Source organism: Hevea brasiliensis, chromosome 2 (assembly GCF_030052815.1).
Source record: "Hevea brasiliensis isolate MT/VB/25A 57/8 chromosome 2, ASM3005281v1, whole genome shotgun sequence".
NCBI lineage: Eukaryota > Viridiplantae > Streptophyta > Magnoliopsida > Malpighiales > Euphorbiaceae > Hevea > Hevea brasiliensis.
This window is the reverse complement of record NC_079494.1, coordinates 8,597,993-8,670,081: the sequence shown is the minus strand read 5'-3', so window position 1 is coordinate 8,670,081 and position 72,089 is coordinate 8,597,993. Positions and strand designations below refer to the sequence as shown.

The 72,089-nt window shown below is 33.4% G+C and overlaps 4 protein-coding genes across 7 annotated transcripts; 3 read left to right on the top strand and 1 right to left on the bottom strand.

Moving 5' to 3' along the window:
* Nucleotides 1–16,400: 16,400 nt before the first annotated feature.
* Nucleotides 16,401–18,239, top strand: LOC110648285 (probable WRKY transcription factor 7). Its single transcript, XM_021802459.2, has 3 exons — nt 16,401–17,428; nt 17,544–17,669; nt 17,789–18,239. The coding sequence occupies exons 1-3, from the start codon at nt 16,620–16,622 to the stop codon at nt 17,949–17,951; spliced, it is 1,098 nt and encodes a 365-aa protein (XP_021658151.2). The 5' UTR covers nt 16,401–16,619; the 3' UTR covers nt 17,952–18,239.
* An 8,979-nt stretch (nt 18,240–27,218) lies between these two features.
* LOC110648284 (uncharacterized protein At4g06744) lies at nt 27,219–28,910 on the top strand. The gene has a single exon (XM_021802458.2). The coding sequence runs from the start codon at nt 27,325–27,327 to the stop codon at nt 28,636–28,638; it is 1,314 nt and encodes a 437-aa protein (XP_021658150.1). The 5' UTR covers nt 27,219–27,324; the 3' UTR covers nt 28,639–28,910.
* Nucleotides 28,911–34,668: 5,758 nt separating this feature from the next.
* LOC110651030 (uncharacterized) lies at nt 34,669–37,088 on the top strand. 2 transcript variants are annotated; one of them, XM_021806221.2, is made up of 2 exons: nt 34,669–35,084; nt 36,538–37,088. In XM_021806221.2, the coding sequence occupies exons 1-2, from the start codon at nt 34,917–34,919 to the stop codon at nt 36,895–36,897; spliced, it is 528 nt and encodes a 175-aa protein (XP_021661913.2). In that variant the 5' UTR covers nt 34,669–34,916; the 3' UTR covers nt 36,898–37,088. The 2 variants fall into 2 exon arrangements, with proteins under 2 accessions (XP_021661913.2, XP_021661914.2); XM_021806222.2 differs by having other exon boundaries at nt 34,852–35,084; nt 36,528–37,088.
* Nucleotides 37,089–38,135: 1,047 nt separating this feature from the next.
* Nucleotides 38,136–50,270, bottom strand: LOC110651028 (kinesin-like protein KIN-4A). Of its 3 annotated transcripts, none has more exons than XM_058133692.1 (26): nt 49,722–50,270; nt 48,200–48,346; nt 47,949–48,098; nt 47,443–47,696; nt 46,359–46,546; nt 46,148–46,272; nt 45,657–45,693; nt 45,420–45,511; nt 45,180–45,290; nt 44,917–45,030; nt 44,666–44,759; nt 44,400–44,512; nt 43,864–43,962; nt 43,660–43,773; nt 43,442–43,558; nt 43,247–43,327; nt 42,838–42,909; nt 42,268–42,361; nt 41,985–42,016; nt 41,804–41,901; nt 41,617–41,715; nt 41,241–41,462; nt 40,164–40,326; nt 39,334–39,504; nt 38,923–39,249; nt 38,136–38,608 (listed from the first exon to the last, which is right to left on the bottom strand). In XM_058133692.1, exons 1-25 carry the CDS (start codon nt 49,845–49,847, stop codon nt 39,037–39,039), a joined length of 3,126 nt encoding a protein of 1,041 aa, XP_057989675.1. In that variant the 5' UTR covers nt 49,848–50,270; the 3' UTR covers nt 38,136–38,608; nt 38,923–39,036. The 3 variants fall into 3 exon arrangements, with proteins under 3 accessions (XP_057989675.1, XP_057989670.1, XP_057989678.1); XM_058133687.1 differs by having other exon boundaries at nt 38,940–39,249; XM_058133695.1 differs by lacking the exons at nt 47,443–47,696; nt 48,200–48,346; nt 49,722–50,270 and having other exon boundaries at nt 38,940–39,249; nt 47,949–48,090.
* Between the last annotated feature and the right edge of the window lie 21,819 nt (nt 50,271–72,089).

Genomic DNA, 72,089 nt, shown 5'->3' with positions numbered 1-72,089 from the left:
ATATATATATATATATATATATATATATATATATATATATATATATATATATATATATATAATTTTTTTTTAATTTATTTTTTATAATTTTCTTTTAATTTTAATAAATTGTTAAAAAGATTATTTTCTTCTCCTTTGATCATTTTTAAGTAAGAATTTTCAATTGTCTATATTTATATATATTTTTTTATACAAAATTATGATATAATTATTTTATGATGTTATAAATGAATTCTTAAATTAAAAAAAAAAACTTATTGAGAGAATTGCAAATAATTTGAAATTTTAAAATGGAATACATCACTAATAAATGGTAAATTTATTATTGATGATCATAAGGATTTTTATAAAATAAAATAAAATAAAAATTCAATAATTCTCACTCAAGTTTTTAATTAAAGTTTAAGTACAGAAATAAAACATATCTCAAGTAACGTGCAATGCAATTAACTCATAAGGAAATTACTATGGAGGAAGATAATAAGACCACACTAAGCAACCACCACTTTTTCTTTTAAAAGTGAATTTTTTTAATCACAATAAATTTGAAATTCATTATTTGCAATCTTCTCATTTAATTCATTATTTAAAATTTTTTCACTTGAAATTTTACTATTTAAGGATGAGGATTGAATTAAAATTCATAATTCCTTGTATTTAAAATTTAATTATTTAAATAGAAAGAAAATTTTCAATAAAGTTGTTTAATAAAATAATAAAAATTACTTTGAAAGGATGATTTTAAAATTGAAACCCAACCTAAATTCATCACCTAAGATTAGAGGTATGTATTATTCAATTATAACTGAATAATCGAACTAAAATGATAAAATTTGATTACTTTGGTAAGGGTGAGTTTGGTTCGGATTGATTTGATCTCGATTAATAATTCAAAAAAATTTTTATTATCTGTCACGACCCAACCTATGGGCCGGACCGGCACTAGGACCTGGGCCAGTCTAAAGCCCCCGAAGCCCGTAATAAGCCTAACTATTCATTAACCCAACTCTAAGGCCAATTTGGGCCCAATCTCAAGAATTCAACCGGACAGAGTTCGACCATAAAATAGACCTTTCAACGGGGAGTTTTTGACTCACCCGACCTGTAAACACAATATATATCAATTGGGGAGCTCAGCTCACCCTCCACATACTCATAACAACATAAAATAAATGGGAGCTCTGCTCCCTCATCCAGTCCATCAGCATGCATAGAATAATAAGTTTACAGGTCCAAAATAACAATTTATATTACAAACCCAATTCACATGAATATTTCTAACACATGCGAAAATTCTAGAAGTTTATAAAATTATACAAACATAAATAGATGACCTGTGAGAGAGAAAAACAGGTTAACCTCAAAAAATATCCTCCTGTAGCCTGGAAAAATATTGAACAGAAGTGAGCGTTCGACTCAGAGAGTAAAATATCAATTTTAACCATAATCTCTATAACTATCTAAAACTAATGCATCCTGTAGAGTGAAATGCAACAACAGCAACAAATTCACATCATAACAGCAAAAAGGTAATTTAGAGCACTCACACACCCAGTAATATCAATCATAATATATGGGAGCTGATCCCCTATACAGCTCTCTTAAATCCAACCTGGTGCCAGCGAAGAACTCAAGCCGGACTTTCGCTTAATAAACCAAATCGGGGTCCCAGCGAAGAACTCAAGCCGTTACTACCCCGAAGGACCGGGTCCCAACGAAGATCTCAAGCCGTGTCTACCCGTCCTATCCATAGTCCACACCACATCACACGAACGCCAACGCACGCACACTGCTCCAAATTACCACAACAACATCCATGGCACTTTAACAGTTATGAATGCAATATAAAACATGCCTAGAGTTTATCTATATAGATACATACATATAAGTGATGCATGGACATGCTTGAACATATAATAATAGTGAAATTATAATTAAAATTAATATTTTACTCACAGACTTAACAACGGTCACTGGGGCGGCTGGGCGGAGGAAGAAGGCTGTCCCGGTTCACCTGACAATTACATTACAATTAATTAATACAAATGACTCAATACAAATCAAGAAAAGACCAAATTCGTCCTAAGTCGTACCGAAAATCCGACAGAGTCTCCCCTATACCTAGGACCTAACCAACCTGCAAAAGGGCTCAAAACACACTTCTATATTCACAACTCATATATCCACAACTCATATATCCACAACTCATATATCCACAATTCAATCACATCACACAGCGCCTTCTGGGCCCATCCAAACAGTCATTCATCACAATATATAAAATTTCAATTTAGTCCTTATAATTGGTCATTTTTGTAAAAACTGCCCAAATAAACTCTAAAAATTCTAAAACTTTGCCCCGTGGTCCTTAGCAATATTACTAGGCTATTGCAAAAAGAATCATAATTTTCTAAGCTGCCACGAATATTTTATGGATTTTTAATCCTATTTAAGCACTACAAAATTACGAAAAAGCAAGGTTCGGGTTTACCTTTGCTGATTCCGACTTCGGGGACGCGCTCAGGACGTCTGACAATGGGGGGGTAGCCAAAACCTCGATCCAGTTCGGAGACTTTTCCGGTAGCGGGTCTGTCTGACCGGAAATTCACAGACCCGGACAACTGTCGAATTTTCGCGAATTGAGGATACCTACATGAAGCCCACAACACGGGGGTTATTATATAAAATTTCAGAATTTTCTAAGCTCATTTAATGCTCGGAAAAATACTGCGAAGTTTCGTGGGACCCACCGAAAAACGGTGTCAGAAAATTTTGAAATTTATATCCCCGCGAAGCTCTCAATGAGTGGAGTGCTCTGGTACTCTCAGTTTTCTCATGGGGTTTACGGTTTGTGAGAAATCTAGCCCGAAAATCAAAATGGGATAAAACTTCCCGGGTAAAAATTGGACAAACCGCTCAATGGATTTCGGTGTTCTTGGTGTCTATGGAAAGATCTCGATGAATAGATGAGTTTAGACACAAGACCCGGTCCAATTGGTGGCCGGATAGGCCGGATTTCGGCCGGGAAGACGAACGGTAGCGCGCGTGTCGCTCCACTTTGGGGGCCGTTTTCCGGCGTTCCAGGCGGCGGCCGGTGGGCTGGGACGGCTAGGGGGTGGGCGCCGGCGAGCTGGGGTGGCAGGGGAGGCGGCGGCGCGGTAAGGGGAGGAGGGAGGAGAGAGAAAAAGGGAGAGAAGGGGAGGGAGGTCGGGACGCGCGCGGGGAGGAGGAAGAAAAAGAAGAAGATCGGTCCGATTCGACCGGTCCGATCCGATCCGGTTCGATTCGGCTGGTTCGATTTAGAATACAAAATTTTGAATTTTTACTCTACCTTGGGACCGAAAAAGAGGTCCAAAAATTTCGAAAAAATTTTAGAAAACTCAGAAAAATTTACAGACTCCAAATATATTTTTAGTTTTGCCACGTGGTCTTTAAATTAATTTTTAAAAATCATCAAAATTTATATTTTCGGAAAATCGAACCCGATTTTTAAAATTAGAAAAATCTCAAATAATTTCTTAAAATTTAAATAAAATTAAAATATCAATAATACTCATAAAATAATAAAATTTAAAATTTTGGGGTGTTACATTCTTCCCCCCTTACAGAAAATTCGTCCTCGAATTTTACACAAGGCAAAATAAAGTACAAGATTACACATTGAACAGATAAGGGTACTTGCTACGCATGTCCCATTCCGACTCCCAGGTACACTCTTCCACCAACTGGCTCCTCCACAAAACCTTAACCATAGGGATCTATTTTGATCTTAGCTGTCTCACTTGGTAGTCCACTATGGCTACAGGTTGCTCCTCAAATGTCAAATTTTCTTTTAGCTCTATTACATCCGGCTGTAGTACATGGGAAGGATCTGGAATGTATTTCCTGAGCATGGAGATGTGAAACACAGGATGAACATGAGAAAGGTTGGGTGGTAGCTCCAACCGGTAGGCAACTGCTCCAACTCTATCAGTAACCTCAAAAGGTCCGATATACCGAGGTGCCAACTTGCCCTTCTTTCCAAATCTTATTACTCCCTTCATTGGAGAAACCTTTAGGAATACATAGTTGCCTACTGCAAACTCCACATCCCTCCGTCTGGGGTCTGCATAACTCTTCTGCCTACTGAAAGCTATTTTCAATCGTTCCCTGATTAAAAGAACTACCTCTGAAGTGTACTGCACTAGGTCTACATCATGCACCTTCGCTTCTCCCATTTCCGTCCAACACAGAGGAGACCTACACTTTCTCTCATATAGTGCCTCATAGGGTGCCAACCCTATGCTGGAATGGTAACTGTTGTTGTAGGCAAACTCCACCAAAGCTAGCTGATCATCCCATTAACCTCCAAAATCCAAAACACTAATGCGAAACATGTCTTCCAGTGTTTGGATTGTCCTTTCGGACTGTCCGTCTGTCTGAGGGTGGAAAGCAGTACTAAAGTTCAACTGTGTGCCAAGTGCCTCCTGCAACTTCCTCCAAAACCGAGAAGTGAACTGGGGCCCTCTGTCAGATATTATGGAAGCCGGAACTCCATGCAATCTGATTATTTCTCGAATGTAGAGTCGGGCGTACTGTGCCACAGAATATTTAGTCTTCACAGGCAAGAAGTGAGCTGATTTGGTTAGACGGTCTACAATTACCCATATCGAATCATATCCTCGCGTGGTACGAGGCAACCCAGTCACAAAATCCATAGTAATCATTTCCACTTCCATTCTGGGATAAGGAGCTCTTGCAACTTCCCTGACCGTCTATGGTGTTCAAACTTCACCTTCTGACAAGTCAAGCACTTAGACACAAAATCTGCTATGTCTCTCTTCATGCCATTCCACCAATAGCTATTTTTCACATCATGGTACATCTTGGTGGAACCTGGGTGGACATTGTACAGCGTATAGTGTGCCTCTCGCATGATTTCATCTCTGAGATTGTCCACATCGGGCACACATATCCTAGAACCTTGCACTAGGGCGCCATCATTGGCAAATCCAAACTCACCACCTTCACCTTGCTGTACTCTTTCTATGATCTTCATTAATTGTTAGTCTCTGTGCTGGGAAACTCTAACTCTGTCTCGCAAGTCTGACCTCACTGAAAAATGAGCCAACAATATCCCCTCTTCTGAAAGATCTAGGATTAAACCTTGATCTATCAACTCATGTATTTCCTGAATCAACGGTCTTTTCTCTGCTGAAATGTGCGCCAAACTGCCAGAAGATTTTCTGCTCAAAGCATCTGCTACTACATTGGCCTTCCCAGGGTGGTATTGGATGGTGCAATCATAGTCTTTCAGAAGCTCCATCCATCTTCTCTGTCTCAAGTTTAAATCCCTCTGTTGGAAGATGTACTTCAAACTCTTGTGGTCGGTGTATATCTCGCACACTTCACCATACAGGTAGTGTCTCCAGATTTTTAGTGCAAAGACTACAGCCGCCATTTCCAAATCATGAGTGGGTTAGTTTTGCTCATGCCTCTTCAGCTGTCTTGAAGCATAAGCCACTACTTTTCCATTCTGCATCAAAACACACCCTAGGCTAACTTTGGAGGCGTCACAATACACGGTGTATCCTTCACCACTCATTGGTAGTGTCAACACAGGGGTGGTGGTTAGACACTCCTTAAGTGTCTGGAAACTCTTTTCACAGTCATCTGTCCAAATAAATGGAACATTCTTCCGTGTTAACTTAGTTAGGGGAGCCGCTATCCTGGAAAAATCTTGCACAAATCACCTCTAGTAGCCAGCTAGACCCAGAAAACTTCGCACCTTAGTGACTGTTGTAGGCCTAAGCCAATCAGTTACAGCTTCAATTTTCTTGGGATCCACTTGAATACCTTCACTAGAAACCACGTGTCCCAAGAATGAGATGCTTTCTAGCCAAAATTCACATTTTGAAAATTTGGCATACAGCTGGTGCTCCCTCAAAGTCTACAACACCATCCTCAAGTGCCACACGTGTTCCTCCTCGGTCCGAGAGTATACCAAAATGTCATCTATGAATACGATGACAAAACGGTCCAAAAACGGCTTGAACACCCTATTCATCAAGTCCATGAAGGCTGCTGGTGCATTAGTGAGTCCAAAAGACATCACCAAGAACTCATAATGACCATATCTTGTCCTAAATGCCGTTTTGGACACGTCCTCATTCCTGATTCTCAACTGATGGTAGCCTGATCGCAGGTCTATCTTAGAAAAGAATCTAGCCCCTTGGAGCTGATCAAACAAATCATCGATCCAAGGAAGTGGATACTTGTTCTTCACAGTCACCTTGTTCAGCTGTCTGTAGTCAATACATAACCTCAATGACCCATCTTTCTTTCTCACGAATAGAACAGGAGCGCCCCAAGGTGAAGTGCTTGGACGTATAAAACCCTTATCCAAAAGCTCCTGTAGTTGCTCCTTTAACTCTTTCAATTCTGCTGGTGCCATCCTATAAGGTGGCATAGATATGGGATTTGTACCCTGAACAACATCAATGCAGAACTCTATTTCCCTTTCTGGTGGCAACCCTGGAAGCTCCTCAGGGAAGACATCCATAAATTCTCTGACAACAGGAACATTTTCCATGTTGACACCTTCTACAGATGTATCTCTTACCAATGCCAAATACCCTTGACATCCACGCCTCAACATTTTTCTAACACTAATTGCTGACACCAAATTATATGGAGCCACGCTCCTGTCACCATCAAAGCTAAACTCTTCCACACCAGGTATGTAGAAATGCACCTTTTTGTTCCTGCAGTTTAAAGTGGCATAATGAGTTGCCAACCAGTCCATCCCCAAAATTACATCAAAATCAATCATTGGTAGAGGAACCAAGTTTGCTGGGAGGATCATTCCATCCACCACTACTGGGCTACCCGGAAAAACCATATCTACATCTATGTCGTCACTAAGTGGGGTAGCTACCGACAAAGGACATTCTAAGGTTGTAGGGTGTCTACCCAATCTCATGGCAAACATAGGAGAGACAAATGAGTGCATAGTACCCAGATCTATTAAAACACGAGCCTCATAGGAACAGACCAGAAGAATACCTGCCACAACTGCATTTAAAGCCTGAGCATCCTGATAGGTCAGGGTGAAAACCCGAGCTTGACCCCTACCCTGAGTGGCGTAACTCGACATCGACTTCTACCTCCGACCGCCTCCAAATCCACGTCCCCCTTATCCTCGGCCTGTTGGCCATCGAATCGATCACTGCCATGCCGAAGCACCGGATACAATCGGCGAGGAACATTTGCAATGTAACCCTGTGACCCCATCTGTGGCTCATCAACACGGGCATTCTCAGCAAAGTGACCTGGTTGGCCACACCTGAAGCATACTCCTGAACCCATCATACAAGGTCCTGAATGTCCTCTTCCACACTGTGCACAAGGTGCCAAGGAGGATCTGAACTGCACCTAACTACTGCACTGAATCGTGACCACCGCCGATCCGCACTCAGTCCAACCCTCGAGATTTGTGTCTAAAACCACTCTTCTTGTTCCTACTTCTTCCTCTGAAATTACTCTGGCCACCACTATCCGGAGTACCCATGTGGGGAACACCTGAAGAACCCTCTGCTCTGTTTTTCTTTGCCCTTCCGCTGTCATCCACAGCATAGCTAATCTCTATCTGTCTGGCTCAATCAACTACCACATCAAAAGACTGATCAGACATCATGGCCAGGTTTGCATACCTCCTGTCCAGCCCCTTTAGGAATCTCTTCACCTTCATAGTTTCTGTAGCTACTGCTGTAGGGGCATACTTACTCAGTTCCAGAAATTCTGTAGCATATTCATCTACAGACCTGCCATTCTGTCTTAAGGCCTCAAAGGCCCACTGCTTTTGATCCCTGAAGCTTTCTGGCACAAACCGATTAATGAACAGTTCCACAAACTGAGTCCACGACAAACCCTCCATCCTAGATAATTTGTAGTCATTCATCCATTGTCTAGGCATAGGTCCCATGACATGTTGCATACACTCTATAAGTCTTCTATCACCAATCAGAACTCGCTCTCGCCTGTCATGCGAGAATCCAAAACCGATATGCATCGTCTGACACATCATAAGTACCAGGCACCAACTTCTTGAAATTGATTATCTGTTTGTAAGGTTCCCCTCTTGGTGCTGTGGACTGCTGCTGCTGTGGAGGGTGGACCATATACTGCGCCATCATGTCGATGGACCTCTGCAACCCAGCTAGAGTAGCTGCCATGGGGTCCATGGGACCCTGTGCCATGAAAGACTGATCTTGAACTGTTGGCAGCTGCTCTTCTATTTGAGCAGCTCTAGGCCTCCTACCCCGCCTCCTCGGGGCAGGCGCCTCATCCTGTGCTGACACCTCGTCAGGCACATCTGGTTCTGGTGCAGTGGCAGCTCTCCTGCTTCTACGCATTTTCCTGAAATTTAGCAGCATTAGCCCACAAAATTCAAAACTGCACGTTACATAGCTCTATGACTCATATTTACACACAATATATAAAGCAGAAACTAGAAGCAAAGATGACAATGCAAGACGAATGTGGACCCTACTTTCCGCATGTGCTCCTAGTAGACTCTTCCCAACACTTAGACAATTTTTCCCTATGAATCTGGAGCCTAAGCTCTGATACCACATTTGTCACGACCCAACCTATGGGCCAGACCGGCACTAGGACCTGGGCCAGCCTAAAGCCCCCGAGGCCCGTAGTAAGCCAAACTATTCATTAACCCAACTCTAAGGCCCATTTGGGCCTAATCTCAAGAATTCAACCGGACAGAGTCTGGCCATAAAATGGACCTTTCAACGGGGAGTTTTTGACTCACCCGACCTGTAAACACAATCAATTGGGGAGCTCAGCTCACCCTCCACATACTCATAACAACATAAAATAAATGGGAGCTCTGCTCCCTCATCCAGTCCATCAGCATGCATAGAATAATAAGTTTACAGGTCCAAAATAACAATTTATATTACAAACCCAATTCACATGAATATTTCTAACACATGCGGAAATTCTAGAAGTTTAAAAAATTACACAAACATAAATAGATGACCTGCGAGGGAGAAAAGCAGGTTAACCTCAAAAAATATCCTCCTGTGGCCTGGAAAAATATTGAACAGGAGTGAGCGTTCGACTCAGAGAGTAAAATATCAATTTTAACCATAATCTCTATAACTATCTAAAACTAATGCATCCTGTAGAGTGAAATGCAACAACAGCAACAAATTCACATCATAACAGCAAAAAGGTAATTTGGAGCACTCACACACCCGGTAATATCAATCATAATATATGGGAGCTGATCCCCTATACAGCTGTCTTAAATCCAACCTGGTGCCAGCGAAGAACTCAAGCCGGACTTTCGCTTAATAAACCAAATCGGGGTCCCAGCGAAGAACTCAAGCCATGACTAACCCGAAGGACCGGGTCCCAGCAAAGATCTTAAGCCGTGTCTACCCGTCCTATCCATAGTCCACACCACATCACACGCATGCCAACGCACGCACACTGCTCCAAATTACCACAACAACGTCCATGGCACTTTAACAGTTATGAATACAACATAAAACGTGCCTAGAGTTTATCTACATAGATACATACATATAAGTGCTGGATGGACATGCTTGAACATATAATAATAGTGAAATTACAATTAAAATTAATATTTTACTCACAGACTTGACAACGGTCACTAGGGAGGTTGGGCGGAGGAAGAAGGCTGTCTCGGCTCACCTGACAATTACATTACTATTAATTAATACAAATGACTCAATACAAATCAAGAAAAGACCAAATTCGTCCTAAGTCGTACCGAAAATCCGGCAGAGTCTCCCCTATACCTAGGACCTACCCAACCTGCAAAAGGGCTCAAAACACACTTCTATATTCACAACTCATATATCCACAACTCATATATCCACAATTCAATCACATCACACAGCCCCTCCTGGGCCCATCCAAACAGTCATTCATCACAATATGTAAAATTTCAATTTAGTCCTTATAATTGATCATTTTTGCAAAAACTGCCTAAATAAGCTCTAAAAATTCTAAAACTTTGCCCCGCGGTCCTTAGCAATATTACTAGGCTATTGCAAAAAGAATCATAATTTTCTAAGCTACCACAAATATTTTATGGATTTTTAATCCTATTTAAGCACTGAAAAATTATAAAAAAGTAAGGTTTGGGTTTACCTTTGCCGATTCCGACTTCTAGGACGCGCTCGAGACGTCTGACAATGGGGGGGTAGCCAAAACCCCGATCCAGTTCGGAGACTTTTCCGGTAGCGGGTCTGTCTAGCTGGAAATTCACAGACCTGGACAACTGTCGAATTTCCACGAATTGAGGATACCTACACGAAGCCCACAACACGGGGGTTAGTACATAAATTTTTCAGAATTTTCTAAGCTCATTTAATGCTCGGAAAAACACTGCGAAGTTTCATGGGACCTACCGAAAAACGGTGTCGGAAAATTTTGAAATTTATATCCCAGCGAAGCTCTCAACGAGTGGAGCTCTCTGGTACTCTCGGTTTTCTTGTGGGGTTTACGGTTTGTGAGAAATCTAGCCCGAAAGTCAAAATGGGCTAAAACTTCCCGGGTAAAAATTGGACAAACCGCTCTATGGATTTCGGTGTTCTTGGTGTCTATGGAAAGCTCTCGACGAGTAGATGAGTTTAGACACAAGACCCGGTCCAATTGGTGGCCGGATAGGCCGGATTTCGGTCGGGAAGACGAATGGTCGCGCGCGCGCTGCTCCACTTCGAGCATCGTTTTTCGGTGTTCCAGGCTGCGGCCGGTGGGCTGGGACAGCTGGGGGTGGGCGCCGGCGAGCTGGGGTGGCAAGGGAGGAGGCGGCACGGCAAGGGGAGGAGGGAGGAGAGAGAAAAAGGGAGAGAAGGGGAGGGAGGTCGGGACGCGCGCAGGGAGGAGGAAAAAAAAGAAGAAGACCGGTCCGATCTGGTCTGGTTCGATTCGGCCGGTTCAATTTAGGATACAAAATTTTAAATTTTTACTTTGTCTTAGGACCGAAAACGAGGTCCAAAAATTTCGAAAAAATTCCAGAAAACTCAGAAAAATTTGTAGACTCCAAATATATTTTTAGTTTTGCCACGTGGTCTTTAAATTAATTTTTAAAATCATCAAAATTTATATTTTCGAAAAATCGAACCCGATTTTTAAAATTCGAAAAATCTCAAATAATTTATTAAAATTTAAATAAAATTAAAATATCAATAATACTCATAAAATAATAAAATTTAAAATTTTGGGGTATTACATTATCAATTCAATTATTTTTTATTTGATAATAAACTAATCAAAATTATAATAATTAATATATTAATTATAATTAATAACATAATATAATTATTTTATAACTTTAATAATAATATTAATTTATAAATATTCTTTTAGTAATAAATCATATTTATTATTTTTACAAATAGAAATTAATAATATATTTTTATTAATATTCAATTAATTAATTATTAATATAAATACATATTATATTTTTTCGATAAATTTAATTATAATTGATTAACATTTTCAGTTCAATTTGATTCAATTAGTATTTATATAATTAGTTAAATTTTCAATTAACTTGAAATTTAATTTGATCAATTCAGTTAACCCGAATTTTTCTTTTAAGTATAAAAATACACATAATTTTTTTTTTAATTTCTGTATTCATAGGCTTTAAATTCATATATAAATTTAAATCAAATTTAAATCTATTTAATTCAATCCAAACAAATATTTAATTTATATTTTTAAATTCATAAAATCCAAATTCAATTATCTAAGAGGATCTATTTTCTCTCTATAAACCTCTTTCTCGCATCTTTATTATTATTTTTATTCTTCTATTTTCCTTAAGAAATGATGGATGGCTTCTTCGTATTTTCTTTTGTGTTCTGAGTCTCGATATTGACACCTACATGTGGATCTGGGGAGACAAGTTGCGAGCATGGAGTATATCCTCTTGAATGTAGAGGGCCTCACCAATAGTTAGGAAAAGAGATTTGGGGTGACAGAGATGGAGCCGAGGAACGATGTAGGAAGGAAGACATGGATTAGACTCTAAGACTTGGAGTGAAAATTTGGAAGGAGCTAAAGGCTGAAGGATCGTGTGACAAAGAACAGATGCCTATTGCCTAATATACATAGGCGGTGATAATTTATAAAAGGGTAAAACAATGTAGCTTAGGTTATATAGATAATTAGTTCAGTTTAGTTATTTTGGATTTTTGATATTAACTAAACTGAATTGGAAAAAATGAAATTTTTGAAAAATATTAATTGAAATCAAATTGATGAATTGATAAAAAGAAACTAAATCGATTTGGTTTGATTTGGTTCTCATCCTCTGTCCTAAAAGCAAGCATATTATGCATAATTTTAAATATGATGTGAGATGGTCTTCTTCCACAGAATGTACTGAGATAGTTAAGGAAGTTTGGCTATCCTTTCCTCCCAATGCGCGTTTAATGGATAGACTTCAAAGATATAAAAATGGTGTTATCCGCTTAGGGCAGAAGGAGATTTGGCAATTCTCTAAGGCATATCAAAGAGTTATTGAGCCATTTAGATTCTCTTATGTCTTCCGCTATGATCCAAGACAATCAAGCAGAGATTGAAGACACTAAAAGGCAACTCAAATTGCAGTGGAAATTAGAAGAACAATATTGGCTCTAGAAATCTCGGATCAATTGGTTAGCTTATGGAGATAAGAACTCTAGATTTTTTCATGTAGGTACCAACCATAGAAGGCAAAGGAACCAAATTATGTCCATTCGCAATAGTAGAGGAAGGGAAATAAGTGATGCTCAAGGCATTCTTTAAGAAGCAGTGGATTTCTATAAAAATCTTTTTTCAGAAAGTCAAATCAGAACTCTGGATTCAGTTCTCCAGTATATCCCAAATTTGGTATCCCATGAGGTTAATGAGGTGCTTTGTGCTCCAATTGCAGAGAAGGAAATTAAGGCTGCTGTTTTCAATTTGGGGGCATATAAAAGCCCCAAGACCAGATGGCTTCCAAGGAATTTTTTATCAACAACATTGGGAGGTGGTAAAAGTGACTATTATCATTCAGGTCTAGGATTTTTGAAACTCTAGTGTTCTTCCTACCAAGTTGAATTCCACTAATATTGTGCTTATCCCAAAAGGCAAGAATCCTCTCTCTTTTGCCGATTATAGACCCATCAGCTTATGCAACTTTTCTTACAAAATAATTTCAAAGCTGTTAGCATCAAGATTGAAGCCTTGGCTTAGTGGTATCATTTCCTCCCTTCAAGTTGCCTTTGTGCCGAGTAGGAGCATCCAAGATAACAAAATAATGGCGCATGAAGCTTTCAATGGTATTGAGAAAAGAGTGAGAGGGAAGGAAGGAATTATGGCCATTAAACTTGACATTCATAAGGCATATGATAGTGTGAATTGGAGTTTCTTGTTTACTGTCATGAGGAAGTTAGGATTCTGTGAAAGATGGATCAACTGGATTGCTCAATGTATAACATCTGTTGAATACTGAGTAATAATCAATGGAACCAGCACCGAATTTTTCTTCCCAGTTAGAGGCTTAAGGCAAGGTGATCCACTCTCACCATATTTATTTTTATTAATATGTGATGTGTTATCCAGATTGCTTGAGCAGGCCCAAATTAGACAAATGATCCAAGGATATAGAATTAACGGACACTGCCCCATCTTGTCTCACCTCCTTTTTGCTGATGATACCATTTTTTTTTGGAATAGCTTTAATGGAAGAGGCAAATTAGATCAAGGCTGTTTTAGCTGAATACAGTGAAGTATTTGAGCAGAGAATTAATCAAAATAAATCAGATATCAACTTCAGTCCTAATACAGCACCTTCCTTGAAGAGAGACATTGCAGCTCTTATGCAAATTCCTAACTTAGGGTCTCTAACTAAATACTTAGGCCTGCTAGTTACATGGGGAAGATCCAAAAGCCAGGCTTTATCTTTCCTTAAAGAGAGAATGTTGAGTAAGATGCAAGGTTGAGGAGCAAATTGTTATCTCAAGCTGGCAAAGAGATTATGGTTAAAGCTATTATTCAAGCAATTCCTTCACACATCATGTTAGCTTTTAAATTGCCCAAAGGTCATATAAATGAGTTTCATCAGCTTATTTCAAAATTCTGGTGGAGGCACTCTTTTGACAAGTCAAATGTTCATTAGATGAATTGGGAGAAACTAACGTATTGCAAGAGGGAGGGGGCTATTGGTTTCAAGTACTTAAATCTTTTCAACTCTGCCTTATTAGATAAGCAACCTTGGAGAGTGATACAAAATCCAGAAGCACTTTGCTTTGCTTTAGGGACGTTTTATTGTTGATTACCTTTCCAATAAGGATGAATGTTGTCAATTATATTCTCTCAATGAACATAACTGGTACTTATCTCCATCTTTCATAGAGTGGGTTGAATCACTGTTCTCAATACAGGAGATCAGCCACACAACCTATCTTATCTCGAGACTGTTGGTGAGATTGTGCCTAACGCGGTCAAGAGGTTTTGTGTTGGCATGAACAAACGATATTCGTCTCCTTCCAATTGCACGCGTGTCCTTTACCCAAGAACTAATTCATTTTTATTGTAAAAAGGCATATGTGTCCTTCATTCAACGTCTTGCTTGTTTTTATTTTAACAACTACAATTATGGTGCAGGTAAAAAACAAAGACAAATACAAATAAAATTTCAAAATCCAATCATAACATACGAAAAATTGTCATTATGTCATTGGTAAAAATAAAAAGGCAAATAAAAATTAAATTTTAAGATTTAATTGTAAAAAAATGCCTACAAAAATGAATTTTAATTGAGTTTATCTTAAAATGAATTGAATCAAATTAAGTTAAATTAATTTAATTTAATTTTTTTATTAACTGATTTCAATTTAATTTTATATTCTGAATACTTCGATCTGTCAGACTAATTCAATTCAATTCATAATTGAAAGGATCGATTATACCCTTAAATAAAATCACAAGAGCTTCAACTTAAATATATTCAGGTTTAGTCTCACCCTCCCATTTCCGTCTAAAAAAAGTTTTGTTCTTGTCATTGGAGGTTGACTCTTTTAATTTGATTGTGCCAAACCCATTATTTCTTGTTGCCAATCGAGGCATTCCCACATTATAACAATACTATATGTCAAAGATTTCCAAGATTTCACGTCATCCTCTATTTGTCTTCTGCTCTGTTCTCCACCCACGCAGGCATTATTCTTCTTTTATTATTATTTTTTTCCCCTTTCCCTTTCCCATGTGTTTGTTCAATCGAGATTCACACCTATTCCTGGAATTTGGAAAGAAACCCTGGAAACCGCAAAGAAAACATTGGAAGCAAAGTTAAGGGGTCGGTGAATAATATATTTAAAATTAAAGGACCAATAAAGGAATTGAGTAAAATTCAATCTTTGAATTTCTAATTTGAAAAATGCCCGTGATCATCTGCTCTTATAAATTCTCTGTTCCAAATTAAGGTCAACTAATTTACGAATGTTAGGCAATTTGATGAAAAGAAAAATGAATATTTTTGGCATATTATTTAGATATTGATTTCATATTCTAAATAAATCACCAATAAAGTAAGTTTGACTTTAATGACAATAATGCGTTGATTACTTTTATTATTTTATGGATGTCCAATTGGGACTTGAAAGCATCTTCCCACCCTTCTCCTCTTAAGAAATTATATAATATAATATTTATTTCATATAAAATAATTTACATGAAATATATAAATAAATGTAAATAAATTAAAAATATTTTTTAAATAATAATAATTATTTATTTAATATATTATTTTTTAATTAATTTATCATGTTATGTGTTAATTGAACATGAAATAATATGCTATTATATAATTGCTCATTCATAGCCCATAGGTCCACGCATGGTGTGGACCCTATCAGTTACCGGTGTCAACTCCAACGTTGAAAATTTGACACATCAAACGGTAAAAAAAAAAAAAGAATGGTTAGAAAGAAAAGAATCCCATGTGACTTAAGGGTTGAGGCTTTGAAGCAGCTTCTGGTGTTGGGTAAAGGAGGAACCCACAAGGTCCCACGCCTCTCCCCTTGGCATTACCTTACGACTTTTGCATTAAAAGCTGTTAAAGGTCAACTCTACCTCTCTGTATCCAACTCTGATTTTACGCAGTCATCAATCCAACGGCTAATCAGTGATCACATCTCTTTTGACCTTATCTCTATCCTCCATCATTTTACACGGTCTCCAATCTCCCTCCTGGGCCCCGCACATTGAGAGGTGGTCAATATGCTGACAAAATTCGCCACATGGAGATTACGCATTTGCCAAAGCCTTTGACGGCAAGGAATACAGAAGGGGACAGGTCAGGGACCCTATGGCTTTGCATTGAGACTTGAGAGTGCATCAGTTTGACTCGAATCCTCTCTGTGCCCTCATTTTTTTTTTTGTTTGTAATTGTCATCTTTCGCATCCCTCTTTTGCTCCTATTTTATTTTCCCCCACCATTTTCTTTTATTTCAAGCTCTCTTGAATCTATTCTATTAGGCCTTTATATCTCTACGCCTCTCTGGCTCTCTCTCTTCTACTCATCTGTGGGGTTACACATCTTGGATAGTGGTGAAGAGATGGCTGTGGAACTCATGATGGGCTTTTCTGGTGATAGTTTTCCAGCCAAGATGCAAGAGAATGCTGTGAGAGAAGCGGCTACTGCTGGGATCCAGAACGTTGAGGAGGTCATTAAGCTGCTCAAAAGAAATCAGCTGCAGCAGCAACAATACTACCCTGAGTTTTCTTCTTCAGCGGGTAATAGTCCTCCAGGGTCGGATAATATTATGGCTGTTACAGATGCGGCTGTGAACAGTTTCAAGAAGGTTATTTCTTTGCTTGGTCGCACCACGAGAACCGGCCATGCTCGCTTTCGTAGAGCCCCTGTTTCTACGGCTTCTGTTGCTCAAGAACAGCAGAAGCAACCACAACCACAAGAGCAGCAGCAACAAGTTCAAGATCCAGGGCCTTCTGTTCGACCTATCAGTTCTCAGACAACAGAGCAAGTCTCTGCCTTTAGAGTTTACCATCCGACTCCGGTTCATCGGCTCCCTCCCTTGCCTAATGGTCACCACCACCAGCAAAAGAGTCATCTTTTAGTTACAAAGAATGGGTTTTCAGAGAGGAACGAGATGGCTTCTTCTACTAATTTCTCTAATTCACCTTCAATCTCTGCCTCTACTTCTTTCATGTCTTCCTTAACAGGGGAAACCGATAGTGTACAGCGCTCCATGTCCTCTGGGTTTCAATTTGCCCAACCCTTACATGTCTCATCTGCTGGAAAACCTCCTCTGTCCTCAGCTTCCCTTAAAAGAAAGTGCAATTCCATGGACGATGCTGCTCTAAAGTGCGGTTCCTCTTCAGGGCGATGCCATTGCTCCAAGAAAAGGTTAGTTATCTAAATTTTTTCAATCGTCATAAATCAAAACTTGATCAATCTTTATGGGATTATCTTAAATATTTGTTTATTATATCTTGAATATTGTATTTTGCTGATTGAGCAGGAAATCAAGAGTGAAGAGAGTGGTTAGAGCCCCTGCAATTAGTAACAGGATGGCTGATATTCCGCCTGATGACTATTCCTGGAGAAAGTATGGTCAAAAGCCCATCAAAGGCTCTCCTCATCCAAGGTGTGTCTAGTTTCTGTTAAGCCTGTGGCTCCTTGTCGATTCCGGCTGATTATTGACTCAACTCTAAGGCTAGTCACAAGAATTGAATACTGATCTTTGCCTGCTTTTTCCAACTTTAGGGGATATTACAAGTGCAGTAGCATGAGAGGGTGCCCGGCTCGGAAACATGTGGAGAGAGCTCTGGATGATCCTATGATGCTGATTATCACATACGAAGATGATCACAATCACTCCCAATCCATCAATGATGCACCAGCCGTTCGGGTTCTGGAATCATCTTAAAAAGTCAACTCATTCAGGGGCTCATCAAAGTTCTTTCTTATTTTAAATCACAGCCGTTGAAGAGAATAGTAGCAGATAGTCAACGCAGAAGGCCTAGATGGTTACGTTAGCTGCCTAAGCAAGATCGAAAAATATAGAACTCCTGTGCTTTGTCCTCTTTTTTCTCCCCAAAAACTGTTGAGAAATATGAAAAAAAAAAGGATTAGGAGTAAGTAGATATTGTGGATTTGGTGGGAGTTGAATCATGCAAGTAGTGGAGACTTTATTTATTTATTTATTTTTATAGAATTGTGCATTATATATATATATATATATATATATATATATATATATATATATATAAATACTTTGGTGGATCTTGCAAGGTTGCCCACTTGAAATTGTTCCATTTTCCACTCATGTTATGTGCATTTTTTAAAAGGGTGAAGAAAGAGAGAGAGAGAGAGAGAGAGAGAGCTTGAAGGCATAGTTTGACCTTATGAGCCGTGATAAGATAATACAAAGATGCCTGGTGGATTGGGGTGTTGGGTGATACTTATAGCCACTATTGAACGTAGTGGGGCTGAGGTTGCGATGATGGATTTGGGCGTTGTGGAGAATTTGAAGATGCGTAAATGTGTCTATGACTTCTGAGAGTACATACGTGACACACCTACATTGGGGAATTTAACGCAAAGTCAAAATGGTCGGTCGGGGTTATGATTGTTCCCCACTCTTATTATTATTATTATTATTATTATTATTATTATTATTTTGCTTGTTATGTTTCATTTTCAATGTGCATGAAGGCCACTATACCACACTATAGCCTCCTGTTCAACAGTTTTTGCAGTCATACGTTATGGGCATTTTTTTCTTTTGTTAAGATGAAAATGTGGGGTTGATGGGTTAATTTGAACGTTCCATTACTTTTTCAGAACTGGATTGAGTAAAATTGAGGGATAATGAATAAAATTAACCCAATTTTTTTGCTTATGCTCCACTGCCCCTTTTCTACCCATTATTAAACCTAAGTGAGAAAAGTAAAAAGGGATAAATGTAAAGAATTAGAGAGAGAAAGAAAGCAAGTGTAGGAGACTTGAGAGGGAGAGCTTCCTATTCCATTACTTTTGACATATATCTACTTAATTTAATCTGGATATAATGGGTGGTTGCCTTTATTATATACCTAGTTTGCCTTTATCATTTCACTTGGAACTTTATTTTAAAGAGATAAAGATAACTTCAATTCATAACTTTCAAGAGAGATGTTCTCATGTCTATTCATTGAGATTAATAACCAAATTGAACTTGTTAGGCCAATTCAAAATCAAGCAATAAATACTCTTATAACTGTGCTAAAAAAAAAAAGAAAACACTTATTAAAAAAAGAAAAAAAAATACCCATAAATGATATCTTACTTTACTTTTTGGGAAAATACAACAAATAAAATAATTTTTTTATTTTATTTTTAGAAAATTTTATTTTCTTAGTCTACTTATCGCCAATCAAGTAAGGCTTAAGAGTTGTTGATACTAGATTAAGAACTGAACAACGTTGCTCTTTAGCCACCAAGAGGGGGAAAGATAAGGGGATGAGACGCGTAGAGGTCCAAAATGTGTGTTCTTGATTCAATGGGTTTAAATAATAATAATAAATAAATTGAAAGAGTTTGGTTGGGCCTTAGATCGAGTTATTGTTGTTGTTGACCTCATGTAGCCAATTGGCAGGGATTGGATAAGCTCATCTTGAATCTTAGCAATTAATAATGGGCCAAGTCGGAGTTCGTATGAAAGCTCCTCCCTAACAATACCCAAAAATGAGACCCAGATATTTGCAGACAGTCTGTGGTCTCGCCCCTATGTCATGCCCAATTACAAAAACGAAGGCCAACAATTACATGCCCTTTTCAAGTACTCGTGTGTAGTCTCAGACTCCAGTCTGAAGGGGGAAAACAGATAGAACAACAAATTTACTATCAGACACTAATAGCTATATAATATGTCATTATTTTTGTGATAAAATTAATTTAAATTAATTTGTTTTTATATATTTAAGTACTTAAATATTATATATATATTTTTTAAAAATATATATCTATGTTATTAAAATTATATTTCAAGATTATATTTTCAATTTCTAAATTATTTTTCTAATAAATAAAAAAATAAAAATAAAGAGAAAATTTAATGAAAAAATGAGCTCCACTTCACCTTGGGCAGAAAAAATTCTGTCTCAGTCCTGATCTTCTAAGGAATAAGAAATTTTAAAATACAATCATTATATGTACAATAATTTTATTACGATTATTAATTATGATAAATCTCTTATGAATTCTATCATAATCAATGTTTATAGTGTGTCCATTATACATATACTCTTTAAGGGGAGAAGCAACTTCCATTTCTGATCAATCTAATTAATATTTTTTTAATTCATTATTGGGTTTTTTTTAAATTTTTTTAATTCTTTTTTTTTTTTTTTTTACACAATTTAACATTGGTGAGATATGATAGTGTTTGTAATGGATAAATTAAGAAATCAGGAAATGTGGGTGAAGCAAGAAAGCAAAAGGGTTAAAGGAAACAATAATTTTGGAGTACGTTCTTCTTTATGCAATAAAGAAAAAGCTAATGGGACATACTGATTGCTTTATTCCCCTCTCTCTCTTTTTAATAAAGCCCAAAATTTGGAATTGGAGACAGCTGCGTTAAGAAATATTGGAATGGAGGATAGATTAGCACCTCTCTTTGTGGCCAAAAAAAACCAATTAATTAAAGCGTATATAATATATGAATTTAAATATAAATATTTAATTTAATAATAATTAAATTAATTCTCTTATAAGCTGAGCTATTCATATTGTCTGAGAAATATCTTTCTTTCCTTCAGCTTCAGCTTCAGCTTAATTAATTGAATTTCATGAGTGGTTTTGTGACACATGCCAAGCAGTGCTCAATAATTTAGCTAATCAGTTGAGTAAAGAGTGATGCATGTGAAGCATGACATTTACATTCTTAATTCACAGCTACTTTAGTTTCATTCATTTTTTCCCACCACCTTTTCTTTTCCTACTTGCCTAGCGCTACTCTCAAAATATAATTTAATTATGATTTTTCTACTTTTCAAAGTAAAAATCTGGAATTATAAAATTTAAAACTCTCAAAATTATATATATAAAAATTAATATTATGAATTACATATTCATGCTCAAGCCTAATATTGGTGTCACACACATAAAAAAAAACTGACAAACCGATCAAGCTAATCAACCTGAATAAATCTAAACAAAAATTAATGATTTTATACATTTAAATATTGGTTATAGTTTAGTTTGAATTTTGGATTGACATAATAAAAACTAAACCCAAACCGATGAATATATATATACCTCAATTCCAGTAGTTCTTAGAGACTCTAAGTTTATAAATTTACAGGATTCATTGCTTAGTTTAATTGAGTTTAGTTTGTGTAGTAGACCTATTTTTGACTACTATCCAAATTTTACTGTTTTTTTAAGTGATAAAAATATTTTTAAAATCTATTGTTTTGCAAATTAAAACCCATAATTACAAAATGATTGAAGGATCAATCCCTCTTGCTTTGATTTTCAAAGTCCATTACAAAGTCATAGTTTCTACCTTTGCTACAAAATATCGTTTTCAAAGTAAAAAGGGAGAGACTTTGCTTTTATAAACAGATCTTACAAAATTTAATACTGCTATTTTTAGACCCATCTTATGGAAAGATATAACCTTGCCAAATATATCGAACCCACCCAAACTGACCCATGTACACCCCTAGACATTATCCATGTAACAATTTAAGATGTTTTAGAATTTATTTTCACAAAAATTATTGAATGTACTTCATGCATATATTTTCACTCACAATATTGTAAATTTTATTTTTTATAATTAAAAAAATTATTTTTAGTACACTAGATATATTTTAGAATTTACCCTATATATAATTTTTATTTCTTTTATTTGCTGCATTAATTTAAATTTTTTTTTTGTAATTTTAAGATTTTTTATTGAAAGAATTTATGTTTGTCAATTATTTTTTATTTATAGATTATCACAAGATAGTATTTCCCTTATAAATTTTGCACATTAATGGTAATAATAAGAGAAGAGAGAAGTAAAATTAACAAAACAAGATGAATAATCTTCATTTCAATTGCATATTTTGTGTAGCTTCAAAAGAAATTATTTATACTTACCATACATTTCATAAAAGAACTTACATATATGCTTGACATTAATTTAATTGAGTAATGTCAAATGATGATCATGCGCAAAGCATAAAAATTAAATGAGCTATTTGAGAATTCTAATACACCACCTTTCAAATAATTAATTACAATTAACATCTGGTTAGATTAATAATGTGAAATTGATCTTCAAGTGAATCTTACTTATAAGATTAAATGTAAATTAATATAAATAGTTAAATTAGTAATGTGAAACTAATTTTTAAGTGAATTTTAATTTTAAATATGCAAGGGTGAATATGCAAGGGTGTAGGGCGTTCACCGAAAGCGACGCGCCATGCCGGCGCCCGGGTGTGGTGTTAAGTGAGCAAGGGTTCCCACATCATGGACGGGTGTGGGTAAAGAAGTTAGTCCATGAGACAGATAGTAGAACAAATAGTGGAACAGAACACAAGATAGATATAGAAAACAATAGAAGATATCATAGAAGGAGACAAATTAGAAAGGAGCAGGATAGGAGGAGGATCAGGGTTGGTACTTGGAATGTTGGATCACTTACAGGAAAATTAATGGAGCTTGTGGATACCTTGGAAAGGAGAAGGGTGAATATTGCTTGCATTCAGGAGACTAAATGGGTAGGAGAGAAAAGTAAGGAAGTGGGTAATTCATGGTACAAACTGTGGTTTACCGGAAAGGAGAGAAATAAGAACGGAGTAGGTATAATCATAAACAGAACATTGAAAGATGCAGTAGTAGCTGTGAAAAGAGTAGGAGATAGAATTATACTAGTAAAGCTAGTACTAGAAGGAGAAACAATAAATATAGTTAGTGCTTATGCCCCACAAATAGGACTAGACAGTGAGAGTAAACAAAGGTTTTGGGAAGATATTGATGATTTAATGCAAAGCATACCGAATGAAGAGAATGTTTTCATTGGTGGAGATTTGAATGGATATGTAGGAAGTGATAGGCAAGGTTATGAGAATGTTCATGGAGGTTTTGGTTTTGGCAGTCGAAATGAGGAGGGAAAAAGCATCATGGATTTTGCTATGGCATACGACCTAATACTAGCAAATACCTACTTTATAAAAAGAGAGTCACATTTAGTGACTTTCAAAAGTGGACAACATAGAAGCCAAATCGACTTTCTCTTAACCAGGAAGACAAATAGAGCTCTATGCAAGGATTGCAAGGTCATTCTAGGAGAGGCTTTAACAAGTCAACATAGGTTGGTGGTCTTGGATGTCAAGTTTAGGAACAATTCAAGTTAGGTTAGAAGAAATAGTGTAGCTCGAACAAAGTGGTGGGAGTTCAAAGGAGTAAAGCAAGTGAAGTTCAAAAATGAGCTTCTCGAGTCCGAAGTATGGAAGCTAGATGTGGAGGCCAATGATATGTGGATACAGATGGCATCAAAGATTAGAGAAGTAGCTAGAAAAGTACTTGGAGAGTCTAAAGGACATGGACCACCCTCAAAAGAGAGATGGTGGTGGAATGAGGAAGTACAAAAGGCAGTGAAGAGAAAAAGGGAATGGTATAAGAAATTACCTAAATGTGATAATAATGAGGCATATGACCAGTATAAGATAGCAAAGAAAGAGGCAAAAAAGGCAGTTAGTCAAGCAAGAGCACAGGCCTTTGAAAAGTTATATGAGAAACTTGGAACTAAAGAAGAGGAGAAAGATATTTATAGATTAGCAAGGAGTAGAGAAAGGAAATGTCAAGATCTCAATCAAGTTAGGTGCATTAAGGATAAGGAAGGAAAAGTGTTGGTGAAAGATGAGGACATTAAAGAAAGATGGAGAAATTATTTTAATGATCTCTTTAATAACAGTCAAAATGGTAATAGCGTGAATATAGATTATAGAACAATAGAAAAGAATGTAAATTATACTAGAAGGATTAGATCTTTAGAAGTAAAGGAAGCACTTAAGAGAATGAAAGTGGGTAAAGCCTGTGGACCCGATGAAATACCAATTGAAGTGTGGAAGTATTTGGGAGATATGGGAGTGGCATAGTTAACTAAATTATTTAATAAGATTCTAAACTCAAAGAAAATGCCTGATGAATGGAGGAAGAGTATTTTAGTACCTATTTTTAAAAATAAGGGTGACATACAGAGTTGCTCAAACTATAGGGGAGTTAAACTCATGAGCCATACTATGAAGTTGTGGGAGAGAGTTGTGGAGCATCGACTACGTCATGATACTTCTATCTCTCTCAATCAATTTGGTTTCATGCCCTATTGCTCAACTATGGAAGCGATCTTTCTCATTAGAAGCTTGATGGAGAAATATAGAGATGTGAAGAAAGATCTACACATGGTTTTTATTGATTTGGAGAAGGCTTATGATAGTGTTCCAAGAGAGATCTTATGGAATGTGTTAGAATAAAAGAGGGTATCTATTAGGTACATACAAGTATTGAAAGATATGTATGAAGGAGCAACTACTATTGTGCGCACAGTGGGAGGGGACACAAGTGATTTTCCGATCTCAATTGGATTACACCAAGGATCAGCCATAAGCCCTTACCTTTTTACATTAGTTTTAGATGAACTTAGATGAACTGACGAAATATATACAAGAGAGTATTCCTTGGTGCATGATGTTTGCGGATGATATTGTTCTGATAGATGAGACATGAGAATGAGTCAATAGGAAGTTAGAACTTTGGAGAAGTACTCTAGAGTCAAAGGGTTTTAAGTTAAGTAGAACGAAGACAGAATACATGCATTGCAAGTTCAGTGAAGACCAAACTGGGGATATGGAAGGAGTTAGTTTGAATGGGGTGGTACTGTCCCAAAGTAATCACTTTAAATATCTAGGCTCAGTCCTTCAAGTAGATGGGGGATGTGAGGAGGATGTTAGTCATAGGATTAAAGCTGGATGGTTGAAGTGGAGACGTGCCACGGGAGTTTTATGTGATCGTAAGATTCCTAATAAATTAAAAGGAAAATTTTACCGTACAGCCATACGACCGGCTATGTTATATGGTAGTGAGTGTTGGGCACTGAAAGAGTCGTATGCATCTAAGATAAGAGTTGTAGAGATGAGAATGTTAAGGTGGATGAGTGGCCATACTAGACTAGATAAAGTCCGTAATGAGAGTGTCAGAAAAAAGGTAGGAGTGATGCCAATTGAAGATAAGTTGAGAGAAGGGAGATTGAGGTGGTTTGGTCATGTGAAGCGTAGACATACGGAGGCTCCAGTTAGACAAGTAGAGCACATTAGGTTAGAGGATAGAAAGAAAAAAAAGGGTAGACCTAAATTAACTTGGAGGAGAGTAGTACAACATGACTTAGAAGCATTACATATTTCTGAGGATTTAACCCAAAATCGTTCAGAGTGAAAAAAGTGAATCCATATAACCGACCCCAAATTTTTGAAATAAAGGCTTAGTTGAGTTCAGTTAAGTTGAGTTGAGTATATAATAGAACGGTGACTTAACTTTACGGTATAATTAAATTTGCTATCGACCAGTGACGCATGCATAAAAAATTATTCTGACGACAGTGCTGATCGTGGCTGTAAAACAATGATGTGCAACTCTGCATGGCTATTTTTAATGGAGAGTGAGGAAATCATTATATGATTTTCTTTTCTTAAAATAATCACAGAGCATGATTAGTGAACATAATTATATGTATATCTTCTTAAAAAATGCGCCCATGTTGCATCCGATAAAGAATAGTAATTAAAATAATTTAGTAGTTGGGCAGTCGAAGGACAAAGACTTTGGCTTTTGGAAGAAATTGAACATTGAGGACCATAGAGAACTCAAAAAACAAGAATTTTCAGGTTCAATTTTGTTATTTTCTTAAAATAATCACAGAGCATTATTAGTGAACATTATTATTGTATATCTTCTTGAAAAATGCGCCCATGTGGCATCCGACAAAGAATAGTAATTAAAATAATTTAGTAGTGGGGCAGTCGAAGAACAAAGACTTGGCTTTTGGAAGAAATTGTACATTGAGGACCATAGAGAACTCAAAAAACAAGAATTTTCATGTTTAATTTTGTTATTTTTATATGACTTAAATTTTAAATACGTTTTCATATATTCAAATTATAACCCGATTTAAAAGTTTTACGCTACAACTTAATTGACATAAAAAAAGAGATTTACAGTGATAGTAGAAGACATAGACCGATAAACCTGCCTCCAAAGCCTGCCACTAATCTCCTTAGGGGTGCAGGAACAATGTCCCGTGGTATGCCTGTCATAACAAATCTGAAGTCTTACTCTCCCATACAAGAATATTGATCTCATTGGATCTGAAATACAACCACAATACTTGTTGAATTTTGCACCCTAACAAGCATGTGAAATACAGTCAGGAAGTAGAAAAGAAGACTCAAGAGACAATGGTGTTTTTTAGTTGGATATTGCTAGAGATATAAATTATTTTTAGGGTTTTTATTTTGGAAGAGATATTGCTAGAGATAATGGTTGTATTTCCCTAAAAACAGAGTCCAACTGCTTGGAATCGTTTAGAATATTAATGCAATTTGTAAACCTTCTTATGTTAGCCCAGTAATTAGTCGGTCTGTCTGTTGAGTGTCATTCTCTCTATTTGCTCAATTAATTTCCAGGAGATGAGCATTAACTTTCGAATGTGGGAATCATCTTTATTCCCTGCTCCCCTTATCTTACAAGTATTTAATCTTGTGTTTTCCAGGTATGGCTTTAAGCCAAGGCAGGAAACGATAAGAAAACATTGCTTTTGTTCACTTTAACCTTTGAACATCAGCTTTATAATATACGACATGCCTTCCCAAGCAATTATTGTAAAAATAATTTATATTAGAGGCACAAGACTTCAGTGTCTTTCAGGAAAGTGATGATGGATTTCCACAGAAACACCACTGTATGTCTTGTGTCGGTGGCTCTATGAATATTGGCTTGTCAGATCAAAAGGAAAATTAAAGAAAGAGAGAAAATGATAAAAGCAGTCTGCTGAAAAGCCAATTACCCCAATAATAATAATAAATAATAATAATAATAATAATAACAATAATAATGAAAGAGAACCTCACAAAATATATGTAATGAAAGAGAACCTCACAGAGTCACAGACTCCAATCATCAAGCAGTGAGAGCAACGCATTAATCTATATAAGTAGTCATCAGTTTGCCCCTACCAAATCCTGCAATTCTCCACCCTGAAGTTAACCATGCATACAGCTTTCCTTCTCTTTATCTTAACAATAGGGACCTGTTCCTTTCAGTCTCTCGCTCAAAAATGTCCTCTTCCTCCAAGGTGCCCTCCAATTTCACCACCACCTCGTCCTCGTCCTTTCCCCCGCGTCCGCCCCAGGCCACCACTCTACCCTCCTTCACTCAATCTCTTGCCACGCCAGCCAAACAACAATCCAGGACCCCTCGCTAATAGGGCTAGAATTTTATTCATCACCCAGGAACTTAAAAGAAACATTACATTTGACCCTAGAAACTACACTGGCACCTGGGTTGGCAACAATTACTGCCTTTTCAGAGGCTACTTCTGTGACACTGTCCCTGATAGAAACATTACTGGACTAGCCGCTATTGATTTCAATGGTGCTAGATTTCGCGGTAACTTGAACTTCTATCGCTTTATCATGAATTTGCCTGATATAGCCATTTTCCATGCAAATTCTAACAACTTTAGCGGCCCCATAAATTCAAACCTCAACCAATTGCGATATTTCTATGAGCTTGATTTGAGTAACAACAAGTTCTTGGGAGGATTCCCCAGCAACGTTCTCAGAGCCCAGAAATTAACCTTTGTGGACATTCGGTTCAACGGCTATCTCGGCCCTGTCCCGGGTCAGGCATTCAACATTGACACTGACGTTCTTTTCATTAACAATAATCAGTTCAGTCGAACAATCCCTACCAACTTCGGCAACACTCCTGCACTCTATCTCACCTTAGCCAACAACAAGCTCACAGGTCCAATCCCAAGAAGTATCGGCCGAGCCTGGAATACACTAACCGAGGCCCTCTTTTTAGGCAACAGGCTCACAGGTTGCCTGCCTTTCGAAATCGGATACTTGCAGAAGGCCACAGTGTTAGACTTCGGAACGAATTTGCTAACAGGTCCGATCCCACAATCTTTTGGGTGCTTGGTGAAACTGCAGTATCTGAACTTGGCTCATAACATGTTTTATGGGCCAGTACCGGAGGTTTTGTGCAGGCTACCGAATGCTTTCAATTTTACGCTTACTTACAATTATTTCACCCAAGTTGGGCCCCAATGCAGGAGGTTGATAAGGGCAAGGAGGCTTAATGTGAACAGTAACTGCATTTTTGGGCTTCCTAATCAAAGACCTGCGGCTGAGTGTGCCCGCTTTTTTGCAAGGCCTAGGAGCTGTGCTCGTGAGAGTAGTTTTTCTTTTATTCCTTGTACTCTTCCCGCATCTTCTATGAAGATTGCTTCTCCTCCAACACAGGACGAAGCTCCTGCTCCGCAGTCCTATAAAGCCCTGCAAATGCCTCCCCATTAATCAATAGTCGGTACAGAATGGACTCCATTGATGTACTCATCGTGTCTTCAAATAAGAAAATGTGTCGTGGTGTAGGCACGTACAGTACTGTGTTTTCCGCATTTCTATGGTGTTTTCCCTACTGTATAGCAAGTGTGAGGGAGCTTTCATTTTCTGTTCATTTTTTTTTTCCTTTTTGTGTTTTCTTTCTCATTTGTATTACGGTGATCACTCTTAGGAGCAGGAAATTGGTGGGATTGTTGAGTTGGAAATAAAAAATAATTTTGAACAAATATCACTCTCAAATTGATTATGAGATGTGGATTCATGGGTGCGACTGTTGGATGAATTAGCTTATGGAAATTAACGTTAACTTAATAGTATAAATATTTAAAATTTTAAATAATTATGTATTCACTGAAATTAATTATAAGTAATTAATAAATAAATTATAATTTTATTAAAGAATAACTTATGAACATATTTATTGCTAAAATTATTTTTAAAAAAATTAAATGAAATATGTAATGAAATTTTAAAATTAAATGAAGGTAGAAAAATAAAATAAATATTAAAATTACCTTATAAACATAATACTTATAAATATATTAAAATGAAAAATTAATTTTTCAATCCCACAATTTTTTTTATTTTGTTAGCTCCATTTATAAATTCAAAACATATTATAAATAAATAAATAAATTTATTTTTAAAATTTATAAATAACTTTCACCAACTTATAATAATTAAAACAAAGCCTCATTAATTATCATTTCAGACACATCAAATTATTTAGCACATTCAATTTATGTGCATCCTCACTCACAAAATAGTAAATCTTATATTTCTATTTTTATATTATAACTATTTTTATATGAGTATATAATATATTATTTTTTAGAATATCAAATATACTTTATAATTTACCCTTAGGACACACTACATTGCACTGAATAATAATAATAATAATAATAATAATAATAATAATAATAATAATAATATTGTTTCTGCACTAACCAAATCCATTAATGGGCATGTACCAAAAAAAATTCTATTAATAGGCCCACTAAACGGACTTGGGAAAATTTATCGATTAATCCAATCCATCAATGGGCCAGGCAGAGCCTGATGTTCAAACCCATTCCATCTTCATGTTTCATAGGCATGAAATCACATCTTTTTAACAATTTTCAAATTGCCTTAGCCCTTGAGGGGACTGATTACACAAAACTCCACTACCCAGCCCCTCGCCAAACCGAGAAGTCCAATACAACAGTTATATATATATATATATATATATAACAAATAAATTTTAATCATTAATTATAATAAAATTCACATAAAATCTGTCATGATGAATAGTTATGATAAAATCATTGTATTTGTAATGATTATATTTTAAAATTCTCTATCAAAACGGGCTCTTATCATGATGTGTGGGCTTATTCAATCATTAATAGAGGAACATATACGTTTTGCACTCTAGATAACACAAATAAAGGGTTAATCATAAGAAAATCGGATTGTTTAATGGTAAAAAAAATCGAATTTTTGCATAAATTTATAATCATATGATTAATTTCTAAATTCTTTCACTTACATATACAATTTTTTTATATGGATCTCAATTATAAATAAATTTATGCATACATAATTCATATGTAATAATATTTTTGTAGCTTTTAATCTCATTTTTTTTTGTGCTGCTCTCTTTCTTGTTTTAGAGAGAGATTTTCTTTCTATATTTGCTTTTTTTCTTCTTCTAGGGTTTAAGATCCCTTTGTTTTACCATCCCTGTGTGGTCTTTCTCTACTCCTCCAGACAAGAGAAAGCCATCATTCCTTAACTCGATAAATGGGTTCCCTCCCTACCTGTTGGATTGGGTTACAAATATAGGTGTTTTTGGTTTTTGAGCTAGCTATAGGTGCAAAAATTAAGGGTTCCTTCTTGTTTTGGGTCCGCTATCTCAACATTGGCCTCAAGCTTTGCTGGATTCTGGTTTCTCATTTCGGATTGTTGATATTTGGTGTGGGGTTTTTGGGGGGGTTTGAGTTTTCTTGGCGAGTAGTATCTCGAGAGTTCCTATCCACCGTTTTTTGTGGCTAACTCTTAAAGCCTGATGGTTGTTGAAGAGTTTTACGCCGCCGCCCTCCAAGCTTTAGGTCTTTATGGTTTCTTTGGCTATATGGGTTCTTGCCTTAGTCCATCCATGGTTACTGGGGATGGTTTTGTTCAGGCTCATAAATTTGGCTTTAGCCTTGCTTGAAACTCTTGTTCTCCTTGATGCATGCAAATTCTCCAATGATTAGATAACGACGTTGCTTTCTCATACTACTAGTGTTTTTACTATTTTGCCCTAATTATTGATTATGGGGTTTGGGTTTGGACTTTTGGTGGGCTGGATGTAGGACCTTTTTATAGTGCGGCCATAGGTTTATCCAATTTGTGGGTTGTGCTTCATTAGTGTTTGCCTGATTGTTTTTTAGTTCTTGTATGTTGTAACCGGGCTCCTAGCGCCCTTGTACTGCTTTTCATAACAATGAACTACCACCTTACAATAAAAAAAAAAATCTCATTCATTTTTTGTGTGTCGTGAAGGATAATGTTGATAGTGAAGTGGCTTTCTCCAATAATAGGCAATAGGAAAATATTTTAACTAGGTTAGGTCTATAATAAGAATATATAGGTGCCAAATTACCATACAGCCTCAAAGACTAATCAACAAATCCATCTTCCTAACAGGAAAAAGACAGAAAAATAATAGGGAATTAAAGAAAGACAATTCTCTTATTTTGTTAGAAGGAAAAAGAAAGAAAAAACAAATTAAAAACCCAATCTCCCTATTTTATAAGAAAGAAAAGAAAAAGAAAAGAATTGTAAACACTTGTGTGGAAATTGTTTAAAGAACATGTTGGTTAATTTTGTTTTCCACTCAAGTTGGACAAAAAAAGTGAAAAATAATGTTAATTTTTCTGTTTTTCCTTTATGTCATCTTTTCCTTTTAATAGTTAATTTTTTTAATATAATTTTATTTATTCAAATGGCTATAATATTAAAAATATAATTATTTCTTTTCTTAATTTTCTTTCCATTAAAACATATAAAAAATAAGGTCTATTGGCCAAATAAATCCAAACATTTACGTTGATTATTGATTATATCCAAAACTTTTAATTTTGAATAATTTATTTATAACTTTTAAAATTGAAGAACTTTTATTCAAAATTTAAAAACTAATTTGGAGATTTTGACTTTTTACACTAGATTGTCATATGGCATGTCATATCACATTTTCTATTTTTTATTTGATTCATCTCTCTCTCCCTCGTTTTCTCTCTGTCTCTTCCCGTCTCTCTCCCTCATTCTCTCTCTCTCTCTCTTTGTCTAAATAAAAGAGTAGGAATTCCATAATAAATGACATTGATTGCTTAAAACAAGAAGAGAGAGAGAGAGAGAGATAAAAAAAAAATTAGAAAATGTGACATGGCATTCCACATGGCAATCTAGGTATGAAAGTAAAAGTCCCCAAATTGGTTTTTGAATGTTAAATAAAAAATCTTCAATTTTGAAAGTTATAATCAAATTATTCAAAATTAAAAATTTTAGATATAATCAGTAACTAAATAATTTTTTTGATTTATTTAGCCAAAAGGCCAAAAAATAAACCAATTCATTTCCTTTTATTTTTATATGAAAACAGATTTATAAGAAAAATAATATTTTTTAAATAGAAATTTTACTTTCTGATGCATTATGTTAAAAAAAAGCTCGGGATGAGCGACGTGTAAGACACACGAAGTGAAGAATACCTATGCCTTATTTGTGTTACATTAAAAGTACCCATATACATGTGAAGAGAGCCTTGTACCCCATGTACTGACAGTTCCGACCTGTTCGATTAGCCCCAAATCACCAAGGGCTCAGGATAATCACACGAGCTAAATGTTAAGTTAAAGTCATATGCGACGAGCTAATTCGTAAATCTGAGAATCGCTCTAAGAGGATAATGGCCCGCTATACTAAAATAAAAACCAAACTAGCAACTAGTCGAAAGACATGCGTGCCCATTACATAAAAGGCCAAAAGTATTCGGCCAAAGGCTGGACATAAAAGAACTCGGGTCTTTACTTGAAGGAGATTAGAGAGTCTAAATACTTCACATTGAACTCATAAGACATGAGGCGGTCAGACTATGAATACGACAAAACCTTAAGATCGGATATATCATGTCAACACTCTTATTCACTAAAATCCCAAGGGTTGATATAAATCATAAAGATACATCCAGAACTGGAGAGAAACCCTACTTCTAATCTGCTAAAGTTCCAACGAGTTAATAAGAAGATCATCTGTATTAACAAGTCATCAGGTACACTTACCCCAACTCAATTGGTTGGATATGTGGTACTCCAACTTGTTGACCAATTAGTTCCCTCTTCCCGACATTTCACAGTTGTCGGAACAATAAGGTCACTTGATTTGATCTTATGACAAGTGATCTCAATCGAGATAGCCCACTTGCGGGGAACTTTACACGTGTCTGATTCATATTAGTCCCTCAATTCTATAAATAAGGAGTGTCCTCGAATAAGGGGGTCAAATGGATTCTAACCTAAATTCTACCTCAAGCTAGTCCACTTAGAAAGATTCACAACTAAGGCTTGCATTCCAAGCTGAAAATCCCCAATCACTTTCTTTATACATTAGCCCCATCCTCGTGTCAATACCACACATACCAACTGAATCCTGAATTATCAGATATCACTTTCCTTATGATTTCACTTACTTTTTTTTTTCTCACTTTTTTTTTAATAAAAAATCATAAGCAATTTGTGTGAATCAATTGGAACTCGCTAACTTAAGGTGGAAAAAAAAAAAATCTAATGACAATTATATATTTATGATAAAGAGAAAGCTTAGAGATGATACTAACTTTAATTAAGGCCTATTCATATAATAAAATTAGGTACATGAATTTCAATGTCAAAGTAATTATAGAAATCAGATTAATATAGTTGCCCGCTTAGGGCATATTTATAGTTAAAAAAATTATTATTTTTTTGTTAGATTTTATTTATTGAATAAAATATATATTATTCTCCATAAATCTCAATTTTAAGTCTCTTTCATTTAATGGACTTTGTCATGTCGTTCCTTCATTCCCAAATCTACTGCTTCAACGTCAAGAACCCTATACTTTGTAACCCAGTTCAGCACATAGCCTGCTATCAGATTCATATGTCTCTCACGAAAATAACTAGAAAGAAGATTAAATAAATTTTTATACCCTCAGTTGAGAGATAAATAATTTTAAAATTAAGTTTTAAATTAAATAAATTTATGTACTTTTTAATTAAGGTTAAATAAATTATTATCTAATAAAATATTTTTTTAATAATAAAGTATTATTTTTCTTAATTTTTAAATATTAAAAATAAAATATGAATAAGAAAGTAAATTATTAATAAAATAAAATATTAAAAATTAAATTATTTTCATATTAAAAATAAAATTAAAGTTATTTTAATTATTTTCACTAAATTTAATAGAAAATTAATAATAATTATAATTATATAACTAATTTTTAGATTTATTAAAGTATCAATAATTAAACTGCTTAATTTTAATATTACATGCTTAATTTTAATATTACAGAAATTAAGTTATAAGTTTAATTAAATCTCATGAATTAAATTTTTTGTAAAATAAAATTTTAAAAATTAAATTATATTTAAATCGAAAATATAATTAATGTTATTTTGATATTTTTACTAGAATTAATAGTAATTTGATTAAAATTTTAATGATTAAAATTAATTTATAGATTTATTAAAATATAAAAGATTAAATTACTTTATTTTAAAATTATAAATTTAATCAAATCTTTTGATAAAAAAAATAATTAAATTTTATATACTAAATTATAATTTATTTTTTTAAAAAATTCATAATAAAATTATAAAAATATGTAAAGTTTGAATTTTTTTTTTATCATTTCTGCATTATTTTATTAAGTTTATTTATGCCTTAGCCCATTCTGAAATAAGTGAAGCCCACTAAGGAAAGAGAGTCCATTGAAGCAGGAGCTTCCAAAAGAGAGAGGTGGAATTTGCTGGAATCGTCTGGTTATCAGGATCAATTATCAGAAACCTAAAATATCTATTGAGCCATTTCTGAATTTTTATTTCAACAAAAGAGGAGAAGCAGAAGCAGAAGAAGAAGAAGAAACTGAAAGAGACACCCACATAACCAACTTATGATACGTGGCATATTCAAATCTAATAAGAAGTTCGCTTGGAATGCCAGATGCCATGGACGGTAAGGACACCCAGATGACGGATACAGAGACTTTGACTTTGACTTCGGCGGCTGTACCTCACCAAGTCGCCAACGATGTCGTCAAAGAGATGCTCACATTGGCTCGTCAGCTCATTAACGAGGGTAAACCTTCTCAGGCTCTCCAAGCGGTAATTACTTTTTCTTTCTGGGTTTTCTTTCTTTTATAATTTTCTAATGATTTGTTCGTTTTCGCATTCTCTTTAGGGTTTGATTTATTTATTTATTTATTTCTCTTGACCAAATGGTCATGAAGAAAATATGGTGTTTATCTGTTTAAATTAATCTTCTTGTTGAATTTCCCAAATTAAAAATGAAATGAAAAGCAAGTTGGAAGAGGAATACACTGAAAGCTTAATTATATTCTTTGATTCAATTTGGGAAGTCTTGACGGATCACAAACCCAATGCCTCAATCCCCATTTCACCATCACTTTGCAACACTATTATTTCGCTTGCTAATTGTATTTCCTGAATTAAAATTAGATATCACAAGATAATTTAATTGTGTTTGTATGTATGTGCGTTAACCCTTTGTTTGGATCTTTAATTGGTAGGGGAAATGGAGAGAAATTAAATTAGGAAAATGAAGAGAAAAGAAAAGAAAGTTTGGATAGTATATTAGAATAGGAAAGAATTGCATTTCTCTATTATACCTTTATTTTCTTTCTTTAAGTATTTTAACAATCATTTTCTCAGTTTCCACTGATTTGGTGAGAAATATTTTGGGTTAAAATTTTTCCTCATTTCTCTTCATTCCTCTTCAATTCTATCTTCTATTTGATGCCCAATAAGAGAATTTAAAGCCTCTTCTCTCCATTTCCCTGAATCCAAACCAAGGGTAAAAGACTGTTTATTTTTCCTAACTAGCTTGAAAAGTATTTCTTAAAGAGTAAATTGGCAGTCTTTGGAGGGCTACAATAGCGTGAGGCTATGGGATTGTGTATATTTGTTGCGGTACTAGTAAGCTTCTTTAAAGAAGGCTCGATTTCATTATCAATCATCTTATAATACGAAATAAATTCTGCCAATGCCTTTATTGGAATCTCTTAGAACAGGAGAAAAGCAAGGCCTTAGTGTGGCATAACCATGGGCAATGGTGAGTCCCTTGGTCATAAGGGGTTATGGTTTCCCCTTTTAGGTCTTTTTCATATCTGATTTCTTTGAAATTTGGGGTGGCACTATTTATCTATCTTAAAATCATAGTAAATGAACAGCTTTCTTTTGGAACAACGAGGAATAGGATAGCAAAATGATTAATAACTTGGAAAGCATTTAAATAATTTTCCTTTTTGTTCTCTCTTTCCAAAACCATTGGGATGATAGCATTATGACTATAGGAAAGATGATGGTTTTCTTTTGCGTAGTTATTATTATTATTTTTGGTGAGTGCATGTTTACGTCACTTGGGGTATTCTTAATAATTTGCTGACTCCATATTTTCATAAGATTGTTTGTTCATGTCACATGCTACAGAATTTTCACTGATGTTTTCATGAGAATATTTGTAATGAAAGTGCATAGTACACAAAGTTCAAAGGTCTCTGAACATATTTTAAATGTAATGATTGGAAGATTGGAACAGGTTGTTGTGGCAATACGTACCAAAGGTGGAGATGAGGCTGTGTTTCAGTCCCTGAATCATGCTCGTGAACTGTATAGAAACAGGCTGCAAGAGAACACCGCCATTGATCAACTTGCTGCTGTGTTTGCTGAGTGTGCAATTGCTGAAGTGCAGCCTTCTGAAGTTGAACCATTACCACTTAATGTAGGTGGCCCATCGTTAGATGTTCATGCAAACTCTATACTTGCGGACACTGGTAGGATGCAAATTGTGTTGGATGCGTTCTCAGATGGAAGCAACTTCATCTGTTTGCAGTGTGGAGGTCTTGTTAGTAACCATCGCAGAGACGAGCACTATGCCTACTGGTGTTGCCAACTCTGATGTGCAGGAATATAGAATTGAATATCTGTAGTGCTCCTTGAAATGCTTGATTTGCTTACTGTTGCCCTACTACATTTGACTACACAATGCCCTTGATGAAAGGGTATTTTCATCATCCAATGTGCCAGATGTGATCATTATCATCAGTCAAAACTTCAACTGCTTGAAGAAGGGTGCACGGGCCCCTCATAGGTCAAAATTGGGTTGATGGAAAAAGAAAAAATCCGCTTCCTTGTTACAATAGTTCTACAATGTATCCTTGTTATAGTGTTTTAATATAGAAGAATCTAAGTCATAAGATAATTACATGGGTCAGATCACTATTTGTATGTAATCTTGTATTCATGTTGATGGTAGTTCTTTTCTGATGGTATTCATCCCACTGACCCACCCAAAACCCCCACCCCCCCTCCCCCCAAAAATAATAATAATAATAGTAATAATAATAATAATAATATTCTTGTTTTTAGTACGCGTTGGAAATAAATTTAAAATGGAAGTAGCTTCAATCCAAAAATCTCTCCCTCTTTTGAACCATATTTTAAGGAGATGATGCCCATGGACAACGTTGGAAAATGGCATGGGAGTTTTCAAACCCCGGTAGGCATTTTCTTACTGTTGAAATAGAAAACATGCAGAATATAAGTAACCTTGTTGTGTGTCTTGTGTTTGTTCTCTTTGCTAATGATGTTCCTTAGTATGCTTTCCTTGAAAGTAGAGGTTGATGGCACAAAAAAACACAGGGCCAGAAGGAAAGACAATCGTCTTTGGTGATAACAAGACAAGTTTTCAACTTCTCGTAATATTTCTGCGTTAAGCTTTTTTTAACTTTTTGGTGCCTTGTAGAAAAATTTCCCTCCAAGTCACTGTTCTCTGCATTTTTTTTTAAGTAGGGATTGAGAGTGGTACCTAAACATGACTCTGAGTAATATGCCTTTAACTTATATACCAAGTTAGGCTATGCATTATGTGCAACTCTGAAAGAACTAATGTTGCCTTAATGTTACCGGCCGCTATCATATATTCCATATAATTGTAGTGCACTTCTGGCTACACACTAAATATCCGCGGAATTAGTAAATGCAACTCTCTTCAAATGATAACTCTATGGTAGTGTAATTTCGTAGAATAAAAATACAGGGTGAACAAAAACCACGTATTTTGACGTACAATCACTGCTATCAGAGAAAATGTAAATCATCTACAAGGTTCTTTTTCTTTTTAAACAGACAGAAAAATGCTAGTATTCAATCCTTTCAGTATAATCAATATTGTGTCCACACATAATAAAACATTGGAACAAATTAGCCAGGAAACTTACAATTGGGAAAAAGAAAAGAAAAGAAAAGAAAGGAAAAAATAATGGACCTTGTTTATACATTTGATAGGATGGTTTTCTTCCCCCAAAGTGTCGTTATTGACAGAGCATATATTATATACCAAAGCATCATGAACCTAGAGCAAGATATTCGTTAACATTGTATCACTGCTAACACCATCTCAGGCTTCTGGATATCTTCTTGTAATATTTGGGTGAATCATTGGCACCATCAACACTCCTTTACAAGAAGCTCCTCGAATGTACAGATCACAGCAAAAAATTCTAAGATTTCAAACCTAACTTTTTCAAAATCAGCTCATCCAAGACAGCTATAAGCAGAGCTCCACAACAGTCACTTCCAGCACAGCACACAGTGGAAAGGCATAATCCCTGAAATGATGTGTCAAGGATCATTGGATGTTAAGAAAGTTAAATTGATATGTAAGACTGAGCCTTGCTAGCCATTTTTCTAGTAAGTCAATTTGACCACCAGGGCTGGAAGTCAATTTATTCAGCTGCAGTTTCCCAATTCTATGTGGGCAATTTGTGTTAAATCTGGCTAACCCAATGAAGAAAGCCTATTTCCTCGGTGATTGTCTAGATACATTTTACAGTCCTGATCTAGTGATTGCAACAGACACAAACTATTATGAAAGAGAGGAGAAAAAGGGAAGTAGAAGAAAAGAAAAGAGTGCGAAGATAACCTTGCACAGAAGTTTACCTCCATTTGTTGTAGGCGCACTCTGTGGCATGGTTGGGATCATACTTAAAGGTCAAAGTTGAGTATTGGGCAAGAATAATCTGGTAAGCACAAAACATCAGACTACATGTGGCAGAGCATGTGAACGATGCTTTGCCCTTATGATGGTTTCATCACTGTGCCTGATCAATTCTGACAGTCTCCATGGCTTCTGCCACTTCCATTTGAATTGCAAAAGCCACTGGTGATGACTTCTTTTCCACCTCCATAGCTTCCCACCTTGTCCCACAATTGCTAATTTTCTCATTGACAACAGCCCAAGTGGTACCATCTGCGCTAACAACACATCCTATTACTATCTTAGCCAAGTAACAAGGTGGCCTGAATCCTAAAGTGAAAGAAGAAGGAATCTAACCTTTCTAGTCTGATCCATAAATGCTGCTGACTCTCCGACTGGACCATTAGCAATACCAGGTGTATATTTTAGCTGTTTCTGTGCTGGTACAGACATTGGAGACAAGGGACCGCTCAGATCATCAGCAAGATGTTTCAGTGAATCGTGGGAGTTCCCCTGTTCATTGCAAGCCTGCAGAATTGATAAATGATTGTCTTTTCAATATCATTGAAGATAATCAATGCTGAGCAAATCAAGAAAGGATTCAAGATAGCTAGATAAACTAGTTAAGGAACATCAAAAGGCTCCATATTATTTCATACTTGCAAATAGAGATTCCATTTCCTTGAAAGGATGAAGAATGCAACATCAGCTATTCTTTCCTAGGACAAATTTTTTAGACCAAAAGAAGGGATTATTGTTTAAGGTTTTCAGTTTCAAAATAATGCAAGTAATCCTTTGTAAGAACGCATTTGATGAGAGAACTCCATGTCCTAGCAATCTCTATCATTCAAATCAAGCTTAAGAGTGCACTCACAAAATAGAAAGACTAAGAAGAAATTTATAGAATGTCTTTCACTAAAAATTTTGTCCTATTCTATATAGGTTCAACACATACTTGTGCAATTCATTACCAAGGATAAATTCTAAAGCTCAAAGAGTTGCAAAGAAGTTGCCTTAAGATCCTTTACTAGGACTTTAACCATCTTAGGATGTTAAGTACAGATTTTGGAGCATCCTCAATCCAATTTTCATTGTCTGCTTGCCCTCCAATGGTTCTAAGAGATTCAATGTAATATCTGGAAGTTATGTTGGATGAGAAAGTGTTTGAACAAACTGACATGTCTTACCGTAGCTGATGTAGCCAAAGCAATTGAAACAGCTTGCTCTCTCAATTTTAACTCCTCCTCCAATTCCTTTCTTTGCACCTCACTTTGTCTCAAGAGACCTACAAGTTCTTTAAATTGTTCCTTCATTTCCTTGATTTCCATTTCCTTTTCCCATGTATGACACCTGTTCATAAAGTGCAAATCAGTTGAGAAGGTGAACAATTTGTACAAACCAACATAGTTCAAAGTAATAGAGATTATGTTCATATAGACTGCATTATGCAGATTTAACTCTTGTAGGATTATGTATTCTACGTTAATAATCATTGTACAAATCAAACTCTTCTATATATAATACAATTCAGTGATCTTGTAAGGAGTTAAAGGGAATCGCTTTTTTGCATGCAAATCCACAGATTTGTCCTTCCTGTATACTTGGCACAAATAATCAAAGACATAATTTAACCAGCGTCTTTATTTGTTTAACCTTTGTGGAAAGCTTAGAATTATTGATTTCCAACGGTAAAGGATTAAGGTCAGGGAGATACCTTAAAAGAGAGAAGGTTTAGAGTGAAGGGGGGGGATTGTGTTGAAGGTGGCTGCAGGGCAGGGATGAAGGCATAGTGAAAAAGAAAACAAGAAAAGTGGGACTTGTTTCAGCTACAAAACTGCAGCTCCTCTAATATGTGAGCAAAATCGCTCCCTGGTAATGGTCCAAAGAAATTTCATACAATTTCAAGCACAGCAGTTTTAGGGATGCAGCAATATAGCAAGTGGAAAGAGGCATTCAAACCCTGCCCCTTAATGCAAAAATATGATTAGTAATATCAGAGTGGTTTATTTATAATATTTGGATGAATGAGCAGTTTTCATCTTACTATCTTCTTAGTCTTCATTCAGGCATTTACATTGTAAACTTTTTCTATTTTGCACTGTACACCAAAGACTACAGTTACTTTCTGAATATTTCTGCCACATTGAGCAAGTTCTGACTGATACAACATTCAAGATGCATTCAGAAACTGGAAAGACAACTGAATGAAATTCCAGAACATAATAAAGATTATATAATTCAGAACAACATTGTTGAGAAGGCACCTTGCATCTGCCAGAGAATTGAACATATACTGAAGCAAGTTCTTCGCATCTCCCATTGAACGTAGCTGATTCCAACGTCCACGGTTGGTGAATGCACGTTCCCGTTCTTCTGCTTCTGAAAGTTGTGAAGCCATTGCAACAAGTGAATTAGATGATATGCTTAACATGTTCTCAAGTGAAGATATTCTGGACAGTCTTGCATTTGGAGACATGGAAGAAGCCCTGAAAAAGCATGGAAAATGCTTCAAGAAATTGTGACATTTATTAAAAAGGTTTCTCTTCTATCTGTTTGATGCTATCAAATTTATTGATTATAGGCCATAGAAAGGGAAGAAGTGTGGATAATTAACAGTAACTATTTTTTCAGAGCTTATACCTAGCAAATCCATTCTTTCCTCTTGGAGGGCATAGGCCCTTTGAGGCAAACTCATCTACTTGCTTCAACACAGCTAACTCTTCTGCAAGTGCAGCTCGTCTGTAGATTGCAACATGAGCAACTTAGAACAATAAGACATGGTCATAAGCAACACATGGAGTTGCTAAATGTAGGATTAATTACATACACTTGGCTTTGTTTCTCATATTCAAAACGAACTTCATGCACATTCACCATGACTTCTAGCTCTTGATCAAGCCAATGTTGTAAGGATTTCTCATTGCTCTGCATATGCACGTTATATTAAATTGACAATGGAAGACAATGATATCCAATTGAACTTGATCAAGGAGAGAAAAGACCATTACCTGTCCATTTGTTCCATTTCCATTGGCAATAGCTGGAAGATGGCATGCTATTAGCAATTTGATATAAAAAGGGAAAAGAGCCACCAAGCGAACACCCCATGCTTTCAAAAAAGAAAATAAATCTAGCAGAAGGCATTTAGTAACTGATATTGATTTCATAAGTATTGATGATGAAAAATGTTGAATATATTTATGACCCAAATGAGTGGACATGTATTGAAAACATGGGATGTCCAGATCAGCAGCCTTAAGGATATCATACAACTGAAAATAATAAAAAAACCTGACTTGTCACGGGCAGTAGATTTACGGGCTTCAAGCAACTCCTTCAACCTCTTAGTGGCCATTGCAGCCTCTTCTGTCTTTCTCTGAAGAACCTGAAAAAAAAAAGGACGGTTCTGATTAACTGCTACAAATTGTTTATGTTACGCATGAAGTAGTGGTGATTTCAATAGACCAAAAAAACTTGTTTATCCTAAGAGATCCAATACCTAAATGTTGACTCAGATTTCTGGACATGAAAAGAGTAATTTTTTTCTATTTTCTCATTGGAGAAATTATTGCAATTGTTCTTAAAAGAGTTTGAGATGTCATCTAAAGTAAGAAAACATAAATCTCCCAGCAGCATCCAAAAGCACTGGAGGCAGAACATGTGATCAAGAATAGGCTCAAGCAGCCATATTAGGAGAAATTATATCCATTAAAATGGCATAACCAACCGAATGGGAGTTCATGTCAGAAAGAAACTGTAAATTTTGGAACCTTATGGTATTGAAGTTTCAACTTCTTCCCACATTAAGTATTGTGTTATTTCAAACGTGCAATGCAAAAAGTATTAAAGTATTGGGCTCACCATTTTTTGGCGCTGGTTTAAAGCTTGTAGCTTATGCCTTTCATATTCATTTCTTCTCCCTTCCCTTCGCAACTGCATAGCAAATTTATTATAAACAGAGGGGATACATACATGAACAATATTGAAAAGTCAATAACAATATGCAGGTATAAAAGAAAAAAGAAGAATGGCACTCAAGGAAATAATTGCATTTATAAGAACAATGCTGTAATTTTCAAACAAGTTTTATATTGAAATCCAAATTTTATAGGATGCTGCTATCTCGTGAGTATATGGGTAATTTCTTTAACATAGAAATCATATTTATTTGCTTTAATTGATAACCAGTTCTCTCTACATCAATTCCTATGAGATCAAGAATATACAAGGGGTGAAATAGCAATTGCCTAACAAGAGAAAGGACAAGCACCTGCAGCAGTTCCTTTTCCCGAGAGGCTTTCCACTGTCGAAACTGTTCTGCCTCTTGTTTGATCTTATGTTGCAATTGAACCTACAAGCTCAGAATAGAAGGGAATTAAAAAAAAAAAAAAAAATAGCAACACATACAGCAGAAATAATTAACGCAGAGATCCATAAAAGGGTGAAACACTGACCAATGCTTTACCTTTTGTGCCTTTATAGATTGAATTTCATCCTGTAATCTCTTCGCTGCTTCATCACTCTTCTGTTTTTGCTTTAAAAGCTGCACCTGGTTCTCTTGTTTTTTCTTAAGATCGAGAATCTGGTATGCCAAATTTTGAAGATTGCTTATGATTTGAACATTATTATGAGAATCTTTTTCCTTAAATTGGAAAACACAAGCGTTGGCTTAAGCATGGTCACCTGCGTCTCAAGTGCTTTCAATTTCTGGGCATGGATATCTTGCATTTTTTGTGTCTGCCCATCAGAAGTAGCCGAGAGATTTTCAATTTCAGCCAACAAACGATCCCTCTCTTGCTGCAGTAACATTTACATAAATAAATGAAATATTTTTCTGTCGCTCTCTCAACGAATAAGCTATTAAAATTTAAGAGATTTCTTTTTAACCTGCACAGCTTTCTTTTCATCCTCTAGTTCCATAATTTTTTGGCCAAAGTGTTGCTTGAGAACTGCAGTGTCAACCCCTCCAAAAAGTTTCATCTCAGACTGCTCAGACAGCAAAAGGAAAAATATAAAAAACAAGATCCTGTTATGTGATTGATAAGAGTGCCTATTAGCAGATGCATTATAGGCAATATGGAAACAAATTACTAAACAGATAATGACTATATAATTATACAAAAGGTTTTTGATACAAAGAATGCCAATCTGAAATTCTGAATATATATAGAATAAAGCGGATTTATATATTTGGCAAATGTACTTAAAAACATTCCAAGTATTTGTCTGCTTATACTTGATCATGAAAACCACCTTGCGTGATTTTCTAGCATGATGAATAATTAAACATTTCTTTGATACAAGACTTCATTAGTAAAAATGCACAGAAAATAATCTTGTGAAGTACGGGTGTAGAATTTTTCAGGTTGGAATGCAACTTCAGAAACAAGCATGTATCACCATGAAACAAGAAAAATATTTACTTCTTTCTCCTCCAAACGCCTGTTCAATTCATGCAACTCCTTGTCCATTGTATTCTGCAGAAAGGTGTGCTCCCACTCTTTCTCTACCTCTTCATCTATTTCCTTAGAATCACCTGCCAAAATTAGCAGTTAGAGTTCAAATAAAATTGTCACAACCAAAGTAAAACTGAATTGGATCAGCCAAAAAGAAAAAAGGCTAAGGGCAAAACGCACCTGCCAGAAACCAACAAGGATATAAGAGCAAGTAGTAGAAAGTAGGAGTTTACCTGAGATGGTTTCTCCCATTTGATAATCTGTTGATTCTATACTATGAAGACTCCTTTTAACCCCATTGCCTTTAACATAACAGGTGCTACCATCCTTTAAAAAAAGAGTTTCAGATTCACATACATAGATTATCACTGATAAAGCCTACACTTCATATAACAATCATTTGCATGTACAAATTCAGTCCAAGTGTGCCATATAAGTGAAAGGAGAAAATCATAAAGAATATATAAGAATATCTATCACATACTTGAGTATCTGTTTCACATTGGTCTACTGCAGCACATCTGCTGCGGTATTCATGAAGCTTTCGGCAAAGATCCTCATTTGCAGCTTCAAGCCAAGCAATTCTTTCCTTGAGAACCTACTCAAATAGATTATTAGAGAAGTTGGATAATCTTTCAATCAAGCAAAAGAAATCTTTCCTTGAAATACTTGCAATTGCATGAATTCTGAAGTTTATTCTAGTTACTGACCGAAAACACGGGGTACAAATTTATAGAAACCAGATACCTGAACTTCATCTGAAGAAGAACCTCCTCCTCGGGCACAAAGTTCAGCCTGCAAATGCTCTAGTTGTTGGCGCATCCTTAGCATCTCAATTGACATGGGATCCCTATTTACCTGTCAAAAATAAAAAGGAAAAAAAACTTCATGCATGTCACTTTGTTGACAGCATTATATCTTTACCAGCATGGAGGAAAGAGAGAAAAGGAAAATGGAATTAAATAAGAATTTATGATGAAAACTTACGACAGGCTTATTTTGGATATTGCGAGCACGATTTGCGTACTTTAGAGTGTTAAGGGTTTCCTCGGCATTAATATCAGCAGGACTAATGCAAGCTGGAAGAGGGAGAAATTTGCACGATGTTAGAAGAAAAAAATTATTGAAATGACAACAAGATGATCCCAAGGGAAAAAACATAGGGCTTGAAATGGAATAGAACAAGGGGATAGAAGGTTGATAAAGAGAAGCATGCAAACTTACCTATCATAACAGTTTTACTGTTACCACCAAGTGAGTCCTGCCATGCATAAGTATAGGAAATTTAAAATTGAAAAACCAATTCTTAAAAGTGAAGGATAATAAGCTCAAGTTCAAATTATCAAAATGCTCAAGTGACAATTAACTAGGTGCAGGACAATGCTTAGCTGTGAGTCATTAGATCAATAATTGGGATGAACAGGAATTTGTTTGATACCAATGGCAATAGGTATTGCAGATGGTTCATATTGTTTACATCTTTTGGACTAAGTAACCATTTGTTATTCCAAATGTCTGTTCAAATGCTAAATGTCACATTTAGCATTTAGCAGTTGGCAATTGGCAGGCAGATTAAGGAACTGACTTGAAGTATTTCTTAATAGGAACTTCTGATCAAAACCTAAAATTCTTGACATTTTTACCACTGCTGCAGATTATACTAACTACAAAAGGGTCCTTCAGACATGGGATTCAGATTTCCTTGAGTGTGATACCTGCAAAAGCCGAGTCAGTTTACTGTCACGGTAAGGAACATGAACACCTTCTTTGCGCTTTTTTTCATCACCTAGTGCACTAATAACATTACCAAGTGCAAGAAGGCCCTTGTTGATGTGAACTCCTGTTTAGAACGTAAAACTGTTCACATATCATGTTACAACCAAAAGGTGAATTCATATGCAGAAAGTTATAGCCAATGCCACCAACCTTCTTTAAAACGCAAACCATCAGAACCTGTTCTTTTAGCTCGCTCTGATCCAGCAAGATCTACTAAATGCAGCTTGGCACACAGATATTCTTCATTCATACCCTCATTAGGACTGCTATCACCGGGGAGCAAAGGATTGAGTTTATGCATTTGCTCTAATGTGATAGTGAAGATTGCATGTGAACGACTGTATAAACAAATTCACAAGAATTATGTAACTTAAGGCAGTGATAACTACTCCAGTTTCAATAGTAAGAATTTATTTAGATGTAATGCCTTCAAACTAGCTTGGTAACCCAAAATATTTCCATATAACATAACATAACAAGAGTTCAGTACTAAACCTTTTATTAGACCACGAAACAATATTTCTAACCCATAATATTTCTACTCTTGCACATTTAAAGATCATAAGACTTCTTATTCTTTTCTTTCTCTTTTGTTATTTCATTTCCAGCCCACTAAGAGTCTTAATTTCAGCAGCGATCTCGTGCATGTAATCTTCTAAAATTACTGGAAGCAAAGGCCTATAACAAATACCCCTTTCCTCAACGAAATATAAGGAATTAAAAAAATAGTATAAACCCTATTTTAAGCAATTATTTCTAACTCAACTGATAGGAAACAAAAAACCATCCATTTAATTTTCTCTCATAAAGGGAAAAAATGCTTGCTGATGAATTATTTTCCAGGTAATGAGAATGTAATTTCAGTATAGTAACAGGCCCTAGCTAGATCTGAATGAATTAGTTTAATATAAACTCTATCCCCACTATTCCAGTGCATACTGTACACAATCAAGACAGTTGGAGTTTAGATAAATGAAATTTCTTTTTAGGAAAGTTATCCCATATGATGAGAATACCCTATAAGACAGCATCGTACTTATGGTTTTTCTTGCCTAGACCCGGTCCACCGTGGATCCAACACACAATATGTATGGTGGGACCCACCTATTAAATACATGAGTCCCACATGTTTGTATCTTGAGTCCATGATGAACCGGGTGTAGGCAAGAACTTCCCTATACTTTAATTTGGGGATATCGATAAATATTTAGTGATTGTAAGATGCATAATCTACCTTGACTGATTGTTCATGTTTGTACTCCCTGTTGCCCTGCTCAATGATCCTTGTTCTAGGCAAGCTGCCATTTCCTTAGGCGTACTAACACTAACTTCAGTAGATCCTGCTAGTGTTATAACACCATTTGATGTTTCACGAATTTGTATTGGTGGTTTCCCAGGGACATTTACTTTTCCCGTGTGCCCATTTGCAGTATCCAACTTGTTTAAAGAAGTGAGAACCAGCAAATCACGTACTTCCTCTTTAAGAATCTTTCACACGTAAATCATTTAATTAGATAACTCTATAGAAATTCTATACAAATTTAGATGCCCACATGTTAGAACCCAGCAATTGGAGAGTACATAAACACTTAACAAATTTAGATCTCATTGTTTCTAATCGAATCACTAAAACATTTTTGCAACCTAGGTTTGAAATTCTATGCAAGCACACATAACAAAAGATTATACTAATTTCAGAAGGAAAATGAGAGGGGGTGGGTTTGGAAGAGTTCAATGTACCTCTATGAAAGAAACATGCAGCTGGAATTCTGTTTGATGCTTTAAAGTTTCAATCTTGCTAAACAAAACGTTCATGACTTGAGGAATTATTCCTGTATGGCAAGCATCTTTGAAGCCAGTGCCCATTGTGTATGTCTTCCCAGAACCTGTCTGTAACAGATAAAAAATGACAATAACGAAATGAAAACTGAATTGCATATGTAATATTTCTTCCGCTTGAACAAGTTTCCTATGGTAGATAAAAGCTTTACCTGACCATAAGCAAGAACTGTTGCATTATATCCTTGGAATAAGCCATCAACCAATGGGGCAATACATTCTTCAAAAATGGCAGATGAGGGGGAACCACTGTTCCCATAGACATGATCAAAAGTGAATGAATGTGTGCCTATCTGTACCTGCACCATAGGCACAACAAACGTATGAACTGGGCACACAAATTTTAAGAAGAACATATCTAATGTATCATCTATAGAAGGATTTGGTATTCCACAGTGTCTAAAAGTGGATGGTGACTAGAGAAGTTGAAAATTCTCCATAACTATGATCATTGCAAGACACCCATGAGAGAATAAAGGAAAGGATAACAAAAGAAAAACACATGAATCATCCATTAAGGATGAGATAAATACAGAAGGTGACCATTAATGTGATTTACATCTTCATATTACCATATCATCAGACAATTATATATTTCATTTATGGTTGAAAATAGGAATAATTGACTAAAATTGGCATCTAAAACTAGGGAAACATTTTAGATAATCCTACTATTGCCAGAGCTTAATACTGATAGAATGGGTCTCAACTCAAACTACAGGCAGAAATTTGCAACTTGAAATGTGAGCATAAAAGAAAGTATGGAATTTTTTTTTTTTTTTTCACTTGGCATGATTTCCAAATAATGTAGAAGCGTTGAACAGGTCTTACTATAAAATTAGCTGATACTGGAATTTAGTAGGAAATAAAACAGAGCAAACAGAACATATCTGAATCTACTCAGCAAATTATTAACCAAACACGAAAGATGCAACCACTGACGCCAGCAGGCGACTTAGTTAATAGAATTACCATTTTTCGAAGAATATAATGAAAAAAAAAGGAGTTGGCGCGAAGCTAAACAGAAATTCTAGCAGTTATTTTCTATAATAAAACCTGTCAAATTTCAGAAGGATGTGTTCATCCAGTCAATTTGATTTTCTATAGAATTGAAAAGGAAAAAAAAAAAAAAAAAAAGAGTTGCAGAAGTGACTGATTCTTGAAGAGATTTCCGAAAATGCAAACAAACACCATATTTAAACAATTCTAGAAGTGGGATGCTAAGAGGAAATGCATCCATTCTGTCTCTAAATTGAGAAATAAACCCTTCAGATAATCATTCAAACTCTACTTAATTCCATATATTTTCCTCATTTACAGCTTACGCAGCTCAATTATACGAAATGCCAGGCACTGACTTAGCTTCTGATCCAAACTCAGATTGTGAAAACACAGTTTCAAGTGAAACATTGCACGACTCCCAGGTTTCCCATTTTAACAAAAACAAGCATTTAAACCAACTCTAAGATCCAGATCTCCAAAGACTCGCTAATTCACCTCATCACAGCAAACAAAACTAAAACAACATTACTCGATAGAATTATCCATTGAAAAGCACTAGAAGACTAAAGCAACCCAGACCCTTTTTATTTTATTTTATTTTATTTATTTTTTCTTTCGTTTCCCATTAAGTTGAGAAACAGTGAAGTCTGACATTCTTGTGTGAGAATGTACCTGAGGCTTTCCAGAGACTAAAGTGACACAATCTTTACAACCTTGAGCCCGTTCATCGCCGATGAGGGGCCTGACATGAACTGCAACTTTGACACAACAATCCTCTGTGGATGTAGGAGGATCCATAGAGAAGAAAATGAGGGAGATTAAGAGCAAGAAATTGGAGAAAAGTTAACAGAAGAGTGTTATTAGAGAAAATAAACCGTTCTGAATGTCTGAGAAAATGGGGAATTTTGGGACAAGAAAGTGATAATGCAACAGCAATAGTAGCCCAAGAGAGAAGGTGAGCTAAGCTCGCACAATGTTTGTCTTTGACAGAGAGAAAAAGGGAAAGGGTAGTTGGGGAAATAGCGGCAAAGGACAGGATATTAGAAGAAGTAGAAGTAATAAGGTAACTGCTCTGCTAAGACAACCACCAGCTTCATTTTCCTTAGGCTTCACTGCACCGCACAGACCAGCCCAGACAGCTGCGCTGGTAAAACTTTCAGGCCACTCTTTCCCATTTTGCCCTCTTGATGGGCCCTTGTCCACTCCGCCTCCCGTCCATTTGCTCCACCGTTATGACGGTTGTAGGAGTCTTATATATTTTAAGATGGATGTAATATAACCATTTTATCATATCTATTAATCATCATAAAATTATTTAAGCACTTTTTGTTATCTACTCACTTATTAAAACTCTCACTTTGTTTGGGCGATGATTTTTATGATTTCATAATGTATGGTATGATAATGTTCTTTATTTGCGAAGATTATTTTTGAAGAACACTCAACTCAACTCAACTCAACTTTTATCTCAAAAATTTGGGGTCGGCTATATGAATTCGCTTTCTCCACTTTAAACGATTTTGGGTTAAATTCTCATAAATACTTCTAGATCATATTATACTACTCTCCTCCAAGTTAATTTAGGTCTACCTTTTTTTTTTCATCCTCTAACCTAATGTGCTCTACTTGTCTAACTGAGTCTCCGTATGTTTACGCTTCACATGATCAAACCACCTTAGGGGGTGTTTGGTTTATCTATTGGGTGCAGCTGATAGGCACCCAAACAGGTAAATTGTGGTGTTTGGCAAGTTTAAAAAAATAGAGCTGATAGCGCTGATGACAACTGATATGATACCCATCAGCTGCAGTTTGTATCAGTTCTATTTTTAGAGCTGTTTCTCATCAGCTGATAGCTGATCTGGTTTTATTTTTTATTTTGACCATATTATCCTTTTTTATTTAACTTGAAAATTAATATTATTAATATTTTTATTTTTTTATTTGTAATTTTAATATTTTAATTAATTTATTTCAACTTTGTTAAAATATTTTTTATTAATAACATAAAATATAAAATATTTATTTATATCCAAAAACTTAAAATTAATTATAAATTTTTCTATTAACAATAATAATTATTTTATTATTTTATCTATATTTTTAAAATTATTTAATTATCTTAAAAAATAATTATTTTCTTATTTCAATAATAAAATAAATGATATAATATAAAAGATTAATAACTATATATTTATTTAAATAATATAATATATTAATTTAATAATTATATATTTAATTTAATAATAAAATAAATAATATAATGTAATAAATTTATAATTTTATATTTATTTAAATAATAAAATAAATTATATGATATATACCCTTATTAGTCATTTCACATATTAACAATATGACTAAATATAATTTTACCAAACACTTAATATAAAAATTATCATCGCTTATCGCTATCGCTATCGGCTAACAATATCACTAATTATCTTGTATTTAACAATTAATCCAAACAGGCCCTTAATCTCCCTTATCTCAACTTATCTTCAATTGGCACTACTCCTACCTTTTCTTTAATACTCTCATTATGGACTTTATCTAGTCTAGTATGGCCACTCATCCACCTTAACATTCTCATCTCTGCAATTCTTATCTTAGATGCATAGGACTTTTTCAGTGCCCAACACGCACTATCATATAACATAGTCGGTCGTATGGCTGTACGGTAAAATTTTCCTTTCAACTTATTGGGGATCTTACGATTTTAAATGATTTAAATTTTTTACATTTTAATTTTATACTTACATTATTTATAAAATTTCAATAATAATTTATTTTTTTTATTTAAAAATATTTTTTATTCTTTATTCTCAGTCTCTTCCTTCAATAAAAAATCTTCAGTCTCTCAAATATACTAATCCTGTATCGTCTCATATCACAAGTTCTTTATATATATATAAAGAATTTTCTACTTTAAAGTTTTTAATAATAAATATGTAATTCATAATATTATTAGATTAATTAAAAATATTTTAAATGAATTTTTCATCTAAAAAATTTTTATTTGATTTTGATAATGCTACTATTTCTATTAACAATTTTAAATAAAATTTTCTACCTATATTAGGAGATAAATTGTGTGATAGGAAAAAAATTTATACATATATATTTTCAATAATTTAAACCCTTTACAATAAAATTGTATCTGCTGCACTGCAAACAAAGTTTTAAACAATTTTTATATATTTAAAATAGCAATTAAGATATTTTAATAATATTCATATTTATTATAAAATATTATATTATTTAATCAAATAAAAAAAGTTATTAAATCATCCATAATCATATTATTTTTTAAAATATATTAATAATAAAAATCACACAATATAATATAATACAATATATTAATAAATTATACTATATTCAATCCAAACAGAGAGTTAAAAAAAGATATAAAAATAAAATACTCTACAGTTTAAGAGTTTTGACAGACAATAAATTGTAATTTGATTTTTATAAATTTAATATTTTACATTTTTCTCCGTTAACAAACATAATTTAAACCGTTAAAATGATGTTACAAAGCTAATACATGGCACTAGTTACAGGAGACGTTAACGTTATATCTATGCTTATTGTCATATTAGATAAATAATAATTTAGATTATATTTATCAATAAAAAAATATAAAATATTAATAAAAATTAAACTATAATACTTCGTATATCAAAGCATAAAAGGTAAACACCGCATATTATTATTGTTATTATTATGTAAATTCGATGGTCCTCAGAAAAAAAGGCAAAAGCCTGAACACAGCTCATAAGCCACGTGATGTCGAATCATATTTGTTGATTTTAGCGAAGTTTCCGGCACGGGGAGGGTGGACCCGAATTTCTTTTTCACTTCAACATCGGCGTAATAAATTATACCGGTGCTTTTTTTAATTCTATCCATTTCTAATAAGTTGATTATGAAACGAAGTTTAAATTTGTTCCTAATTTTTTTTAGAAATGTTAACTTTTTATCCAATTAATCTATATTTTTATGTTTAAATTTAAATACGTCTAATATTTTTTTAAAAAAAATTAAAATAATATTTTTTAAATTTAATAATAAAATATTAATTTTTATATTTATAAATATTAAAATTATTTACTATTTTTAATAAAAATCGCCAGATATAAAAGGCCAAATTCAAATGGTTTAATTTTAATTAAAAATTGCCAAAATTATAAAACTTCAAAATTAAAGGTTTGGCCTTTTCTAATCAAAATTAAATCATTTATATTAATTGCTAATCAGCGATTTTGCCTTTTTTTATCCAATAGGCCAAAATAAAAACCTAGACCTTATTTGGTTAGGGTAATTTGATTAAAAAGCTTCAAATTCTCAGGAAATGTGAAAAGTGTAGCTTGTTTGGTTTCCATTATTTTTCTTGCTTAAGTTGAGGAGCCAACTTCCTTTTCCTGAAGGAAGTAACTTCCTTAGCCTAACTTAAAGAAGTTGAAGTTACTACAATTTTTTTTATTTTTCAATTTTATCCTTCTCTTACTTTTCTCTATTGTAATGTATTTGGGAAAAATCAATGAGAATAGAAGGATTGTCACCTCTATTAATGACAGAAAATCCATGGAGAAAATAAAATGATTTTAGTTTTCTTTCTATATGCATTCATATAAAGAAAAAAAATATTAATTAAATTAAACCCAAGAAATTTTATTATATTTTTTATAAAAATTTTTATTATATTTTGTTTATTATTATGTGAGTTAAATGTCTATACAATATGAAATATACTCTATTGAATTAAATATTTCAAAAATTATACTTATATTTGGAGCTCGGGTATTTATGTTATTTTTATTGTCATTTTCTATCAATATATTTTTATTTCTCAGGAAGCTAACATATCAACCACACATTCAAACCATACTTTCTGAAAGTATACTTTCTGGTAAGTAAACCATTTTGAACCAAACGAGACCTTAATAATCATAACCTTAGAAACCTAGCAATCCATATCAACAAATCCACACTCATGCTTCTTCTTCTTCTTCTTCTTCTTCTTCTTCTTCTTCTTCTCTCTAAATTGAAAATACTTGCCTTCACCTCTCTCAACTCTCTTAATCGAGTGCATGATTCAAGCTAGGGGAGTGCAAACGGTAGATTCGGTTCCGAACCGAACCGAACCGATAAAACTGAAAATCGAAAATAAAAAATTTTAAAAATTGAATCGAACCGATTGATAATAGAAAACTAAACCGAATCAAACCGATAATATATCGGTTCGGTTCGGTTCGATTTTAAACCGATCAAATCGAAAATTATAAAATTTTATATTTTTAACATTAAATCTAAATAATAAAAACATAAAAACAAAAAGAATTAGAAATCAAAACTCAAAAATCTTAAGGTTTGGTTCGGTTTTCTTTGATTTCGGTTCGATTCGATTCGGTTCGATTCAATTCAGTTCGATTTTTTGATTTCCTATATATATTAATAATTTCGGTTCGGTTCAGTTTTTTTAATTTTTTTATGAAAATAACCGAACCGATTAACCGAAATTATTAAAATTATAAACCGAACCGAACCAATTGAATTTTAAAACCAAACCGATTGAATCGAATTCAATCGGTTCGGTTCGGTTTTTCAGTTTAAACCGAAAACTGCTCTCCCCTAATTCAAGCAAAGGAAACTCTCATATTTTTTAAGGTTGTTACTTTAAATCTTATTAGAATTAGAATTACAAGATCATTATGTAATCAAATAAGAGATCTCCGAAAAAACAAATCGGGTCTGAAAAAATACGAGACAGAGTTTCCTCTCTTCTCACATTGTTTAGTGATAGAGATTCTTCTCTTCTCCTTTCTAAGTTCTCCATTTCAAAGCTATGTTTGTAGCCATCCCCTAACTTAGGTTAGGGGAAGGTCCCCTTCTCAACCAAAGAGTGATCCTCTCTCCATCCCCTTTATAATTCATTGTGCCAATTGTTTTAGTTGAGTGGCAAATCTGTGGTTGAGAGTGAAATATCTTCCTACACACTTCTGCTAATTAATCGGTGCACTCATTTCTAAGTACATTTTTTAAATTTACAAGGTTTTGATGCATGGAGAAGATATGATTCCAAAATATGGCATAATTATGATACTATGGCCCTTTTGTCAACTCAAACCAAATAACGCAAAATCCATTCTGTGTTTGTTTTTTTAATTTGTCTTGGGTTTCCTTTGTGTATCGTCCTGGCTAAGGCATTGCTTGCTTCTGTAATGCTATAAAAGTCTGTATTTAGTCCATACTATATATCTTTTAAGCCATGGGCTCCAAAGTTGGAAGCTTTGGATTGTAAGAGAAGAGACACAACATGTGCGAGGTTGATTGTGTTCATCATGCGCATGGGTCATTGCGTCAAGATTTGAACTCAATTGTGTTGTAGAGACTAGAGATATATATCAAGTAGTAGTGGGGTTGGGGTGGCAGCTGCCTCCTCTTCTCTTTTCCACTCTACAGTCTCCAGTAATATGGCCTTTTAGGCTCTGTTTGGATGAGCTAAGGAAAGGGTAATTAATAAGAGAGTAAAGAGGGATAAGGATAAGTAGAGTTACAAAAAAAAAATCTCATGTTTGGAAATGGGTGAATTAATGTAAAGGTAAGGAGAGTTAATATATATTTTTTATATTTGAAAAGAGATGAAAAAATGATAAATAATTATTAGAAGTATAAAAATACCCTTTCTCATTAGATAAAAATTTATTTTTTAAAATGGATTATTTAGAAAAAAAAAATTGATAATTGAAGCATAATAATTACACAAACTATTGAAAGAACAAATAATTTAACAACTAAAATTAAATATAAAGGTAAAATTAATCTTGTTACTGCAAGAATTCAAAATCCATTAGACTTATTTTTAATGGGTATAATTAAATTTTTAATAAAAAATTAAGGACACAATAGAAAAATAAAAAATAAAGTAATTTTCAGCTCTCATCTCTCCCTATTTACATCTCAAATTAGAGTATAAGGAAAATTAATATTTGAGAGATAAGAGAGTGTATACTTACCTTTATTTTTCACTAACTCTCCTCTTCCCAAATAAATGTATAATAGTTACTTATCCCTCTTTACCCTTATCTATCATTTTCTCAGCCATCCAAACAGAGCGTTAATTTTCTCTTTTTTTAATATATAAATCCATTTACCAATGAAATCACATGCGTTCATTAGCATACCGTTATTAAAATCATCTGCAAAAATCAATTATATTTGATTCATTTCATTATTGAGGCTTTGAAGTCCCAAAAGTTCCGACCCAATCAACATTAGGGCCCTCTTTTTCTTTTTATAGCTCGTGTTTTCTCTGTTCATGACTTTTTTTTTGTATTTTTTATATTTATTTATGATAATATTTTCAAATTAATTTTCAAGAATTATGTCATTTGTAAATTACATCTCTCTATGTATTGTTTCTACAAAAATCTCCATTTACTACACTAACTAATATGGTCAAATTCCTCATACATAATCTCGCGATGGGTAGAATATTTGTAAAATTTACCATATTCTAATATGATTAATATTTTTTAATCTCTAAATTTGAATTCATCTCAAATCAATTTAAATTATTTAAATATATCCTAAATCTAATTATTAATTCCCGAATAATACCTAAACCTATTTAAATTTATATTTTTAATTTATATGCATATATTTTTATTAGTAATTTATATTTTAAAAATTTAATAATTCTACAAAAATTTAAGTTTTTAATTTAAAATATATATATATATATATATAACCCATGCATAAAATCTGAATTTAGCTTGAATCCAATATTCTATTTTTTTAAACTCGAACTTATTTTAAATTCGATCATATATTATTCAAATTTGTACTAATAAAACTCAATGAGAGTGGATTGGTTGCCATCCCTACTAGATGAGGTTAACTAAAAAATTCAATTTTTTTTAATTTAATTATTTGGATAGATTTATAAATGTAATGGAATAATTGTTATCCTTTGGTTGACAAAACTGCCATTATATATAAATGATTTAGATTTTTTTTTTCCCCTTTTGGTCCCCCCCTTCTTATTCTCTCTCTTTTATATATTTATGTTAACCCACCCTTTTCTTGACTCTTAATAGGCAAAACATATGCTTAATTACTGATAATCCTATTGCTTGATTCTCTTTAATAGCAAGAATCCTTATTTATATTATTGTTAGAATTGAAAATTTTTATATTAAAAAATATAGAAAATTAAAATTTAATACAAATAATAAATAAGGGATCAAAATTTAACAATATGTCAACATACTCTTCCTTGAATCCATGACTTTTAAATTTATCGCACCATCATCGCTCAATCAATGTGCTAGCGGTCAATCCCTACAAATTAACATAAATATTTCCTAAATAAATAAAAATTCATAAATATTTAAGGGTAAATCTAAAATAAAATCCCGAAACTATGGTTTTATAACAATCGTATCCAAAACCTTTTTTTTAATAAAAATACCCTAAATTTTAATTATAATTATATATTACTGTTTATTTTGCCATTAATTTTAGCGTACATTTCCATATCAAGAATGTAACAACCCGATTCTTATATATATATATAGAAAATATTTTAAAATTTTGATTATAATTTATTACCATCTTATTCAAGGTACTAAATTGTTATTTTCATAATAACGATATTTTATTTTATAAATATTATTTTTACATGTATTATTGTTACAATGATTTTAAATTGTTATTTGTAATATTGTCTTTATTAAAAATAAATTAAAGTTAATTTATTAAATTAAAATAAAAATAATTAAATTTCTTTAGAGTATATTTATTTTTAATATTACTAAAGTTTTACTAAATTTAAATATAATAAAAGAATTTTGAACTTAATAAAAAATATCTAAAAAGTTTAGAGATTAATACTATAATTAAAAATTATAAAAAAAACCCAAAAATTGTCGTGTGGTACCCCCCCCCCCCCCTCATCTCTTACCGTTTACTCTCTCCCTCTCCCTCTCCCTCTCCCTCCTCCATTTTTTGGGGCAACTTGTAACCACCCACCGCCGGCGTGACTTTCCCCCCCCAAGCCCCTTGCCCGGACGATGGCAGCCAGCCCCTGGGTGGGATAGATAAGTAGCACGCTGGCGAGAAGAAAGAGGAGAGAGAGGGAGATTGCACAACAAAGGACCGGACTTCCTGATGCCATTTCGACCATTTTTTGCTCCCATTTCTGGTGATTCCAAGTGCCACAAACTCCTGGGATGACCTTCAAAAGGAATCAATGGCACTTCGTTTGGTGGCTGGAGGAAGAAAAACCAGCGAGGGAAAGTTGAAAGAAAAAAATATGGGTTTCAAGCTTTCCGGCCACTTTTCTGGCGATCCGACAGTTGGATCATAAATCCGAGACCACCGATTGACTCAGGGCGATGAAACCTTCAAAATGGGACTGGCCCCATTTTGATCGGACACCGTTTGAAAAAAGCGATCATCGGATGGTCCAAATTGCTCAATGAGATTTTTGAACTTTTCAATTTTCAAAAATTAAAAATAATTTTATGATAATTATTAATAATTTTTTTGCTTAATTCAGGTGCAATCGAATCATTGATAACTCACCGGCTCCCAGGACCGAGTTTTCGATCAAATTCAGTTGTCCGGCGGCCCGTCCTAGAATATGATCAATATTACAATCGATCCTAGCATTTTCAGACGTTCTGGACATATTTCAAGCATCAGAATTGGCTTAGGTAAACCTAAACTCTAAGTTTCCTTATTTACCTAGTACCGGGTTTAGAATAAAAATCCATAAAATAATCGTGAGTGATTAGAAAATTATAATTCCTTTTGTAATGGTCTTATAGCATTGTTAAGGACCGCAGGGTAAAATTTTAGAATTTTTAGAGCTAATTTGAATAACTTTTGTACAATGTCAATTTTAAGCCTTACAATTAAATTGTTGGACTGTGTGAGTTTTGCCTGGTTTAGAGGGTCCAGGAGAGACTATGTGTTATTGTTGAGATGTAGATATAAGATTATGATTTTAGAAGTGCTGTTTGAACTACTTTACAGGTTGGGTAGGTCCTAGGTATAGAAAAAATTTTATCAGATTTTCAGCATAAATTAGGGTGTCTTTTGACTCTTTAAAGTCTTATTTTGAGTTAACTATGATAAAGTTGTAATATAATTACTTAGGTGAGCCGGGTCAACCTTCCTCCTCTGCCCAGGCACCGCAATGACTTCTAGTGCACAGTGAGTAGAAATTGATTTTATTTATAAATTCAATATTATTATATATTCAAAGTATTCCCATATATCACTTATAAATATATGTATGTAGCTAAATACTAGGCACGCTTCATGTTGCATTTTCTTATTTGTTAAAATAGGTGTGAGTATCACCTTAGGATAATTTGGAGCAGTGTGCATGTGTTGGCATACGTATAATGTGGTAATACTAGATATGGGTAGGACGGGCAGATCGACTTGAGCTAGTCTCGCTTGGGGCTCAGTTCTTTTTGTGATAAGTCGGGGTGAGTATGACTTTGAGTTGATCTCGCTGACCCCTGTATTTGGATTATAAGTGAAAGTCCGGCTCGAGTTAATCTTGCTGGCAGGTATTGGATTATGAGAGTTGTATAGGGAATCAACTCTCATATTATATATATTGATGTGATACATGAGTGTGCGAGTGCTCTGAATTATTCTTTGTGCAAATATTTTTTGAATTTTATTGAATGTGTTGGTATATGCTGCATTTTATCCTTAGGAATGTATTAGCCTAAATAGTTATAGAAATTGTATTTAAAATCAATATCTTACTCTATGAGTCGAACACTCACTCCTGTTCACCCAATTTTTCCAGTTTACAGGATGACTTTTTCTTTGTGATTTACCTGTTATCTTCCTCGCAGGTCTATAGTCACAGTATCCATATTTTATATTGTTAATTTGAAATTTAGAACTCCGCATGTGTGAGGAATATTTTATTTGGCTTGGAACTATAAAAGACTATGTGTGAATGTGTGGGATTGATGTTTATTTTGAATGAGGGAGCTGAGTTCCTATTTGATTAAATTGATTGATTGAGAATTGTGAAGGTGAGTTAAGCTCCCCAAATGGATACATTTGGTGATTACAAGTCGGGTAAGTTAAGAACTCTTCGTTGGATGATCTAGGTTATAGTCGGACTCTGTCCGATTGTTAGAGTGCTGACATAACACCTTTATTAGTATTTATTGAGGCAGTTAATGGTGGGATTTAATTATAGTGAATTTCAAAATTTAAAATATATTTATTAAAAAAAATTAATTTATGGTACAAATACAAAAAAAAATTAAAATTTGGAATTTTTTTTAGATATTTTCAGCGTTAGAATTACTAGTAGAATAGATAACACTGTATAATTATTAATAAGTTAAAAGTTTAGAATATTTTTGTTAAAAAAAATGTGTAAGGTACAACTATAAAAGAATTCGAAGTTTGAGATCTTTTCTAAACATTTGCCCTAGTATCTCACTTGCACAAGATATCTCCAAATTTATTATGCAACCAATAAAGGAAAACTTGGCCATTTTATCTAATTTGATGGCAAGATTTGTAACAAATTCATGAAGTCAACTAGTTCTTAAAAATTTGGAATGAAAAAGAGAGCGAGGCTGACGTTGTGAGTAAGAGCCGAAATTATCATGGCAGAGAATGAAATATGAGATTATCAGAACGAGAGAATTATAGTGAAACAAAACTGGAAATAGATAAAGATGCTTAAAATAATATTTGAATCAAACTATTTAAAATTTAAAATTTAAAATTGAATTGATTGATAGCTCTGCACAATATCCTGCTTTGATTGAAGAACACTTACAGCAACATTTCGCTGCCGAGAATTTTTAGAGTATCACTGTGATTTTATAGTGGCATTTGATATGAAATGATAAATAAATGGTAGGCAGACGCATTAAATAAATGATATTGCATGTTTAATTGTGCTTTACTCAGACTATTTTACATTTAATTTAAAAGAGCAAATTGAACCTAATTCTTAATCAAGATATAATTAGTAAAAAAATCCATTCTTTTAATTTTTATTTACTTATTTTAATTTTAAAAATTAATAATTAATTTGATTTCATTTGAGTTTGAGTATTCATCTTTGCATTGAAACCACCATAAAAACCAATGTATGTACAGGCGTTGTGTATCTCTCACAAAGTAGAGGAACTTCTGGAGCCATGCATCTTTTGATTGTGTGAAGGAGATGACACCGCTGCATGGCAGCACTGGAACAGCACCAACTGTGGATTTCCAAGCCATTAGTAATTTCAACATACACCTTGTATGAGTCCAAGCGAAAAACTGTGAGCCAGAGAGATCTCCCCCTTTGCCATGGTTGTTTACAGTCCACATTCACATGCCCACCCTTGCTCCCTCCCTTAGCTCACTCGCCCACCTATTAAGCAATAGAAAATTTTATGGAGAACATTACTGACCTGCTAAACCTGCACATGCTAAAGAGAATACTACTACAAGTGGCGCCTGCATAGACACGAAGACCTTTAGATTATGCTTGGTATGACGTAATTAAAATTGCAATGTGATCACTATTACATTGTATATTTACGTTATTCGATAACATAAAAAAAATTTATGTAGTGGTCAGTATATAAAAATAAATATAACCATGATTACTTATTTTGATTTTTTATTTATTATTAATACCATCACCACCTCTAATATTACTCAGTCACCACTACTCCTACTTTATCACCACCACCACAATCACCAACACTATCACCATCACCATTTTGTTATCACCATCACTTAACCACCGTTATCATTACTTAGCTATTATCACGTCTGCCACTACCTGGCTACTACCTCACCTTACCGCCGCCGCCGCCACCGCCACCGCCACCGCCACCATCTAACTATTAGTGCCGCCACCACTACCACTTGACTATAATCACTACAAATATTACCACTTATTATTAACATTATAAATAAACTAATATCAAAATAAAAATTATCATTACGTTACACTACTTTTATATTTTTATTTTGCAATCAAACAGAGTAATGTAATGACAACTATATTACATTAAAATTTTAATTGTATTACATAATTGATTATATTGTATTACATCATACTCTAGCAATTACAACCTTAGTGAGTAATAATTTCGTAAAGAAAGATATAAGACAAAGTACACAGTTCACCAAAACTTGGGATTCAAACTCTGAGGAGACCTTAAGTTCTAACCACTACAGAGAAAATGGTTGTTCATGCGAAGGAGTTATTTCATATTGAGCAGCAAATGTCAAAAATAATTAAAATTAAAGAAAATTACCTATTTCAGCGTGATGCATAATCAAATTGCTTCCGAACATTATATTACAAGAAACCTGGTATTTGCCTACATCCATGACTAAGACAAGTCATGTGCTTTGTCACAACCTTTAAGGTATTCACTTTTCATGCCTTTAATCAGAAGCCTTTTTTCTCATGGATTAAATTGAAACGCCCAAAGCCTCTTATAATGATGTTTCTTGCTTAAAACTGAGTCAAATGGTTAGCTCTAGGTCAAAGGATCTAACATGGCAATTGAAGTGTCAGCACTAGGTCTGAAGGTTAAAGTAAAGAAGAAGAGTCATAACCAAGAGTCAAACCGACCATTATGTGGTCCAGTTCAACCATACCAAACAAAGTAAGGCCCAGACTACTCAAACTGAGCACGATGAAGCTTGGATAGACCATTCTGAGCAAAGGAATACTCGGGCTGGTGGGAGCAAGCATCATCCTTTACCAAACATCAACAATACTGGTCGATGATAAAAGCGGAGTCACAGACGAAAATCTTAGAATATTAGCCAAGTATCCGATATTTTTACAAATAGGTAAAACAGCTCTTTGGCTTTTAATCTATAAATATTAAAATTAAATATTAATCAGCTACGCTCATACTGCAAAATTTACCACTCAAGTTTTTTATTAGTCAACTTCTATTATCAAACAAAACCTCTAATTTAAGCGTTGTAGTGGCCGGCTAATAGGCCACCGACTCATAGCTTTTTCCTTTGTTAGCAGACTGATTTGGCACTCTGGCTGGTCTTTGGAGACTCACAGCAGCATCATATATTAATGGACTGCGAGCTTACCTTCTCTGTTGATTGGGTGACGTCCCCAGCATTACCGGTTGATGGAATGTGATCTGTTCTCTCTTCTTTCTCTTCTTATGTTATTTCTTCTTGTTGATATATATCTCAATTTCAAGTTATGATCCCTGTAAAATGTAAGTTGCTTGCACCAACTTATCTGTATGCATATTGTGTACGTGATACTGGATTAGCAGTTCAGGACAACTAAAGCATATTGGTAGAGTTGGTGATCTGCTGTAAAGCCCATCCACATGAAATCTAGGCCTAGCTCATTCTCAACTAAGCTGCTACGAGATCCAATTTCGTTTATATAAAGGGAGAATATTAGCATCACCTAAAATGTCTTTCATTATTTATATTATTTATAATTATATAATTTTTTTATTATTTGAATTAATTTTAGAGTCATTATAAATTTAAAATTCTTAAACTACTTATCTGTTTAATTCAAAAAAAAATTATAAGAAAGAGTTAACTAAAATCATAAATTCATATTTAAAAAAAAAGTATGGAAGTTTTTTAAAAATATATATATATATCAATTTTATGAAAAATAATTAACTAGAAATCATAAATTCACGTTTTGTTTAAAAAAACAAATATAAGTTTTACGTTTAAAAAAAAAATCACGTACATATCTAATTCGAGTTGAAAACTGAAAGTGTTATAACAATTTTTATTTTATATATATATATATATATTACAAATTTAATATTTGATTTTATATCTATAAAAAAGAGTAAACTAAGTGTATAATTATATCTATATATAATTAAGTATTATGCATAGATATAGATGAAGGATTGGGGGAAATTGGATAGACAAAAATATCCCTATATTTTTAATATAATTCCGATTATGATTCTTATGTATTTATTTATAATGTTAAAAATAAATTCAATTCCTAATCCCATTATAAATCCTATCTCACATTCTTAATTGTATTTATTTATATTATTTATAATTGTAGTTAAGATTTTAAAATTTTATTTATAAAATTTTTAATGCATCGATTATAAATTTATAATAATAATAATATAAAAACTAACATTATAATCATCTAAGTCATAGCTCTAAAAAAGAATCTAAGTTCCTATTAAAAATAATATATTATGATTATATTATATTATATATAAAAATTAATAAAAAATTATATATTAAAAATAAATTACAAGTACAAATATACGTTTAGAGCACCTCTAGTAATTTAATATTATTACAATAAATGGATAAATTGATTGGCTATTATAATTTTTTACTAATAGTTTTCAACAATTCTAATACCACTATAATTCTAAATTATAATAAATATATATACATAATTATTATTCCAAAAAACATGAGAGTTGAAATTTTATTTACAACAACATACGTACATAGCCAAGTATAGAAAAATATTAAATTCTAATTTACTATGTGTCATATTATTTTTTCTAATGAACAATCACTTAATAAATTAGCATTTTATTAAATTTTTTTTCACAAACTCAAGTTCTTTTTACCATTAATTATAATAAAAAGTTTATTGATTATTTATAATAATAATTATTATATTTATTTACTGTTTAATATTAATTATTTATATTAATTATTATTATATTTGTTTGCTCAAATTGATTTGTGATTGACAATTATGCAAGAAAATTATTAAAAGCAAAATATTTACATGTAAAATTATAATTCTATAAATATAATTATAGTTATAATTCTAATATAATTATAATTTAATTTTTTTTCTAATTTAAATTTTTAAAGTTTAGAATTTAAAACAACACATTGATGATAAAAAAAATTAAATAAATTATGTATATATTACCAAGCTTAAATTGGCATAGAATTATAGCAATATTAGAATTTTTATTTCAGTTTGATAATTTCTATAAATTAATATTATATTATTATAATTGATATTTTTATTTATTTATTAGATATTAATAATTAAATTTAACTATAGCAGATAACTTTCCATAAAAATATAATCTAATTAAAGATATAAAAAATTTTAATTTAATAAATATTTTTATAATTTTTAATTTAATAAATATTTGTATTTATAAAATTAATTAAATTATTATTATTATTATTTTAATTTAAAGAATGAAATTTAACATTTAATATTTATAAGTAAATTATAAAGAGAATAATTGAAATTGTGTAGAGATAAAATTAATTTTGTTATTATTATGAAATAAAGTTTTTAGTTCAAAATGGTTTTTAATTTTCATTATAAAATTTTATAAAATTTAATGTTTTAAAATACTATAATTTTAAAAAATTTTATATTTAATGAACTTTTTATTTTTTAATTAAAATATTAAAAATTATTTAAAAAAATTACATGTGATCAAAATTAAATTATAAATATTAATAACAAGTATAAATAATGTATGTAGCATATTAAATAAAAAAACTAGTAACCTAAAATATACATCTTTTAGTTAATAAACATATCCCACTAAAAATATTTTCTAGAATATGTTAAGAAGTATGATCCCATCATTTTTTTTTTATCAATAGTGTCACGTAAGAGGGAAAAAAATGTTCCTTCTCCTCTCATTCTTTCTCTGTCCGAATACTATCTATTCTAACTTGAGCATCGAAGGGTCATCTTCGGTGATCTTCTCAGTGAATTTCTAACTATTCTTTCTTTATTTTGCAGATCTTCTCAACTGAAATGATGAAAATGAGACCCATATCAGTGAATTAACACATTTAAGCTTCATTATTGTGGTTAAGGATAGAAAATCACTTTCAATTTAGTTTTTTGTTTATATGAAGTTATTTTTTTATTTGATTTCATTTGATTAAGACATTTTTAAATTTTTTTTTTTGGGTTTCGTTGTGTTGATTTAAATAGGGGTGGCAATCAAGGCCAACCTTCAAAATTTTAATTGCATATTAATGTATATTTAGAAAAAAAAAAAGGTAATTAATATGAAATTTATAAACCTAAGGTATTATAGGCTTCTCAAAATTTTAGGGATATGATAGCTTAAAATACACAAATTGAGTGGTCAAAAAATACATTTAGCCAATTAAAATTGAGGAATAAGAATGAAATAACTCTAAAATTTGAAGAACATGAACAAGAATTACCTTCCATCATCATAATTATTGTCATCAAATTCAAATGAGAACAACAGTTGAAATAAATCCCTATTATCTATATAATTCTACCTAGGAGATTTGTGATGTAAATTTAAGTTTAGGGTTTGTCTAAAAATTAGAAATGATTCCAGTTTAGTTCTTCGATATTTTGATTTGGTTTGATTATTGACACTTGAATTTTAATTCAACTCATTACAGTCTTTGTTTGGATTTCAATTTTAAAAATAATTTTATTCAATTGTTTCCATTGAAATTCATATTAATCATATTTAAATTTTAAAATTGATTGTTAATTCATAATATTTTAATATAACTTTTAACTATTTCTTAATTATATAATTCTTAATTCTATAATATACATATATAATTTAAGATTAAACATATTACATGATACGATAGTATATTTATTATAAGAATGATAGATTCATTTACTGTATTTGTAACACCCCAAAATTTTAAATTTTATTATTTTATGAGCATTTTTGGTATTTTAATTTTATTTAAATTTTAGAAATTTTTTTGAGATTTTTCGGATTTTAAAAATCGAGTTCGATTTTTCGAAAATATAAACTTTGATGATTTTTAAAAAATTAATTTAAAGACCACGTAGCAAAACTAAAAATATATTTGAAGTCTACGAATTTTTCTGAGTTTTCTGGAATTTTTTCGAAATTTTTGGACCTCGTTTTCGGTCCCGAGACAAAGTAAAAATTCAAAATTTTGTATTTCGAATCTAACCGGCCGAATCGAACCGGACCGGATCGGACCGGTCGAATCGGACCAGCTCCCTCCCCTTTTTCTTCCTCCCGCGCGCGTCTCCTCCTCCTTCTCTCTTTCTCCCGTTTTCTCTCTCCTCCGCTGACCGCCACGGCCACCTCCTCTGCCTCCCATTTCGCCGTGGCCACGGTATCCCGCCGGCCGCCACCCCAAACGGCCGGAAAACGCGCGCGAAAGTCCCTCCCTCGCGCGTGCGACCGTTCATCTTCCCGGCCAGAATCCGGCCGATCCGGCCACCAATCGGACCGGGTCTTGTGTCTAAAATCATTTACTCGTCGAGAGCTTTCCATAGACACCAAGAACGCCGAAATCCATCGAGCGGTTTGTCCAATTTTTGCTCGGAAAGTTTTAGCCCATTTTGACTTTCGAGCTAGATTTCTCGCAAATCGTGAATCACACGAGAAAACCGAGAGTACCAGAGCGCTCCACTCGTCGAGAGTTTCACGGCGACATAAATTTCGAATTTTTTCGACACCGTTTTATGGTGGGTCCCACGGAACTTCGCAGTGTTTTTCCGAGCATTAAATGAGCTTAGAAAATTCTGAAAAATTTATGTACTAACCCCCGTGTTGTGGGCTTCGTGTAGGTATCCTCAATTCGCGGAAATTCGACAGTTTACCGGGTCTGCAAATTTCGGGCCAAACAGACTCGTTACCGGAAAAGTCTCCGAATTGGACCGAGGTTTTGGCTACCCACTCATTGTCAGACATCCTGAGCGCGTTCCCGAAGTCGGAATCGGCAAAGGTAAACCCGAACCTTACTTTTTCATAATTTTCTAGTGCTTAAATAGGATTAAAAATTCATAAAATATTCGTGGTAGCTCAGAAAATTATGATTCTTTTTGCAATAGCCTAGTAATATTGCTAAGGACCGCGGGGCAAAGTTTTAGAATTTTTAGAGCTTGTTTGGGTAATTTTTGCGAAAATGATCAATTATAAGGACTAAATTGAAATTTTACATATTGTGATGGATGACTGATTTGATGGGCCCAGGAGGGGCTGTGTGATGTGATTGAGTTGTGGATATATGGATTGTGAATATAGAAGTGTGTTTTGAGCCATTTTGCAGGTTGGGTAGGTTCTAGGTGTATGGGAGACTCTGCCGGATTTTCGGCACGATTTAGGACGTATTTGGTCTTTTCTTGATTGTATTGAGTCATTTGTATTAAATAATTGTAATGTAATTGTCAGGTGAGCCGGGACAGCCTTCTTCCTCCACCCAGCCGCCACAGTGACCGTTGTCAAGTCTGTGAGTAAAATATTAATTTTAATTGTAATTTCACTATTATTATATGTTCAAGCATGCCCATGCATCACTTATATGCATATATCTATGTAGATAAACTTCAGGCACGATTTATATTGCATTCATAACTGTGAAAGTGCCATGTATGTTGTTGTGGTAATTTGGAGCAGTGTGCGTGCGTTGGCGTGCGTGTGATGTGGTGTGGACTATGGATAGGATAGGTAGTCACGGCTTGAGATCTTCGCTGGGACCCGATCCTTCGGGGGGTAGTCACGGCTTGAGTTCTTCGCTGGGACCCCCGATTTGGTTTATTAAGCGAAAGTCTGGCTTGAGTTCTTCACTGGCACCAGGTTGGATTTAAGAGAGCTGTATAGGGGATCAGCTCCCATATATTATGATTGATATCACTAGGTGTGTGAGTGCTCCAAATTACCTTTTGATGTTATGATGTAAAAATGTTGTTGATGTTGCATTTCACTATACAGGGTGCATTAGTTTTAGATAGTTATAGAGATTATGGTTAAAATTGATATTTTACTCTCTGAGTCGAACGCTCACTCCTGTTCAATATTTTTCCAGGCCACAGGAGGATATTTTTGAGGTTAACCTGCTTTCTTCCCTCGCAGGTGGTTTATCAATGTTTGTGTAATTTTATTAACTCCTAGAATTTTCGCATGTGTTAGAAGTATTTATTTGATTTTGATCTGTAATATTATTATCATGTTGGACCTGTAAACATATAATGATATGTATGTTTGATGGACTGGATGAGGGAGCTGAGCTCCCATATGTTTTTATGATGATATGAGTATGTGGAGGTTGAGCTGAGCTCCCCAATTGAGTATTTACTGTGTTTACAGGTTGGGTGAGTCAAAAACTCCTCGTTGGTAGGTCCATTTTATTGTCGGACTCTGTCCGGTTGATTTCTTGAAATTGGGCCCAAATGGGCCTTAGAGTTAGGTTAAGTGAATAGTTAGGCTTACTACGGGCCTTGGGGGCTTTAGACTGACCCAGGTCCTAGTGCCGGTCCGGCCCATAGGTTGGGTCGTGACAGTATTTATATCTAAAATTATTAAAAAAATAAAAATAAAAGATTATATATATATAATTGTATTAAAAGTATATAATGCATAAAAAAAGCAATAGCAAAACATGTGTAAAATTATTTTTCAATTTAATTTCAGCTTAGTATAAAGATTTTATATAATTTTAATTTATTTTTAATTTTAATTTATATAAAAAAAAAGCAATACCAAAATTGAATTATAATTTTGATTTAATATAATTTTAATTGTTTGATATAAGCTTTTATTTGGTTTATAATCTCCATAACCATACACACTAAACAAATGGAAATTGAATATAAAAAAAGCAATAAAATAAAATAAAATTTAAAAAATAGAGATAAATTATATAAATAAGTATGCAAATAAATAAGTATGCTCATCCAATTGTAATTCTAATTTATGTCCATGAAAATTCAATAAAAATAATTAAAAAAAATAAATCAAGACCAAAATCTATTAGACATTTGACAGCCCGAGAATCAACCGATTAATAAATTATTTTTAGGAAAAAAAAAATCAATATATCCATGGAGTAAAATGATTTCCTAAATCTGGTTGGTCTAAGTATGTGTCCGCCACTAATATAATTGTGGGTAAACCCCACAATTATATTATTCTCACAGAGGATAGCTACTAGAAACAAAAAGCTGATGTCCTACCCTACAAGATGCTATGCACCAGATACAAAATGGCCTTGAGCCAAGGGACGTTAGACCTTCGCTGCAAGGAACCATTATTGATTTGTTTAATTAAAATTAATAAATTATTCTAGATTCTCAATAATAAATTTATATATATATAAGTTTTGTATAAATTCATATTTAGATTTTGGACTAAAATAGGAATTAGTTTTTAGAGACGTGAAAAGTAAATATTAAAAGAAAATTAAATGAAATTTTGATGAAATATAAAAATTAAAATATTAAGAGATTAAAATTAAATAATATAAAAATATGAATAAAATTTACATAGAATTGCATAAGTCAAAACAAAGATGAAATAATGAATGGCAAATAATTTTTTTTAAGAAAATATTAATATTTATGGGTAAAATTTTAAACTTTAAAATCTTAAAAAGAGAAATAGTAATTTTTTTGAAAAAAAAAATTAAAATTTATAAATAAAATTATAATTTTAAAAATATTTAGAAAGCCATACTCCATAAGGATTTTGGTTTAAGTTTTTCTAAATAGTGGAATAGAATAATATGTGAATTGTTTATTATTAAATTAATTTTTTAAATAGAACATCGAGATGTAAGAATTTAAATATAAAATTTTCAAGTAATTAATATGTTTTTAATTATTAAATTAAATTAGATTAGATAGTATTAAATTAATTTATTATTAGTTCAATGAATTGTTTCCTTATGATCTAATTTATAAAAATTATTTTTAGGAAAAAAAAATCAATATATCCATGGATTAAAATGATATCCTAAATCTGGTTGGTCTAAGTATGTGTCCGCCACTAATATAATTGTAAGTCAAATATAGGGTTGAGCACTATTCGATTTGAATTAAATAAATCATACGGAAGAGTTTTAATTTTGTAATTTAGTGTGATTTTTAAAATAATTCGATTCGATTCATTTTTATTTTTTAAAAATTTAAATTATTTCAGTTTGACTTGATTTTAGAGAAAAAAATAATTGAATCGAACCAAACTAAATTATTTTATTAATTTTTAAATTAATTTATTTTTTAAAAAATTTTATGAATTATACGTACTTTTATATATAAATTGTTTAATTTTATTTATTAATAATTATTAAATTTAAATCAAGATTAAAATCAAATTAAATAACTTAAAAATTAAATATAAATTAAAAAATTTATCTAAAATTAAAAATTAATAAATTTAAATTGAATCGAATTCAAATAAAATAATTCAAATTTTTAAAATATAATAATTTTATTAATTCAATTTTAATATTCAATTCCATTCATTTTGAATACTCAGCCCTAGTCAAACCGCACAATTATATTATTCTCTCGAAGGATGGCTACTAGAAACAAAAAGCTGATGTCCTACCCTACAAGTTGTTATGCACCAGATACAAAAATGGCCTTAAGCCAAGGGACGTTAGACCTTCGCTGGAAGGAACCATTGTTGATTTGTTTAATTAAAATTAATAAATTATTCTAGATTCTTAATAATAAATTTTTATAAATGATGTGATTTATAAATTAAAATTTTTCATATATTTAATATATTAAAATTCACTTCACTATCCACAGCTTCATTACTCATATATAAAAATATGTTATTTTTTTAACGTACAGGTGGAGAATGATATTTTAATAAAATTTTTTTGATAATAATAATTTTATATATTAAAATATAAGTTTTGTTTAAATTCAGACTAAAATGGGAATTAGCTTTTAGAGACGTGAAAAATAAATATTAAAAGAAAATTAAATGAAATCTTAAGAAATTAAAATTAAATAATAAAAAAAATATGAATAGAATATACAAAAAAGTGAATAGATCAAAACAAAGATCAAATATTGCAGGGCAAATAAATTTTTTTTAAAAGAAAATATTAAAATTTATAGGTAAACAAGGATAAATAGTAATTTTTAAAAAAATATTAAAATTTATAAATGAAATTATAATTTTTAAAATATTTGGAAAGCCATGGTCCATAGGTACAAGGACTTTGGTTTAAATTTTTCTAAGTAGTGGAATGGAATAATATGTGAATTTTTTATTATTAAAT

What these genes read in the sequence shown, in the direction of transcription:
- LOC110648285 (XM_021802459.2), top strand. Translation starts at nt 16,620, where the DNA reads ATGGCTGTGGAACTCATGATGGGCTTTTCTGGTGATAGTTTTCCAGCC. An exon ending in TGCCATTGCTCCAAGAAAAG is followed by an intron (nt 17,429 to 17,543) that starts GTTAGTTATCTA and finishes CTGATTGAGCAG; the next exon opens with GAAATCAAGAGTGAAGAGAG. An exon ending in AAAGGCTCTCCTCATCCAAG is followed by an intron (nt 17,670 to 17,788) that starts GTGTGTCTAGTT and finishes TTCCAACTTTAG; the next exon opens with GGGATATTACAAGTGCAGTA.
- LOC110648284 (XM_021802458.2), top strand. Translation starts at nt 27,325, where the DNA reads ATGCATACAGCTTTCCTTCTCTTTATCTTAACAATAGGGACCTGTTCC.
- LOC110651030 (XM_021806221.2), top strand. Translation starts at nt 34,917, where the DNA reads ATGCCAGATGCCATGGACGGTAAGGACACCCAGATGACGGATACAGAG. An exon ending in CTTCTCAGGCTCTCCAAGCG is followed by an intron (nt 35,085 to 36,537) that starts GTAATTACTTTT and finishes AGATTGGAACAG; the next exon opens with GTTGTTGTGGCAATACGTAC.
- LOC110651028 (XM_058133692.1), bottom strand. Translation starts at nt 49,847, where the DNA reads ATGGATCCTCCTACATCCACAGAGGATTGTTGTGTCAAAGTTGCAGTT. An exon ending in AATGGGAGAAACCATCTCAG is followed by an intron (nt 44,513 to 44,665) that starts GTAAACTCCTAC and finishes TAATTTTGGCAG; the next exon opens with GTGATTCTAAGGAAATAGAT. An exon ending in CTTTGGCTACATCAGCTACG is followed by an intron (nt 39,505 to 40,163) that starts GTAAGACATGTC and finishes TCAATTCTGCAG; the next exon opens with GCTTGCAATGAACAGGGGAA.